The sequence below is a fragment of the Salarias fasciatus genome, chromosome 12 (genome assembly GCF_902148845.1).
Source record: "Salarias fasciatus chromosome 12, fSalaFa1.1, whole genome shotgun sequence".
NCBI classification, from domain to species: domain Eukaryota; kingdom Metazoa; phylum Chordata; class Actinopteri; order Blenniiformes; family Blenniidae; genus Salarias; species Salarias fasciatus.
Window position 1 is genome coordinate 25,398,331 of NC_043756.1, and position 70,040 is coordinate 25,468,370.

The 70,040-nt window shown below is 46.7% G+C and overlaps 4 protein-coding genes across 5 annotated transcripts; 1 reads left to right on the forward strand and 3 right to left on the reverse strand.

Moving 5' to 3' along the window:
• Nucleotides 1–6,984: 6,984 nt before the first annotated feature.
• Nucleotides 6,985–13,520, reverse strand: LOC115397646 (solute carrier family 2, facilitated glucose transporter member 8-like). Its single transcript, XM_030104070.1, has 10 exons — nt 13,355–13,520; nt 12,249–12,411; nt 11,914–12,120; nt 11,704–11,803; nt 9,659–9,870; nt 9,406–9,555; nt 8,578–8,686; nt 8,350–8,484; nt 8,007–8,152; nt 6,985–7,460 (listed from the first exon to the last, which is right to left on the reverse strand). Exons 1-10 carry the CDS (start codon nt 13,441–13,443, stop codon nt 7,314–7,316), a joined length of 1,458 nt encoding a protein of 485 aa, XP_029959930.1. The 5' UTR covers nt 13,444–13,520; the 3' UTR covers nt 6,985–7,313.
• A 5,742-nt stretch (nt 13,521–19,262) lies between these two features.
• LOC115397817 (probable G-protein coupled receptor 21) lies at nt 19,263–20,370 on the reverse strand. The gene has a single exon (XM_030104288.1). The coding sequence runs from the start codon at nt 20,343–20,345 to the stop codon at nt 19,263–19,265; it is 1,083 nt and encodes a 360-aa protein (XP_029960148.1). The 5' UTR covers nt 20,346–20,370.
• Nucleotides 20,371–24,354: 3,984 nt separating this feature from the next.
• LOC115398152 (P2X purinoceptor 4-like) lies at nt 24,355–31,798 on the reverse strand. The gene is made up of 13 exons (XM_030104809.1): nt 31,528–31,798; nt 30,404–30,551; nt 30,248–30,319; nt 30,060–30,132; nt 29,568–29,664; nt 28,394–28,474; nt 27,966–28,101; nt 27,756–27,892; nt 27,597–27,687; nt 26,366–26,431; nt 25,834–25,938; nt 25,566–25,673; nt 24,355–25,152 (listed from the first exon to the last, which is right to left on the reverse strand). Exons 1-13 carry the CDS (start codon nt 31,779–31,781, stop codon nt 24,664–24,666), a joined length of 1,857 nt encoding a protein of 618 aa, XP_029960669.1. The 5' UTR covers nt 31,782–31,798; the 3' UTR covers nt 24,355–24,663.
• Nucleotides 31,799–37,025: 5,227 nt separating this feature from the next.
• Nucleotides 37,026–42,693, forward strand: LOC115398761 (LIM domain transcription factor LMO4-B-like). Of its 2 annotated transcripts, none has more exons than XM_030105689.1 (5): nt 37,026–37,330; nt 40,197–40,472; nt 40,541–40,637; nt 40,721–40,879; nt 41,961–42,693. In XM_030105689.1, the coding sequence occupies exons 2-5, from the start codon at nt 40,264–40,266 to the stop codon at nt 41,967–41,969; spliced, it is 474 nt and encodes a 157-aa protein (XP_029961549.1). In that variant the 5' UTR covers nt 37,026–37,330; nt 40,197–40,263; the 3' UTR covers nt 41,970–42,693. The 2 variants fall into 2 exon arrangements, with proteins under 2 accessions (XP_029961549.1, XP_029961550.1); XM_030105690.1 differs by having other exon boundaries at nt 40,202–40,472.
• Nucleotides 42,694–70,040: the final 27,347 nt, after the last annotated feature.

Consider the following 70,040-nt stretch of genomic DNA (forward strand, 5'->3'; position numbering starts at 1 on the left):
GGTGCAGTGCTGTGGAGCTCCAGCAGGAGGCAGTGTTTCCTAACACATCCTCTTCCACAGGGAGTAGGTGAGGATGCTGATGGTGAGCACCAGCAGGGTCCAGCAGCACACCTTCCTCACCTGGACCTCCAGGTCCGGCTTTGGCCCGAAACGTGACACGAACCCGCTCTGTGGAGAACAACCAGGCAAACGTTCCCCGTTAGAAAGCTCCGGGCCGCGGTTTGACTCTACAGAACTTCAGGGAGAACTGTGCGGCATCCAGGCCCCGTTTACAGGACTTCGTATTCAATTCAAATGTCCTTAATTGGATAATTTCTGCTTAGAACCAGAACAGAGTAGCAGACATCAAACAGCAGTTCTGTTGCAGAACATTATTTTAGAACGCTCCACCCTCCCTTATGCCAATAACTGAATTTATTTGGTAAGAGGGTCTTTATGTATATGACTTTTTAAATAAATTAAAAAAAAACAATTTATTTGCATTTTTCGTTCAGGAAAGTTTCACGTTTACACAGCAGTGATAGAAATACTGAAAACATACTGGTCAGTTCAAATGGGACAAAAAGATTATTTACGAAAGGTCAAAGGTCAGACCTTTTAACTCATAAATATTAATGGTTTGGAAGAGAAAGGATGTCACCAAATGTGGTCATCCAACTTTTGAAGAATCATTTTTCTGCATGTTGCTGTACATGTGCAAACTGGAATCACGTGAAGTGACTTTAAAAGTGGTGATGCACAGATTGTAACTCATCTATCGTTAGCCTTCAGTACAGTCACTCAGACAGTAGGAAGGACATTTTATATGAGATTCGACAAGGATTGTTCAGGATTCAAATGATAGGGCTGAGTGTCGTGTTTATATGGGTACCAGCACATGTGGAGCTGCAGGGAAATGGGGAGGCGGATCGCATTGCTAAGAGAGCAGTCAATAATTTGGATGTAGATATTCGAGTATGTGTGAGCAAATCAGAAGCAAAGAGGATAATAAAACAGAACATGAAGCTAAAGTGGCAGAAAGACTGGGATCAGGGCACAACGGGATGGTAGTTTTATACAATAAAGGAACGAATTGGAGGGATGCTCGAGGAAACAGGCAATAAAAAGCAAGACGTAGTTATGACAAGATTAAGGATTGGGCACACTGGACTGAATGAATCGCTATTCAGAATTGGAGAACACTTGATGGGTAACTGTGAGTTTTGTAAACAGAGGGAGTCAATAGAACAAGTGATTTACGTATGTCAATATACAGCGGAATAATTTAGTACAAAGACAGTGGACTGAAACAAAAACTGGACCTGGTTAGTCTTTTCCAAGAGTGGTGCCGGTCGGAAAGCTTTATAGACATTTTTGTTGGAGACTGAACTGTGCAATCGCATTTCGTTATTATTATGACTAAATACTAATAGTAATAATAGTTTATTATTATTATTATTATTATTATTATTATTATTATTATTATTATTATTATTATTATTATTATTATTATTATTATTATTTTGTTTGCATTATTTTATTTCATTTTATTTTTGTACTAGAATTTTAGTTCAAGCGACATTCTTGTCTAATCGCACCAGCTGGTGGCGGTAATGCACCAATCCGCCATTAAGCCTACAGAAGAAGAAGAATCAAGGCAATTTACCCAGAATGCAATTCGCAAGCAATGGCGGAGGAAGAAAAACACAACTGTGAGTAGTAAATCTGAAATATTAGCGTCCCTGTTTAACTAAATGCAGGTTAGAAGGTGTTTTCGGTGAGGACATTTCAAGATCGAGCTGAACGGAACATTTAATCCGATGTTTTTCGGGGACTGGGAGCCGAGAAGCGCCGCTGTGTGGAACCGGTTTCTCTGTGTTGAATTTTATGCAGTTTCTGAGTAAACGGTGCTGGGCGGAGGGAGGAGCTGGTGTTTTAGCCTGACTCCGGTGATCAGGATGGGAGGTGGGGCAGCTCTCAGACTGACACCGTGCTCTGTGTGGATGAAGGGACTCCCGAGGAAACGGAGGCAGTGATCCGGTGGAGATCCGGAGAAGACGTCCTCTTCTCGGGGAGGAGAAACTCCTCCACATGTGGATGGGAGTGAGTATTGATCCTCCATCACTGCATGCACCAGCGAGCTCTCGTCCAACCCGGACTCATCTCCTGAACTGAGACTCATCTCTTCAGCCCTGATCTGTAGTGGATCCAGAGTGGGGGCAAGGGGGCGGTGGCCCCAGGGCCCACAAGGCCATAGGGCCACGTTTCATGTGATGTGTTCACATTTACTCATAAATGAATTCTTATAATAAAATGTGCAGTGTGTGCGAGAAGGTATACGCATATGAGTGTGGGCTCCAATTTGCCAATTCTTAATTTACGACTGTCCATGAATGCATCAGAGCTGTAAGCCAGCGCTGATTGGCTGTGCGGCATGAACGAGGTTTTTCTTTGCACTTGATCTGAACTCTCTGGAGGGAAGTTCAACAGTATGCTAAACACTAAGCTAGCCGGTAGCGGTAAAACCCAAAACCTAAAATCTGAGCCATTGGTGAGTCAGTGAAACCTTCAAAAATATTATCTTTATCAGAATGCTGTGGTCTTAAACACCTGCCTATTTGAATGTGCCTTGTGTTGATCTCAGCAATAAGAGACCCTCGAGTCTATTTTTTTTCTAATATACGTGAATTCCAAAAGATATAGATAGCTGTGTCTATATCTATCTGAATAGATTGTGTAATTTTAGACCCGCTGTGTTCATTTTATATTTAAGCTGCATCAAAGATGGTACAGATTTAGCCCATGACTTTTTGTCTGAGCTTTCAGCACCATGGACAGCGGACGCTCGGAGACTGACGCCTGTCAGGCTGCATTTGTAAGTGTGCGCGCGTGCGTGCGTGCGCGCGCATATGTGTATTTGTTCTTCAGAACAAGTTTGTGAACTGGTTTGTGACTTTATTCTGCTTTCTGAGGCATATAGGTTTGCTTGGCTCAATAAAAGTGAGCATTAGTGTGTTGTTTGATGGTAGCATGAGGGATTGTTTGAATGGTAAAATTACTATCATAAGGGCCCGAGAATGCTCCGCCCCCTCTGTACTGAGACCCACACTCCGCCTCAGGTCCTGATCCTCCCACTGATGCTGGGTCTTTTATTGTCTTTGCTGTTTTTAAAATGCTTCTTTTTGCTTTTCTGTCCTCCCCAGAGACTTTGTGGTCGCCTCAGGGTTGGACATCTCGGCACAACAGGCTAAAAAGAAATGGGATAATCTGAAGGCCATATACGAAGTTCGTGACCTGTTTCTTAGAATTCCACCACAGATGCTTCTTCTGATTGGTTTTAAATAAACTTTTTTAAATTGTGTTTCCAGAAACTCAGGGACACCTGGCCATGGTACAGCATGATGGATGCTGCCGTCCGGGGGCGGCCCTCCACCAGCCCGCCCCCGCCGCCGGCTGCTGCGGGCGGTGCAGCCGGCTCTGCAGCCTCCGCCCCTGATGGAGCCTCAGCCAGCCAGCCGCAGAGGAGGAGGAGGAGAGGGGGAATGGATCTAGCAGTGGCTGCCATCCTGGTCGGCTTTCGGTACCTTGAAGCCGAGGAGGAGGCGGCCCGGCTGCGGAGGCAGATCCGGGAGAGAAGAGCCCGGATGCGGAGGAGGAAATGGAGGAGCCGCGTCCTGTTAGCTTTCCTCTCTGGTCCGGTAGGTGGGATTTCTAGGATGATCGAGTTTGTACCATTTCTGTCACATCCGTGTTGTGTATAATCCTCCCAGCCTAACTTGTCCTCCGATACAGACTAATAAAAGATGGTGATCAAATATTCCCTAATAATATAATTATTTTACTGTTTGATTGGATCCCTGGTGTATGTCAAATGAATTTAGCAGCGTTCCACATACAGCCTGACTTCTGTCATCCACACAAGACAAGCAGGAAGAGGTGCCAACAAAGAAAATTCAAGGAAACTTTATTAAATAAAGTTAAACAGTAAAAGCAGAAATAAGTTAGAAACATATGAACTTAAAAAAACTTGTTTAAAAAACTTAATAATTCTAAAGTCTTTTCTTTTATTTAAAAGGAAAAGAGGCCCCTGCAGCGGTATGCTTAGGCCAATAACGAGCTGCCTGTCCTGGCTGCCAGTACGCATGTCCATACTGCAGAGAGACCCGGACGACAAACGGGGGACGCCGAGCTGCAGACGGCACCGCACACTTCTGTTTTGTTTTTTTTTATTTTTGGGATCCTACACAGCAAGTGCCACATTACAGTCCCTCCATATGTAAAGTGAAATTTGTGAAACCTTGCAAAGTTTTATATTCAGAGTTTTATTTTTTGCTAAAATAAATCTTTTTTTTTTATAGCATTTTTGTGAAAGATTGTATTTTTAAATGAGTTTCAGCTGCTGTGAAAGAGAATGCTTTCAAATCAATGAGACTGCTCCTATTTCAGTGTCTTTGATTTAATCTGCACTCGTTTTTAAATTAATTTGTTCTTTTTAAATTTGATGTTGTGATGTTTATACCTTTAAATAAAGTATGTGAAATATGTTTTTGACATTTTGTCCTATATTTATTGATAACTGCCCAAAGTTCACATTTCTGTTTCATTTATGTCATGTCCTTTTTAAAAATGAGATTGGGAAAAGTGTGTGTGAGACTGAGGCAGGGAGACAGGGCATGAATAGACAGGTGAGATCAGACCTCGTGGGAATAAATCCACGCACACACTGGGAGAACGTGCAAACTGCTGACGGGAAAGGCCCTGTTGCTATCTGAGCCATAGTGTCCTGGCTGTGAGGCCAGAGCGTGAACCTGCACGGACAGACTAGCACTGGATTTTCGTGTTTTTAATCAACTCTTGTTGGGCAGAACTCAAATACTCTGGCGAAACACGCTTGATACATGAGAGGCGCCATCAGCAGGACAGACCGCCTGTCAGGTCTCTGAACCCTGCAGGAACCACATAGTGCACCACGGTGCTGCTGCAGCATGGAGGTGGCATCATCAGAGCACGACTGCTGCAGCCCAGTGCCTCCTCCAGACCTGGATCCACAGAAAGCCTCTGGGATGAGCGGGGAGGCCCGGAGAGGCTCCGCCGTGGCTTGGTTTGGACGCTGACGGCTGTCATGGCTTTCCCCAGTTAGCTCCAGTCACTGAGGGAGGGCGGAGGTCAGAGGTCAACTGTGATGAGTTTAATTTAAAAAAAAAAGAAAAAAAAGACACTTGAAGTATAAATCAAGTACCCTAAGTAGTAGTTTTATTCATTTTTTTCCCTTATTCATAGGTTAACTGGCGTTCATGGAAAAATCAGTGAACCTGTAAACATCTGGACCAGCTGTCTCTGTCAAAGAGAGCAAGTCTGGGATTTATATACAACTGTCACTGCTTTATCCACAATGCAACATACGTACAAACACATTATATAAAAACAGTGCAAATATTCTCAATTTCAGAATTATTTTTTACTGTATTTATCAGAATGATCTTTATGAGGAAGATAAAGTTTATTAAGGTTTAATATTTTAATCTTAATAAATCCTTTTGAAAATTACAACGAAGACACAAATAAAACATGACAGAGCTGCTGAGGAAGAAATAAAAGTATTTTAAAAACATGTCCTTCTCACCCACAATGCTTAAAAATCATCAAGAAATAAAGATAAGTTAAAAAAAAGAAACTATATTATTATTTCATTGAGGAATTCGGGAGCTGTTCAGATGACATGAAAACCACCTGGAAGTCAGATTCTCCTCCAGCCTTCTTCACAGTGTGGAAATCCTCCAATGATCCGGTTCTCAAAGCTCACACCCAGGATTTGTTTGGCAGCAGCGGTTATGACCGAACACACAGAGCAGCTGGCGTCCAGCGAGTGTCTGAGAGGTTTCCAGGGCGTCTCGGCCTTTAAACCCCCGATATCTGAGAAATTAGTGCCATTACTGACGCGTGATCTCCTCAGGCAGCAGCTTCATTTCCACCCTTCCTGAGGGTTTGAGGTCTACTGGAAGCTGAGGACCCTGATTGATTATAACAACTGTTGTCAGAAATCTAGAAAAACGGTTGAAAACTTTGTACACAAATCGCTTCTTCTTTTTTTTTCTCTACCCATTTGAATTCAATTCTCTGCAAGCAGCAGGGTGGCTCTTGAAACCAAAAGCCATTTAGAGCTGAGTGAATACGTTTAGCAAGATGATGAACAAAAGGTTCACTGATATGAGTGACAGAGGTCAGGAAGTGTTCCTGGTTTTGGTTCACTCCATTCACTGTTTCAAGAAACCAAACAGATTCACTCTAACCGTGTCAATGTGCAACCGAACAAGGATAAAAAAAACAAAACAGACCTAAAGACCAGGAAAATCAGGTCTTAAATGAAAGGCACAGTGTTTTTTTGACACTGTTAACAGTTTCCCGTGTGTCAAACCTGCTGAATGAACACACTTCATGAACTTAAAGCGATACTTCAACATTCTGGCAAATTGGCCCATTTAGCGCAATTCCTTAGTCATTAGAACAGCATGCTTACTTTTTTTGTGAGGGCGAGCTGTTGTTTATTCAGAGGTGAGTCGGGGAAGGTTTTCGGGACGGACACAATGGAGGTGAACGGTGTTTTTGTTCCCCCTCGTCAAACTCATCAAATACACAATCCAACAACCCCCAAACACTTTGGTGGACACGTTATAATCCGCACATTCACTACGCTGTGAAATATTAATGCAAAATTGCCAGACTGAGTTGTTTATGTGAAGATTGCTAAGACAGAACTACTTACTAAATATGGCGTCTGGGCGTAGTGATTTCAAAAGAAAAAGTAGTTCCCAGTATTTGCTTCAGTGTCGTAACGCTACAATACTATTTGTTGGTGTTCCACAGCGTAGTGAATGTGCAGATTATAACGTGTCCACCAAAGTGTTTGGGGGTTGTTGGATTGTGTATTTGATGAGTTTGACGAGGGGGAACAAAAATACCATCCACTTCCATTGTGTCTGTCCCGAAAACCTTTCCCAACTCGCCTCTGAATAAACAACAGCTCGCCCTCACAAAAAAAAGTAAGTATGCTGTTTGAAATGACTAATGAATTGCGCTAAATGGGCCAATTTGCCAAAATGTTGAAGTATCGCTTTAAGCACTTCAGAAGTAACAGTTTAGAACTGTCACAAAGCTGCAGTTTGCTGTGAATGCCCTGTAATGTAGACTCGATGTAGTGTGAGAGGTGCCAGTTTCCTCTGGAGTCCTTCCTTCAGACGACTCTGCGGAATTTGACCTAAAATAAATACCCCTGAATTAAATGAAAGAAAGAGTTACGGAGCTGTGTCAATAATAAAGAGTGGTGCGCGGTGTCTTCATGGGCTGGCCGTCCCTCTGAACGAGGATTCGATCTGCTCCAGGGTCTTTCCCTTGGTTTCTGGGACGAAGGCCATGGTGAAGACCACGTTTGCGATGCAGCAGCAGGCAAACAGCCAGAAGGTTCCGGCGCTGGTCAAAACATTCTGTAAAGACATCGGGCCAGCATGTCTGAGTCGTGGCGTGACAGTCTCAGAGAAGACAGACGAGCAATCAGAAGGAATAAGCGTGACTCAACTACAAAACTACTGATATGATGTGAACAGAGTCACAATAAAAACCATCGAACCTCTAACAAAGTCCATTTATTGACCACAATAGTTTTAAATGACCTTTCTAAGAGAGCTCAGAGTGTTAAAAATGAAACTATTGTCTCTGCTGTATTAAGAGTCACATCAGGAGTTCCCCAAGGTGCTATACTGGCTCCACTTCTGTTTACCACTGATGTGAACCTTTAACTTTCAGACCTCATGTTGAGACCCGGGTGAAGCAGCTCAAGCTGGAGACAGGTGCTACAGGGAACCCCAGGAGAGGCCTTTAGTGTATGACGCTGAGGCCTTCCTTTGAGAAATGACTGCTGTTCATTTCATGATGAATGGTCTTCTAATGTTTGTTAAATGGAAGTCGGTCGAAGCTCCTTTAATAAAAGAGATCCAGTAATCTCAATAGGACTCGTGGTGCTGAAGTCTTACCATCAGATCTTGGAAGGTTTTGGTGACGACGAAGGCCATGCTCCAGTTAGTGAGGACACACACGGCGCTGGCGAAGCCCCGCACCTTCACCGGGAAGATCTCCGACATGACGAGCCACGGGATCGGACCCCATCCGAGGGCAAAACCTGAACGGGACACGACAGCGGCAGTCAGCATGCAGGCGACGGATGGACACACACACACACACACGCACACACACAGCGGCTGAGCTGTGGGTGTTGGCTGATCTCCTCTGATGGGCGGAGCCTGGAACCCGCTCTCGCTGCTCTGCCTCTCTCTCTCTCATCACGATGACGAGCAACCATGAGCCCCGGGAGCTCACCCGTGATGAAGACGGCCATGCTGAGCAGGGCGAGCCAGGCCAGGTCGGCATGGGAGCCTCCGCCCGCTGCACTCTGCGCCTCCACCAGGTAGAAATAAACCCCGAACGCCGCGGTGCTGACTGCCATGGCGACGCCTTGAGGAGCAGGTTCAGACAGAAGAACATCACCTTGGATCACAAACACTTTCTGAAGCTGAATCAATTCACCACCGAGAAGCTGCTCGATACCAGATATGATGAGGAGGACCTTCCTGCCAGCCTTGTCCATGATCAGCGCCGCCACGGCAGTGAAAACCACCTGAATCAGACCCACGATGACCGAAGCCAGGTCGCTCTCCTGAAAAAACAACCACACGTGTCCTGACAGCTCACAAGACGGTTTTCACCCCAGATAAAGTCGAGGCCAAATACTGGTTATTGGTTTCAACAATGACATTCACTTCTGAACCATTTGTGGCTCAAAGCTTGCATCAATGTGAAATAATTATTAATTATTAATGAATTAATCTATATCTCTGAGTCCCAGCATCTGAATATGGACTGAGCTTGAGAAGTATTGATATTCTTCTTTTAACTGAAGAACAAATCTAGACGTTCACCTCAGAGGACTTCAAACTGAAAAAATATAAAAGATTTAAAACAGGGGTGTTCAACACATTTCAGTTCAGGGGCCACAAATGTGTGGACTGAATGGGTGAAATAAAGGCCATAATGGTCTTTAAGTTCAGGTTTTCCTTTGTTGTGGGGCAACAGTTATGAATGGAAATGACTACAATGTCAGAATAAAGTCTATTTTAATGAAACTGTCTGGTGCAAAGTAGACTGAAAAGTCCATAAACCCCTAAAGCAGTTGCATTATGGGTGTTTTTACTGACTCCCCCTGACAGCATGGCTCTGAGGCTAATGCTAGTTTAACTATCAGTTATTTTCTTGTTGGTCTGGCGGGATGCGTTGGAGCTTCATACAGGCCGATTTCGGCCCACAGGCCTTATGTTTGAGCCCCCCTGTTTTAAAGTGCCCGTCCTGTAGCTCCTGTGAATAAAGAGGAGGTGGTACCTTAAAATGTGCCTGTTCAAAGATATTTTCGGCGTAGAACATGATGGCATTGATCCCGGTCATCTGCTGGAAAACCATCAGCATGACGCCGATCAGCAGGGGCTTGAAGACGCCAGGATCCCTCAGGTCCCGCACGTGGAAACTGGAGCTCTGGGCAAACAGGACACCTCTGAGCTGGGGGGGGTCCTCAGGTATGTGTGTGTGTGTGTGTGTGTGTGTGTGAGTGTGTGTGTGTGTGAAGCCTCAGGTTCACCTGCTCACTACAGGCCTCCTCGATGCGGTTCCACTCCCACTGGATGGGGGCGTCGCTCCCTCGCAGGAAGCGCAGCGCCTCCTCGGCCTCGCGCTTCTTGCCCTGCGACAGCAGGAAGCGTGGCGTTTCGGGCATGAAGCACATGCAGACCAGGAGCAGCGTCGGAGGGACGGAGCCGCAGATGGCCAGCCAGCGCCAGTCCACGAACAGACCTGAGGAACGAGGCCGCCGGTCGCCAGAGGAGAGCAGAGAGAGAGGTTTAGGGATACAGCCGGTTTCACTGAAAAGCCTGTTTCAACGCTCAGTATGTATTCTTCCCTCTTTCTTTTCCAGAAAACGCTGCACGAGCAACTTGAACCATTTTAGTTGAACCATTTTTGAGTAGCTCTACACATCTTTCCTCTTTTCGCTGTTTTTGGACTAAATTAAACCAGTTTTGAAAGTCAGTGTGTTTCGCAAATAAAACCAAAACGAACACGTTTAGAAGTTGTGATTGTGCAGTGAGGACTTCCAGCTTCCAGTAACAACCGGCTGGAGAAACAACGTAAACATGTTGCACACCGACTGTTGACTGCGTGGATACGAGGCGCTGCTGAGGTAAAGTTCGGGTCCCGTTTACGCCACAGCGTTTTCGTCTACACGTCAACGGCATGAACGCTGAAAGTGTGTCTCATAAACACACGGAGAGGAAAGCTGACTGGAAGCCGCTGGCGTGTGGCCAGGCCCTTCTTCAAACCTGCTGATTGGACAAGAGTGACGCTGAAGTGACTGACCACAGGAAGCGAATGGCAGTTCGGCGCCACACACCAGAAGAGCCACAACACACTGAGACAGCCGGCGTTCACAAGAAAACAGGAACTGCAGGAGGCTAGCGAGGGCAGCAACAACATGGGTCTGACAGGCAGGGAGTCACCTGACGGTTGCAACACCCAGATTGAATTTCATGAATGAGCAGCGGTGTCTCTGCTGCTGGGGCTGCTGGGTATGAATGAATGAATGAATTTATTTATTTTTCGAACATGTATAAAGTGAAAGAAAAAAAGATAAAAAGGAAAGTTAATGCAAATCAAAGAAAAAAGAAAAAAACAAACAAAAAAACAAAACAAAAAAACAAAAAAAAAAACAAACAAAAAACAATATAACAGCATAGTTCGAAAAAAGGAGTAGGAAGAAGTAAAAACTTTTTAGAGATTCCTACCCCTTTTTAACTATTAACAAGTTTTAAAATCATACATCATAGGACATCACATAATATATGTATACATATACCGTGCAGATATCCCTATAAATACATAATTTATACCCACACATACCATATAGTTATCCCCATAAATATATACTATATAACAGAATAATTATAATATAACTACAGTATAACAGCAATATATCAATTTCCACTATATGTATAATACTCAACACCATTTGTTATCATCGTCCAGAGTTCCAGACTTCCTCCTCCATATACTTATTAAGAAATATTTTTTTGTACTTTTTTTAAACAGATTTATGTTGCTACTTTGTTTTATTTCTGTCTCCAGACTGTTCCACAGAGCCACTCCACAGCTTGACATGCACATACTTTTCAATGTAGTTCGAACTTTTGGTTTTTTATAATTCAGGTCTCCTCTTAGATTATAACCACCGTCCCTTTCCGCAAACGTCCCCTGTATATTTTTTGGCAGTAAATTATTTCTTGCTTTGAACATTATTTGTGCTGTTTTGAATTTGACTAGATCCATGAATTTCAACAAGTGTGATTTTATGAATAGTGGGTTTGTGTGGTCTCTGTATCCTGCATTGTTTATTATCCTAATTGCTCTTTTCTGTATCGTGCATATCGGCTGTAGAGTGGTTCTGTTGCTGTTTCCCCAGACCTCAACACAATAAGACAGATATGGCAAAAAAAGTGCGCAATATAAGGTGTGCAGTGACTTAATGGGTAACGGCCGCTCGGACTAAAACGGAACCAGAAGCAACGGCTGCTTCACTAAAAGGTTAATGATTGTCAGGCAGGAGGCTGTAAACACCAGATCGAGGTCACGTACCTGCAAGGTAAGCTCCCATGATGCCGATCACCACCATGAGCTGCACACAGGAGCCTAACGTCCCACGAACCTTCTCATGAGCCATCTCAGAGATGTAGACCTGAGAGAGACACAGAGACGGGGAATGGGTCTCCTGCCGCCGGCAGCTCCATAATGTCCAACACCAGAAGCTTTGGGGTCAGAACAGGAAGTGTAACATGAGGGACTTACGGGGACCACCAGCGACGTGACCCCGCTGGCCAGGCCCGTCAGCACTCGGCCCGCCAGGAGCATCGTGACGTTCTGAGCCGCGACGATGACGGTGAAGCCGAAGACGAAGGGCAGCGAGCAGAGCATGAGCGTCAGCTTCCTCCCGAGTCTGTCCACCATCCAGCCGCCCAGCAGGCCGCCCACCGCCGCTCCCACCGTCACGATGGACTGCCGGCACAGGAAGGACACGGCGCCACGTCAGCAGCGGTGGGGGCGGACAATGACTAATATTACAATTCATCCAAACATCCAACAACATGCTTTTGATCAGCAAACATAAAAAGCCGTCAACCAACCCCGAACCAGGAGGCCTGCACGGCGTCGAGCCTCAGCCGGGTCTCGCTGGTCCTGCTGAGGTCGGGGATGACAGGAGAGCTGTAGCCCAGCACGAAGCCGAAGCTCAGCGGACCCAGCACCGACGCAAACGTGGCCAGGTACAGCTTGCTGTTCTTCACTTTGCTGTGGAAACAGTCGGGAACAGAGACGGAGGTCAGGGTGGCGGTACGTCTGGGGGCGCCAGACAGAGTTCCTCCCTGGACTAACTCCCCCTCAGCTGGTCTCTGTCACAACCCCCCCGAATCCAGTGTGTCCAGGCTCCTGTGTGACTGCTGTTACAAAAGAGTCCGACAGCCACTGAACAGGTTCAGAAACCTGTTTGGTTTTATCATTCCACTGAATGGAACCAACTTGTTGCTCGTCTTAAGCGTCGACTCTGCAGGGCAAAGTTGTCAAACACGTCTTTCAATTCAACTTGATCCCAATGGGGCACATCATAGCATCATATCCTAAAAATACAGACGGAAATAGTTACAGGGGAAAACGCGTGACGACTTCTGGAGTCTTCAGCACAAGACCTGAAAGGTCTGCAGGGAAAACATGCAAACTCCACTCTGAAAGGTCAACAGCCAGAAGCATTGAGATAGGAGTGTGAAAATCTGTTTTTCTTTCAGGAGCATGACTGCACTGATCAATGCAAGTGACATTCAATAGGGAAACAACATCCACGTGATAACGAATGACGGAACCTCAATTCTACTGAGGAGACACTTTTTATTCCGATAGAAAAAAAGAAAAAGAAAAAACAGGACTGAGTGTTTTAATAGATAACATGCTAGGAAGTCATTTAGTTCTCACTTGAGGAGTCCTTCACATGACAGCCTGCTGCTTTCAGCGCATTTCAATGGTTTGATTCTGTTGTGGACTCAATAAACTCAGAAGAATTTCATTACGAACAACTGAGAAAACAGTGATGCAAAACAAAGAGAGCGGACACACGGAGTGTGTTACAGAGAGTAGACCGGCTCGGATCGGGGTCTGTGTTACTGCAGCTCCCCCAGTCCGGACCGGGGTCTCTGTTACTGCAGCCCCCCCAGTCCGGACCGGGGTCTCTGCTCAGACTGACCTCAGATAAGCGTCCTGCTCGGACTGCGGTCCTGAAGGTTCCGCTCCCTCCGCGTCCAGCAGCCTGCTCGTCTCACTCTGGATGTCCATCTTGAGAGCGGCGGTCTCCCTCCGAGTTGATTTACTTTAAACACGGGTCACAAACAGGAACCAACAAAGGCACAGGTTGCAAACGGGAAACGAGAATCAGCTGAGAGAGCGGATCCGGTTCCGGGACACAACCTGCGCACTCTCGCGTTCGCTCCAGCCCGCACGGCTCTCGTTTCCTCTACGTGTAGGTGTTTCGGATCGACTGGTTTCCCAGCTAACTGGTGACCAACTTCCGGTGGCGTCTGTCGCTGATTCTTGCTACATAAATGTAACATTTATCATAAATGTATTCACGCGAATGTTTGATTGTACTATCGGCATATTATTTTTGGTTCCTTTGTAAATAGTTATAGAAATGACAATGAACAAATCCCAGAATAAAAAAAAAGTCATAATGGAAAAATGAAGCAGGTGATGATCAAGCTAAAGAAATTAACAAAAACAAAGGAAGTACATTTTTAAACAAATAAAGATCCATCTGCTGAATTTGTGAGATGTGGACTTAATATTACAACAGTAGTTCTTTCTGTGACAAAAACAACTGAACTGTCACTGTAAATTCAGTAACGCTTTCAAATGTGTGTGTGTGTGTGTGTGTGTGTGTGTGTGTGTGTGTGTGTGTGTGTGTGTGTGTGTGTGTGTGTGTGTGTGTGTGTGTGTGTGTGTGTGTGTGTGTGTGTGTGTGTGGCCACCTGCCTGCCATTCCACTCTGATGAAAACTGCACCAACACCTTTTTCAGATGTCACATTCGTGGGAAAATAACAGTGTTGAAGTGGGAGAGAAGAAAAGTACCAAGCACCACTTCTAACCTCCACCCTGCTCCCAGTCCTGGTCCAAATTTGGCACTGGCCTCTACGAAAAGACTTTTCCCATCGGGACGTCAGGGCTGAGAACGTCAGGATTTTCCCACAGGAAAATAAAAACATCAAGTGTGACATAACTTCAGTTTGAGTCAAGCCATCAAAGGTAGGAGAGAGAGAACTTCATGGAGTTTAAGTCTGATGTCCAGCAAAGCATCGGCATCATTGATGAAAAGAAAAGAGAATAGATGTGTTACTGATATTTGCTACGGCTGTGGTGAACTTGAGCAGCAGCAGCGCCTCCTGCATTAAAAGGTGTTTTCATAAAGTTCCACCTCGGGACCCATTTTCAGAAAGCTGTGTTTTCAGCTCCTCTGACTGCCGCTGTGCACGCAGAAACCCAAAACTCAGCCAAAGTTTTGTGTTTTCACGTGAAATCGTTGCCGTGGAAACAGGCCCTCAGTGTGACTTGTCTGCTGATTTTGACTTTTGATCAACGTGCAGAAGACAAACGCAGCTGAGAGGCTGAACGGTTCCTCTGTGGCCAGAAGAGCCTTCTGCATCGTCAGCGTTTATTTAAATATCTTTTCTTTTTCTTTATTCGAGTGGATTTATGTCTCCTCTTGCCTGTTGCTCTCTGTCTCTGTGCTCCTACCCACCAACCCCAACCAGAACACCAGGGGGTCTCCTCGGAATCTGGTTCTAAGTCTGGTTCCAGAGTAAACCCTGTCTCTCTCATCAGCAGGTCACCTCAGCTGAGCATCTGCCTCAATCTCTGTCAATCCTCCAACTGTCTTCCAAATTCCCCCCCCCCCCCCCAGATGTTTGGACATGTGGTCAAAAGCGGCTCCGTCCCGGATCGACTCCGTCCTCCGTCCCTCCGGAGAAAGTCCTTCTGTAATCAGCTCACATGATGTTCTGAGTCTGCATAAGCAAACATTCCCGCCGTGCTCACATGACGCGCCGGCGCAATTGATTAGGCTCACATGAAAGTTATTGATCGGACAGAGTGAACATCCTGCATGTGAACTTGTCTTTATGAGGGAGGCGGTTTTATATGTTCTGCTGTACTCCAAACTCCATACGCTCACTGGCATGAAACACACACGGTCCGAGGTGTCTGGTACCTTCCGAATGGGTCTCAGTTTTTCACATTACTCAGATAATCTAGAAGCAAAAAGATCACCGGGCTGTGTGTGAATGATTGAAGAGATAGCCTGTATGTGAAACGCTCCTGAGATTTCCATTGGCTCTCTGTTCTCACACACCAGGCAGCAGACAGTCCTGTCAACAGCCCGCAGTGTTTCACTCAGACAGCTTCAGAGTCTCAGATTGATCACCTTCATTGATCCGTAAGAGCTGACAATCCACTCCAGTCAATGTTAACAGTCTGTTTAAATTCATTCAGTTCAGTGTTATTTATATTCAGCTCGATTACAGCTATATTGTGCTAAATAACAGACACTTTCTGCAGAACCAGACTCAGAGGAGATTTTCTGCTGTTGTGGTTGAAGGTTAGATGATGAACGGCTGTGGACTGTGGAGGATCCAGATCCTGGTTCAGCTGACCAGAGAAAACAAGCTGAAGCCGATGTGAAGGGGGCAGGAACTCCAGTCGTCCCGGGTTTCAGCTCGATGTCATCTTCATTTGGGGAACTGATTCTCGTTCACGCTCTTTGATATGGTTCAGTGGGGTTTCATGGTGATTATCATGGTTTGAATTAAAAAAAAAAACTACTTTCAGTCTTCATGCTGAAAACAGAAGAAATCCTTTGCTCCCTGACCCGGGATGTTTATGCAGCCCCTCAGGGCTAAAATAGCACGTCTAAAACCAGCGGTTTGAGCGTGGACCCTCTCTCTGAGTCTTTTTTGCTGCTGGCCTTCTTCCAGGAAGCCTCGCTGCCATCGGGAGAGTCTGATACCCAGCAGCCCCAGCTTCCTCCCCGACTGCATTTTACCTGCACATTAAGACCTGTCTGTGATAAAAAAGAAAAGCTAAAAAGATCCTATTAGGCTGATAAGCATTCAGAGTTCACTGTGCTTTTAGTTTCAAACCTGAAGGATTCGCCTGCTCCTTCACAGTCCTCTGCAGCGTGATTCCAGACTTCTCGTATCATGCTGGATTTAAAAAGGTGAATTAGTTGATTCAGCGTTTTCTCTGAGTGATTTGTGATAAAGCTGGAATGCACCGTGGACGCTGCAGCTCATTAAACCTTAGAAGGTTATTTCAAGCTCCATCGTGAAAATATCTCCTTCTGCGTAATTTTAGCGGAGATTCCAGTGAAAGGGGATGACAGGTAGTTTTGTGAGGGTCACATGTGTTTTCTCACATGGACTGGAGCAAACAAGAAGCTTTCTGTGTTTAAAGGAAAGAAAGAAAGACGAGAAAAAAAAAACACATCTGCGTTACACAACAGCAGCGTTATGAGACGAGGAGCACAGTGATCTGAATGTTCTCCCAAACATCCTCAAACAATAGCAGAGATCCAGACTTCAGCTGCAGCAACGCAGCAACGCTTCACAGGGAACGACGAGCACAGCACGCCGGGTGGTCAGGGCCAAGGGGAGGTGCCGGTCCTCCCTCACAGCCAAGGTCAAACGACATGTTCTGTGTCTGCACGAGGAAACTACCATCATTCATTTACCGTCTCAGTCCATCGAAACTCCGCTTCTCACTGCTGCTTGTCACGTTTGAAGGTTGCACTCATCTCAACATAAAGGCCCAAATGGCCCGCAGGGTTCAAGATGCAGAGCAGAGACAAGCCGTCGATGTCATTTAGCCCGATTAAAAGGCCAACGTGCGTCTGAGGTTCGGTTCACTCAGAGAATTATCACATCAAAACTCCGAGAGCTGAGATCTGCTGGTGGTTCAGTCCGGGACGACTCTCACCTGTGATCTTTGTAATTCTCCTCTAAACAAAACTAAACATCCAAAATGAAGACGATTATGTAGCAGGCTGTCAACTGAAGACAACAACAGCGTTAGGGTTAAATGTCTGCCGTGTATTTCCAGACAAAAACACACTGAACAAGCAAACACATAAATACCGGTAGTAGCCTTAAGAAAAATCAGTGCATCAGGCTGCAGCAGCAGGGTTTAGTCTGGATGGTGAGGATTGATCGATTCATAAAAGAATAAGTGTCTGCCAGAGTGAGCTGCAGTTTAATATGGTTTAAGATCTCTAATCCAGCATATATTTAAAGAAATCATGAACGCAGAGGGGTGTGACTGAATGTAACGTCCCTCTAACTCACAGCGTCACACAGCAAAATATGCCGGAACAAAACAGAGATATAGGAATGATTTAAAAAAAACAGCAACTGATGATGTTTCAATCACTGAAATAAAGAATTACTAAATATATCCTGACTAAATTGAAACATCACGTCCTGGGAAGCAATGTCCCATAATCCTCGTGTCCTGTGCTGCAAAGCTGCTCCGATCTGTCAGCTGCAAAATAACAGCGGTAAAGATCAGCTCTTCATTTCATTAAGGTGCGCATGAACAGAGAAGGAAGCCGGTGAAGAATGTGCTCCCTGGCAGAAGCTTTCCCTTTCATTATAAGACGTTGATCATATTTTACATGAGCTCAAATAAAACAGAAGATCTTTTGTTGACGATAAAATAAGGACATATTTAGGTTCTGAGGCATTATTTTTGTTTTTGCAGGGAGAAATATATTTTTGAGGAATGATCTTCATTGGCTTTTCTTTTCCCTGATGTTCTGAGGTATTATTTATGTTTACATTAAAGAAAATGTTTACTTCAACCACAATAAATCTCATAAATCTCTGTTTTATAAATCTACTTCATCATCTCTGAGCATCTTGGGGCATTGTTGCAGAGAGAGGCTGTCCTCTTTGTGGATTTTCAGAATGAGGTGGTCCTGCTTCGGGCCTTCGCCACGGCGGAGGTGAAACCACTTCTGCTCGGAGCGCCATTGTCGTGCACACAGACAGGAGAGGTTCTCATGTTGTGTTGCGCTGCCGCTGTATCTCTGGGTGTTTGGCCTGTTCTCCAGGTTCCTGCCTGACTTGTGTTTTCCCTGCTGGTTAATAAAGAAGTGTTTGTTTTCAAAGTGCTGCCTGGCCCTCCAGCCTCTAGCGCTCCTCTCATATAAAAAAACGTGGTATTTCCTTTATATGACCACTGGAACTTTTAATGCTGCATTTCACTTTTAAAGACACTGCTGTTTTTTTAACAGTGATTTTTACTTCACAAAAATGTCTCTTCTTCCTTTAAGCGTGACTGGGTTTTGTTCTGTGTGCACAGAATTCATTTCCCTTTTTTGTCTTGTTGATTTAATGACCAAGCGCTTATGGGTTTTTTTGGTGCCTTGAAAGTCTCATTTAAATGTCGGACTAAAGTTGAAGCTGGATCAACGGAGGGAAGATTACAGCACGTTAACTCACCACTACCTCCGCGGACACATCATTTTAAACAATGTCAAAGTATCAGAGAAACCACAACAACTAATAATAAATACTATTTATTGTCAATGTTACAGTTCAGCTAAAAAAAAAAACAACAAACTTCAGACAGTAAAGATCATTTCTAATTCAACATTTTCATCTGAAACTCAGTGCTGTGTAAACGTGACTGGAGTCTCCAGCTAACACACACACACACACACACACACACACACACACACACACACACACACACACACACGCACACACACACACTTCCAGCTCAGAGTCATCAGCAGGTTTCTCCACATCAGTAGTCTCTGGTCATTTTTTGCAGTACTGGATTGAACCCTGACAGACCTCAGAATGTTTTAACGTTTTCTTTGTTTTTTTGCGTTTCAGCGGATCAGAACAGTTTGCATTGTTTCACTTTGCTGAGGATTTAGGCAGGAGAGCTTCAGCTGAACAGTTCATCCTCCTCATCAGCATCAAACTCGGCACCTTCAGCAGGGGAGGAGCTTCACGCCTCCGTTTCCCTGCAGAACCAGCTTCAATATGGCGGATGGCGCTCCAGACCTGTCGCAGGATCGACAGGGCGGAGTCGGGCTTCAGGCTGGGCACCGGGGGTCCGTCTGCGGGAGGGCTGCTGCTGGAGCCTTTTCAGCCTCAGTGCAGGTGGAGCAGGTGGAGCAGGAGGGGAGCAGCGGGCGGAAGAGGCGGCCCAGGCCTTTCCGGAAGACGCTGTTGGACAGGCTGTAGATGAGGCAGTTGCAGAAGCTGTTGCTAATCGCCAGCCAGGTGGTGAGGAAGGAGGCCACCTCGTGGTGGTAGAGCCCGGCGCTCTCCAGCAGGAAGTAGAGGATGTACGGCATCCACAGCACGTAGAAGACGCTGGTGATGCGGAACAGCACCATGGCGTAGCGCCGGTCCGGGCAGCCCTCGCACCGCTCGGCGCTGCGCTCGTTTTGAGCGCCCTCCGTCTGCGAGCTGAAGCGGGCGTGGCGCTGGGTGATCTCCCGGGTGTGCTGACGGCAGATCCTGAAGATGCTGCCGTAGGTGAAGCAGACGGTGAGGGCCGCCGGCGCGTACAGCAGCACCACGATGAAGGTGCTGAAGCCCGGCCGGGTCTTCCAGGACTCCGCGCACCACTGAAAGATGTCCCCGTGGTAGCCCGGCTTCCCCCAGCCGAAAAACGACGGCAGGAAGACGAGAGCGGAGTAGATCCAGATGAGGACGATGCACGCCCTCAGCCGGCACGGCGTCACCAGCGTGGTGTAGGACAGCGGGCGCGTGATGGCGATGTAGCGGTCCACGCTGATGCACGCCAGGGACGCCATGGACACGCTCTTCAGCACGGAGATCATGTATCCAAACACCTTGCAGGTGAGCTCCTCCCTCAGGCCCCGCAGGTAGCGCAGCAGCGACAGCGACGGCACCAGGCAGCTGACGCCCACCAGCAGGTCGGCGTAGGCCATGGTCTGGATGAAGTGGCTGGCGGTGTGGTGGTGCAGCAGGGGGGCGCAGTGGAAGACCGAGATCACCACCAGGTTCCCGGCGATGATGAGCACGGTGAGGAAGAGGATGACCCCCACCTCCAGCAGGCAGGTGTTGAGGCTGGAGGAGTAACCCACGCTGCCCAGCAGGCAGAATGGCGAGGAGCCGCTGTGGTTCACATCAGAGGAAGAGTTCATGTTTGGACTGAGCAGGGAGGGGAAAGGCTTGCTCTCAGCTCAGTGCGGCCATCCTCCTGTCATCCACGTCTCCTGGCTTCATCCTGAGGATGCATGCTCCTTCTACGGCTCCCAAAACAAAGCATGCCTCCTGTTTTCTCTTAAATCAGCATCTTTCCTGCCTCAGCAGGCGGGGAGCTTGTCCTTAAAGCAACAGTAGCCCATAGATCCCCGCTGGTGGCAGCCAGACTCTGCAGAGCAAACATGTGCATGTGTGCAAATTCACAAGGCAAGCAAGGCAAGATCAGCAGCGCAGAAGAGTGAGATGCCAGAGTGATGTTTCAGAGCCGCCTCCTCCATGACAGACCCGCTGAAGCCTCAGCCGCCACGCCGCCAGCTCTCCAAGTCACAGCTGGCTCTGCAACCACGGCGAGGACCATAAAGACACAACCCTCAGCAGCTCCGGCAGCAAGAGTCCGAGATGGAAGACAGATGGAGGGAGAGTCTCCAAACCTCTACTGTGAGGACGAGAGGTGTGGCTTAGGGAGAGAGAGAGAGAGAGAGAGAGAGAGAGAGAGAGAGAGAGAGAGAGAGAGAGAGAGAGAGAGAGCGAGAGAGAGAGCGAGTCCTGACATTTCCAGCTCCAGCATCATACAACATGGTAATTCTCTTGGGGTCATTTTCAATTGAGTTACTTTGACTTGATTTGGCTGGATGTTGTTTTTGGTCTCATGTTGATTTCTTGGTTTTTTGATCACATGTCCTGACGTCTCGCACATGTTCCCTCTGCCTCTGTGTTTTTTCATCCTATCGTGATATGTTGCCGTCTCAGCTTGTCGCTGCTCTACCAGTGGCAGATATCCAGTACTGTCCATCAGGAGCAGCTTTAACTGGTGTTGTTGTCGTTGTTTACCTGTTGGATTAGTATTTATTCCCACTGGCCCTTCATGACCCTGTCAGCGCTTCACTTTCCCATGATGGAGGATACTCTCCATTCTGGACGTCCAGGATGTTGACGGCGCTGTGACATGGAGCCTGTTCACGGCTGTGGGGTGAAAATGATGTGTGTTCAATATCCAGTGGTGAGTGTGTTAGCGCTCCGGCGCGAATGGACGGCTCTGCAGGTCTTTCTGTCGTGTCTGCCACTGTTTCGGTTTTGTGCCATCAAGTGTTGCATTTCATGAACACTGTGGACGTTCCTGTCGGATCAGTTTGGATTTAAAAATGTCATTCTGCTCAGTAACACTGTTTCTACAAAAAAAGGACCAGTGATTAGATGACACATAGTTCCCAGTACCGTCACAGATTACATGTACATTTGTCTTTGTATCCTAATTACATAACACAATTATATTTTACTCCCCAAGCCTGTGGTTCACGTTTTCCAATTTCTCTGTGTCTGAGCCCTTTTCCAGAGGCGCAGAGGTTTACAGTGACTCCTCTGTGTGACGTGGTCAGCATTTGGAGCTCTGGTTTCATTTGGTGAGATTGTCTGGCATGGCAGAGCGGTGCAGAGTTGGGTTGGCTTGTTGGGTTCTTAACCTCTACGTGTTCTGAGAATCTCGACCTGTGATCCCAGATCACATAGCGAGAACAGAGGACCCTGTGTCTCCCAAAAGGTCCGCAGACCTCATATGGGAAACAGTCTGCTAGTTCACACATGGGTGTGAAGACCCCCTTTCAGATTCAAGTTCATACCAACCATTGGTGGAGAATCGGCCAAAAACCCATGAAGACCGGCGAACGCAAACCCCTCCTTTGTGACGCCACTGCTGAGTGCAGATCTTGCTCTGCTCAGCAGCAGTTTGACTCTACCTATTATTAATAGGTAAATAACCAAAGACAAATCCAAATGCCTCAATAAGTCAAGACTCTAAAGTCAGAAGAATTTACCCACAGGCCACATCTTTGATTGAACAAAACATCTCACAGTAACGTCACTAATGTTGGGAACTCCCAAAGAGGAGACAAGTCTTTTAGCTCTGTCATCATCCCAAACACGTGGAAATTGACTGATGCTATCAGAGACTCTTCACACCATCCACCTTCAATACACTGCTCTAGATCTGATCCACCTGGACAGGCGAGCAGTCCACCAGAACTTCAATCCAATGAAAGCATTGTTTATATTGACATAAGTACAACACAGTCACTGTGCTCTCTCCTCTTCAAATACTATCCGGGCCTTTCTGTGTGGAGTTTGCATGTTCTGCATATGCGTAGGTTTCCTCTGAGTACTTCAGTTTCCTCTCATTGTCTAAAAACAAGCATGTGGCCGAGTTTCCAGTTTAGTGAGATTGGTTAATAGATTAGGTTTAGAGATTAACCAGCTGTATCTCCAGACATGAAAGCCTGTTTATTGAGGTTGATGCCATTTCTTCTACAGTTATTCTGAGTGATGAATATAATGCAGTGTGGAGGCTGTCAGTGTCAACATGTTAAAGTCTCCCACTATGAGGATTTGATCTGAACTCAGAACTACACTGGAGAGGAAATCTGAGAATTCAGATCAAATCTCAGAGTTTGGAGCTGGAGGAGGATGCTCTGCCACAAATAGAGCTGACTTCTGTGTTTTCTCAAATGGAAACAGACCTTTGTCCATCTTCGGGCATTTCCAACATGATAACCATACAAAGCATATTCAACGCCACCGAGCAAATACTGAAATGTGGATTTATTGTCAGCTGGATCTGTTGACCTGAAACACCTTTGATGACGTCTGCATTTACAAACTGTCACGAGCTCCTGCTGTATGACTTCCACACTGCTAAAAAAATAATGAAAAACACATATTCTGTGCTGCTCTGCGTCACCACCAAATAGTGTCGTCTGCTGATTTACCACATCAGACAGCAGCATCTTGTGTGATATTTAGCTGAGAGGGAACCGGAGGGGTCACAGCAGGAACGGCCGTCCCTTCCAGGCTGCTGGCGGCAGACAGAGACGCTATTCAGGTTCACTTTGTGCCCTTTAAGCATACAGTTAGCAGTGAGATGGACGCCAAGCCTTCCGCTCCAGGTCAGAGGTCAGAGGAGCCACTTCCGTCTGACAGCTGAAGAGACGGAGCAGGCACACACTGCACACACACTCGGCACCTTCAGTGTGCTCGCTGCAGAGACGGTGTGTGACGGGATGAGAGCTTGCGACGCTGCATCAGAGCAGCCCAGGGACTCTGTGGTCCCGGAGTCAGCAGAACAAAACCAGAGCAAAATACCCTCTCCTTCCACCAACAGCACAAAGTTTCCTTTGAACACATCAACAGAAACCTTTTAATACCTTCAGAAGGAGGCAGCGACAACACGCTTCTACGAAAATGAGTTTATGGATGCAACACAGGCCGGGTGTGCGTGTGTGTGTGTGTGCGTGCGTGTGTGTGGATCCACTCCACCATATCCTGGATTCAGAAGCTTTCTGCAGATTTCCAGCACACACTGAGGTCTGTGCTGTCAGTTTGATGGTGTCTCTTGCTGAAATGAAACAAACACTCAGCCGAGGTGCCGACATGGTGAATATGTTCAGTCTGTGTTCACTGCTCCTCTTCATGCAAAATTCATGTCTCCACAGCTTCACTCTGGGGTGTGTTTGACCCATTTTCAGCCTTCCTCTCCTCTCTAACACTAACCCCGTGGCACAGCGGTGGAAAGTGAATCCTCCTCCTCTCAGGTGACTTCACCTGTCTGGTGGGCAGATGAACAGTGTGTCCTCACAAACACAACCCACAGAAACGCCATCCATCACAGCGCTGTCGACACATCTGTCCGCCAAAACACAACCCGACCCCCCCGATCCAGGCCATGGGGGGCTGGTCCTCCAGGGAGGACGCTCTCTGGGGCCGCCGCCTTCTGCAGGCGGTGGAGGAAACTTGCTTAATCTATCATCCATGTGAAAGAAGAATGAATTGATGCCGTGATCAGCCACAGCTAACAGGAAGTGACATTCAGGTCAGTTTTATTTGCATTGCACCAAACACAAGTCATTTCAAGGCACTTTAACAGAGACAAAAAGGAACTATTCCACAGAGCAAGCAGAGAAGAAGGAAGGAAAAACTCAATTTACAGGAAGGAAGCTGCAGATCCAGAGAGGAGAAGGCTTCTGTTATGGCTAGGGTTAGAGGTCAGGAGGAGAGAAAGGGCAGGACAGACAAAGACAGCGACCTCCATTAGTGGGACTGACGTCTTCTGAAGGATTTACAGTCTCTGCCATTGATGCACATCTGTGTGAACGTTCATTCCTCCGCGGTGTGAAACACACAGCAGCTTGGAGGAGACAGTGCTTTACTTTGCGTTTTTCGTTATCGCCATGGTGAGAAGTGATTTCCTGCCGAGCCAGGTCTTCTCACTCACAGCTGTCCGTCATCGTCGCCCTGTCTGGTGGCGTTGGAGGGCGTGAAGCCCCGGTAGTGTCCCTGCGGGCTGGGGTACTCCTCCCGGATCCTCCACACGCAGCAGCTGGGGATGACGGGGTGGGCCTCTGCAGGCGGGGCCCCGAACCTCCAGCTGATGTACTGTCTGTAGGCGCAGTGGCGCAGAGCCGCCGTGCGAGTCCCCTGGCCCGGGGAGGACAGGGGGTCCTCGTACAGCAGCACCGCCTCCAGCAGGGGGCGCTGCAGCACCAGCTGCTCAAACACGGGCGAGGAGGCGACGCAGGCCCCGTCGGTCCTCCTGCAGCACAGCTCCTCGTGGGGCCGGGCGCACGGCGCGCAGCAGCCGCACGAGCACCAGGCGGGCCGGGCGGCGGGCCGGGTGGCGGGCTTCACGCCCGGCGGGCCGCGGGGGTCCGCACCGGCCTGCAGGAGGCACAGAGCCGCACGCAGGTGTCCGCCCTCCTCCTGCCGGAAAGAGAAAATCGAAACACTGAGCTGCAAAGTCCACCGAAGCCATCAACTCAATATCCACCTTCAACCTTTAGGTCAAAGAGAATCCCAAACAGAGCAACGAGGACAGAATGATTTCAGCTGGAAGTTGTCGGGATTTTCAACATAAACTAAGTCTGACATCACGGATGTAACAATTCTAGCCAAGAGAATATTTTTGAAAATAAGGTATACAAATAAATAAATAAACAAGTAAGATGATAATTGTTAAACAACTAATTTCCAGAAAGCTCCAGAGAGCCAGAGGAACGGAGGGCTCACCACATCCCAGACATCTTCTGCTTCACACTTCAGTCAGTCAGGATGTTGAATTTCTGACAGTTTGAGGATGTTTCTAACTTCATTCACCTCCTCTGCTCACAGTTTACCTTTCGGGGACGAACAGAAGCCGGTTTGACGTCTTGTAAGCTCTTCTTCTTGCTCTTCTTCACCATTCGCAGGTCGTCCTCGTCCACATAGGACACACACAGGATGCACTGCAGCACAGGCGATGGGAAACGTCACTGCACGTCTGAAGGCTGCTCACACAGGAATCATCCAAATGACCTCTCACTTCAGATATGTGTGTGTGTGTGTGTGCGCGTGTGTGTGTGTGTGGCGCCTGCTCTGGAGCGTCTGATGTGAAACACAGATCACCTCCTGCTTGTCCGGCAGCGACTCCACCTTCTTCTCAGAGTAGTTCTGCCCGATCTCTGCGGAGTAGCAGCTGGTCCCGATCAGCCAGTCCAGCAGCACCGTGGTCTGGAGAGGAGAGAGAGTCATGTGACCAGGAAGTAGCCACGCCCACTGACCTGGACCTCATTCATTCACACACTACTCATCTGAGAGCGTTCACAAGCGAAAGAGAACACAGCAAATATAAAATATAATAAAAACAAATGATTGTTGGAAGATCTTAATCATCAAAATCAAATGCTCGTCAAGAAAAGGGAGAACAGTGTAAATAATATGTATAAAATGTTTGTGTAAAATATTTTGGGTGTTTTTGCAATTCTGCCAATCATTGACTTCCCATGTAAATGTTTTCCAGACGAAGCAGCAAAATCCCACTAATCTGTCATGAGAACGACTGGCGTTACTTCAGCTGTCGCTTCCACTGCTGCTTCCTTCAGCTCCTCCCACTCGGTTTCACATGAAGCCAGAAAGAAGTGTGTGTGAGGACTCTCACCAGAGCGTAGTAAGACAGCGTCGAACCGATGTAGATGATCAGAGAGATGATGCTGAATTTTCCAGCCTGGAAAACACAAAAATGATTCAAATCATCAGCATCTTTTTTTTTTTTTTTTTATTTGATGTTCATCAAGGTTGAAACCAAAAGGGTTAAAACCGAGTGAAATTTGGATTTGAAATTGTGGAGATAAACTGTAAACACGGATTAAAGTGTCGACATTTCATCTTTTTATTTTAATTACACATCATAGTCAAAATCACTTTTATCTCTTGGATTTAAAAAAAAAACTAAAGACAAAAACAAAAATGGGAAAATAGCAATGAGTTAAAGGTGCTGTAGGCAGGATTTTGCTAGTCAATGCTAATTTTTCTGTGTTTTCTTTGGATTAAATGTTAGAGTATCCATTGATAATCCTTTAGGAGTGTAGCATAATTGCACTACCGCGAGAGCGCAGCATTTCCATCTGTCTCTGTTCTGAGCTGAAAAGGAATCTCGACAGCTCCAGGTATCTTTGACCAATCAGAAGAGCCCCTGAGGCTCTAACCGTGATTGGTCGAGGGGCGTTCGTCGCACGTTTTTGTGGGAGGGGCTTAACTTGCGTCAGGGCGTGATGTCAGAGAAAACAGGACAGGATTGGCTGTGCTGGGTTTCAAATCGCCATCTTAGATGGGTCAAATCGCCATCTTGCTTAGGTAACCCGAAGCAAGATGGCAGAGATGCGGAATCCTGCCTACAGCACCTTTAAATCATGTGTTAATTGATATTGAACTTTCTTTCTGTTCACTCTGTGTGGAGGAAAGCTGACAGGAAGTTTCCCTCTGGGATCAACAGGAACGACACCGACTGTTCGGTTTATAGAGACGATATTGAAACAAGAAACTAAGTGTTTGGATTTCATGATGGACGAGAATTTGAACTGGAATTCACACAGAAATTATTCAAAAGCAGAAAATATCACAACAGTTGCAGTATTACAGAAAGTGAAGGATTTGTTGAGTCCCTGTCGAGTACGTGTTACATAACGGATCCTTATCTGACCCGCTGAAAAGAAAAGAGGAATGAAACCGCTAAAATCAGGTACAAAAACAGCTGAAAATGTAATGAAACGATCATCTTGACTCTGAAGCTCCATAAAGATGCAGCGATTCAAAGTAAACTTCAGAAAGTTTTCAGACTGTTTCTGCAGAAACCTTCATTTCTGGCATCTGCTCCTCACAGCCGGACTCACCTGGCCGAACACTATAACGTCAAACCTGATGCCGAAGGCCTTGTACAGCATGCGCTCCTCCACACCGTTCACCATGTTGTACTTGGCGAACCTGATAAGACACAGGAAATGGATGAGTGGCCGGTGAAACGGCGGCGAGCGAGCGGCGCTCCTTCTCACCTGAAGTTGAGGCCGGGGTACAGCGTCTTGTTGCTCTGCTTCTCGTCCAGCCTCCTGAAGGAGTACCAGGGCCGGCAGTGCTGCAGCACATAGTCCAGGTTACAGTCCCACTTGATCTGGACGGCGAGGACGCCTCCCTGTGGCCAACAAGAGGGACAGCCAGTATGCTAACCCAGTGACAGAAGACAGGCCTCTGTGTTTCTGACTCACCTCCACCGCCATCTCGGTGAAGGACTCCCCAGCCTCTCTGACGATGTCTCCCAGTCTGAAGATGGGACACAGCGAGTCGGTCTTCCTCTGGCAGCTCTTCAGGTAGGAATCATTCATCCAGGGGAGGATGTTCCTCCTGTGGAACCAAAGCAGGGTGCCAATCAAGCAGTCAGACATCCTCATTAAACCTAGATCCATCCAGCTCAGTGGCGACTGACTCCATCGGTGACGCTCTGGGATGTTGACAAGCATGATCAGAAACAGATTAGAATTTGAGGGCCAGCCCAACGTCGTCTGATGAGAAATCAAGACTCAACGCTTCCAGCAGGGCGAGCTCAATTGGTCCAAATACAGAGAAATCAATCAGTGGCAGCAGTGTGTGTGTGTGTGTGTGTGTGTGTGTGTGTGTGTGTGTGTGTGTGTCTCACCGGGTGAAGTTGAAGGCGGGGAAGCGGATGTTGTTTTTGATGAGGACAGTGAAGTTCTCAGCTGCTGCCAGCAGAGCAGGTCTGGAACACAGGAGGCTTCAGTCGGTCACTGGAACACTCCCTCTCCGCTCTGGAGACCCAGAAGTCCCCCACAGTCCGACACAGTCCGACACAGTCCGACACAGTCCGACACAGTCCGACACAGTCCGACACAGTCCGCCGCAGCAACAACAGGAAACAGGTTTTACTTTTTTGAAAAATCCCTTTGGCCAGTCTCAGAAAGCTTCAGCCTGTGGAGAACTGATTTTACACCGTTTGGCTTAAAGCCACAGACCAGTCAGGAAACGGCCTGGTGCTGAAGGGGAATCGGCCAATCAGGAAGCCCCAGGTTCATTTCAACAGCTTCTAAACAGGGTTCAAGCTCCGGCCCTAAACCTGAACCTTGAACCCAGGTCTTGTCCTCTGTGGTGGTCACAGGAGGAAGACATTTTCTCCTAAAGTTCTCAGCTGATTAGAATCCCATTATGGGCAGGATGATCGGCCATAACATTATGACCACGAGTACACTGAGTGTTCACTGACTGCCCAAACAGAGCCGACTGTGATCCACCCTGGGGGATCCGGCACACCCCACAGCTGCTCCCAGAACCCTCACCCAGCACCTCCAACTGGATGTGCTGTTGCTCAAACTCAGAGAATCAGACCATCAGGGACTTCTGCTCCCATGAAACAGTGCACACGGTTCACTGTAATGCTGTTTAACAGCAAGCAACAAGCTGAACTGAGTCGAGCTACACAGCTGAGCGATTGTTCCCAACCGGAATAGTCTCAATCTGGTCTCCCTTCGTCCACAATGCTTCCCTTCTCCACATTAACATGAATCTGAAGGGAACCACAGCAGTCAGAGTGGCTGAGGAAACGACACACCACAGCCGGAGCAGTGTTTTCCTGGAAAAGTGTCCCACACAATCCTCCCACACCAGACAGCCGCTTGCTGCTGCGCACTGCTGCTTTCTGTCTTTCTGTGGTCGCTCAGAGACATTTTAAAAAGAACTGGAGTGTTGATGCTCAAAATGTTTCATCAATGTCCAGCCTTGACAATATTCTCATGTTTTGCTGAAATCTGCGTGTGAGACGTCCTCTGGGATCAGAGGTGAAATCACTGCATTGTTACCGAGGAGGCGCTTTAGTGGCTTCGACGGGACACCAGGCAGAAACCTCGCAGGTTTTCTTCAGAAGGTCAAACTTGACACAGGATCCGGTCTGAACTCCTGCAGGAGACAGAGAAACACTTCAGATCCACCGGGAGCACTGGCTCTTTCTGCAATGTCCCTTCTTTTGAAAAAAAAAAAAGGGAAGAAGTTTCTTCAAATACACTTTCCAAAAGTATTTGCTCGCCTGTTTTCACACACATATGACCTTGAGTGACCTTTCATTCTCAAACCAGAGGATTTAATTTGATGTGGGTAACGGCTTCGGCGTTCCACGAGCTTCAGGAGTGTTCAGGGGAGTTTTTGACCGTTAGTGAAGATGAACAGTGACGTCCTCCTGACTCACAGTCTCTGCTCTAATGGCCACAGAACTGAGCAAATACTTTTGGCACCACAGTGCATCTTCCAACTTCGGTCGGGTGGCAGCGAGCGGCAGCGATATGCTGAGCGTGTACCGTTGCTCTGCGGGGTGGACGCTCCTTTCTGACAGTCCTTGTCGCTGACACACAGCCTGCCGTTCCAGGGCACCTGGAAGAACACACTACAGCTCCACACACTCCGCCCACTTCAACAGCAGAACGCTCAGAAAGAGCCAAAAAAAACGCAAATGAACAGAAATCTGTGCACAATTATCAGAGCAAACCTCGGGGCATTTTCCCTGCGTCTGCCCCTTCGTCACGATCACATTGGTCATCACGAAAAAGGAGTTTTTCTCCTGAAAAGAGAAATTAAATGTCTTTAATTTACGTGTTTGAACGAATCCAGGAAGTGTTCGGTCCCCAGAGGCCCGGGGTCCCACCTGAGCGGGGCCGCTGTAGTCCACCGAGTCCCACACCAGCTGGCCCTCTCCGGGCAGCTGGATCTGAGCCACGCCCTTCACCTTGGTGGTCACGGAGCTCACCACCAGGTCGAACTGCTGGTACTTCCTGTTCCACAGCATCATGAGGCTGCGGACACCACAGGAGACGTCAGATAATACCCCGTCAGTCTGCAGCCCCAGCAGAGGACCCTGGTTCGAATCCCAGATACAGCCGGAAAAAAAAATAAAGAAACGAGGCGAACAGAGAGTCCCAGAGCCCATGAAGGACCGAACGCTTCAGACGCTTAACTCAAAGCCATCTGAGTATTTCCTGCTCTACATTCTTCATGTGTCGCTGTTCCTTTCATACGATCCACTCAGAAAAAAGGTTACACTGAAACACTTTTCTAGAGAATCTGAACAAGTTAACATTTCAAAGTATTTTCAGTATTGTGTAATTTTCTTTTGTGCAGAAATACGTGATCAACCCCTTTCTGCTTCAGACGTTTCCTTGGAATTTTGCTGCATCCAGAACTGCAACCACCTAAGTTTCTGGTTCTTTAACTTGTGAAAGATGCAAACTCTCGTCTTCCTCAGTGTTTCTCTTCAGGATAACAAGATCACCATGATTTTGACAGAACCTCGTCGTGTGGATTCGATGTTTGGAACAGTGTTGATATGAATGAGAAGGTGAGAGTCAGAGTTCTGTGAGCCTCCCAGGATGGATGGACAAACACATCAACACTGCAAATCATGAAGATCATGTTGCCATTTCTCTTCAGGATTCCTGATTTAAAATCCAGTCAAATGAGTTGTGCTGGCAGCATTCACACTCCCTGATCTCAGCTCAGGTCAGTAGATTTATGTTGCAACCATCTGTCAATCATTTACCCTGCCTTACTTTTATTGCAAAAATGAAAGTTAATGTTTTCTGATGATTTTTTTTTTTCAGTTTGCAAAGTTATCCTGCAGGACCCGAATGGCGCGCCTGGCAGACCGGGTGTGGGCCACGGACCTTATGTTTCACACCCATGATTAGACTGCAGTTCAATAATATCAGATTTTGACACAGTGCCTGCACGTGCAGAGTGCGCGCGCGCGTGTGTGTGTGTGTGTGCAGTCACCAGATGACGAGCAGGATGACTGCGTTCAGGCTCCACTTGAGAGATCCGAGGCGGACACTCTGGATCCGGACCAGTTTGTTGGTTTCATACTGACACAGACCGCAGCACGCCATGACTCCGGTGCCGACTCCGGTGCCGGTGCCGGTACCAGCTCCTCTGCTCTCTCCTGCGGTGAGCGGGACTCTCTGACTCACTTCTTGAGCCTTCTTCCTGTTTTGGAGGTCACATGGCCAAAGTCCATTTCCTCCATTCATCCAGCTTCATGTTTTATTGCAGCAGATAATGAAACAGTCATCCGGCCGAAACTCACCAAACTCCGGCGACAAACAAGGAGCTGTGCTACACCTCTCCTCTGGGGGGCGCCACACTGCTGAGCACTGATTCCCCAGGATCCAGAAGGATTGATCCTTTTTATTCTGAACGCTCTCAATAAAATCCCGGTTGTATCTGGTCTGTTTTCGCAGTCCTGCTCACCATGTTGACACCATGGGTTTTTAGTACATACTGTAGAATATCTCCTGAAAAATACTGATCAAGTGAAGCAGATTTTACTTTGACTGAGTGTTTGATTCAGAGAACACATTATAGAAATGGGCTGGCAGTGGGAGGAGGAATATGAACACCTGAAGCTTGCTGTGTCACTGATATTCACCCGAATCAGCAAGGAAACACCTGTGAGAAGGGATGGGCAAGTTACTTTTAAAAAGTAATGAGTTATAGTTACTAGTTACCTCTTCAAAAAAGCAACTGAGCTTGTAAGTGATTTACAATATTTCAAAAGTTACTTATTACTAAAACCAGGGCTGTGTGGCTGTATCTCTATCACGCCACTTTGCACCAATGAAGTTCCTTCTTTCTGTATGATGACGTCATTTAGAACGGTCCTGACTGAGGAATTGGCAACAATGTATCAGTTTCAGATGACGTCATCATCTAATTTGACCTACATATGCAAATTATCAGCTATGCAAATTAAATGATGACGTCATTTAGAACGGTCCTGTTTTGTTGCAAAGTGACTGTGGAAAGGAAAAAAACTGGGAGGAAACCTCTTTTTTAAGGGAAGGGGGGGCATATGGGGGGGAGAGAGAGAGAGAGAGAGAGAGAGAGAGAGAGAGAGAGAGAGAGAGAGAGAGAGAGAGAACAGATTAGAAGAAGAGAGACACAGGTTAGCTGTGATAATTTATCACTGATAAATCACAAATCAGAATAAACTGATAATTTGTCTGTGCACGTGAGACATGGATTCACTAACGAATGGAGGACTTTCAAGCCTGTGTGTCACAATGGTGAAAACAAAGGAGAAGCTCATAAGAGCAATTATTTTCATACAGACGGCCTCCAAAGGGCGTGAGCCCATCCCTAGATATCTACTGAGCGAGCTTCAGTTCAGCTGCACGGTGGTTCAGTGGTGAGGCGTTCTCATCTCACAGTAAGAAGATCCAGGTTTGAATACCAGCTGGGCCTTTCTGTATGGAGTTTGCATGTTTGCATGTTGTATGTGCAGCATTTCTCCTACAAAACAAAAAGAGATTCATGAGCAAGAACCTTGGCTGAACAATCCAGTAAATGAATTTTACCCAAGAGGGATTAATAGGTCATAACGGGAGGAGAGATGCTGACGATAGGAGTCCTTGAAGGTGGAAAAAAACACCTGGAAGAGCTTGTGGTTTCAACACATGACACACTGAACTAAAAGGCCAAGGATGGACACCATTGTTCAGGAAAAGGCCTGAAAAGTAACCACTGATGTTTACCTAAGGAAAATGTCCTGCTTGATTACAGATGGTTCAGCATGGTGGAGGTACCATCATGCTGCATCTGGTTCTGGAGGCCTTGACTGGGTCACAGGAAACACAAAATCAGAGAATTATCAAGGGATTTTACAATGAAATGTCTGAACCAGTGTAAGAAAACTAGGTTTGAGTCTATTATCATGAAGCAAGACGAACAAGAATACATGAAGGGATGAAAAGGAAAAGATGAACTGTTCTAAAGTGACAGCAAAAGGTTCTGATCTGGATATGGTTGATAATCTTGTGGTGAGCTGAAATCCACCATTGGAGAAAAATCCTGCAAATGTCAAAGATCTTGAAAAAACTGCCAATGAAGAGTGGCGAAAAAATGCCAGCTGAGAAGTTCAGGAAGCTTCTGGAGGACTACAAGGAGCTTCGAAAAGAAATGTTTGCCTTTATAGCTACACATGATGTTTGAGATCCAACAAACCCATTGTTTACTCATTTAAAATGTCATAATGTAGAACACTGCAGTATTCTGCAAATTATGTATAAACTCAGAAATAGACTGTTAATTCTTTTTTTAGGTGATTGTTCTTATTTTATTGGTTTTTTTTTTCTCAAGCAACAGTCGTAGGGTTTGAAATAATGGTCTCCCGTTGAAACGTGGGAAAGGGGAGGGGTGTTAAAAGTTTATACGCTTAATTCATATGTTTAGATAATTGTATTATGTTGAATGGAAATTAATTAAAAAATGCAAGTCTCAAAAAAAGAAATAGACTGTTAATGTTCATAACCAATTTACCAAAACAGAAATGAGGTATAACTTTTAAAAGTGTAGTGAACCTCAGCGGTCAGAGTGGCTGAGGAAGCGACACACCAGCCTCAGAGCTGCTGTCTCTCCCTTGAGCAGTGTTTTCCTGGAAAACAGACCCACACAGTCCTCCCAATCCAGACAGCTGCTTGCTGCTGCATACTGCTGGCTCTGTCCGTATTGTTCATTGTTTCTGGATCCCCATTAGCTGCCATGGCAGTGACGACTGTTCTTCCTGGTGTAAAGAAAGTCATTAGTTACATATTTGTCAGATTACTCAGAAAAATCATGAATGTATCCAATATACATGAAAACGACTGATACTGAGACACAGCTGAAACAAAACAACCTCATGAAACCTGCAGAACAGGAGGGTCTGCACCCTGAGCCCGCTGAGTCTGTCCAGAAGGTCCTGGTCTCCACTGAGGGGTTTGTGAATTAAGACACAAACAAATAACACAATAGCAATAACAACAACATGGTGCAGTTTTGCCAATGATTTTACCAAATACACTGGAATCTGGATCTCTAAATGTTTAGATACGAGTGAAAGAAATAATGTTCGCAATACAGTTGATCACTGCAAATAGATAAATAAATAAACGAATGAATGGAACTCTGAAAAAAAAGCACTGCTGCTGAACCTGTGTAGGTGGGTTATGTGTGTGCTGCCCTCTAGTGGTCCCTCAGAGGAAGTTTAACTAAATAAGAGACAGCATGAACAACAAACTGATCAAATCCATCGATCAGGGATTAAAAGTGGTGAAAAACATTTTTGGCCTTTAAGATGAGAAGATGAAATGAAAAAGTGCGTCTGAGATCAAATGTGAAATATCCTGCAGGTGCTTTAAACATCATTTGGAACGGTTGGAATTTTGCAGTCCAGGTTTTCCCATTATTTTAAATATCTTGATTAAACTAACAGTACAAATATAAATTTATTTATGTAAAAATGTTAATGAATGAAACGATTGAGGTTGATCCTCATTTATTTTATTCATATTTCAGGATAAAACTTGTCGAGGGAAACTTCCAGACCACCAGGGGTGCTGTGGAGCTTCTGACCGACTGACCAAGTATCTTAAACAGTCTTTTTTTTTGTCTCGATTAATGACATAATTAGAATTAGGGTTATCAATTGGCGAAAAGAGAAGAAGCAGAAAGAACATAGAACTCAGAGAGTTCTGAATCCCATGTGTGTTGAGTTCATTTAATTTTGCAGAAACTGGAGTTTTGGTTCTTGTTTTTCAGCTCTGTGCTGTTCAGCTGAGTTATTAGGATGAGGTTCTTCATTTGAAGACAGAAAATGTTACAAGATCTACTGAAGAGTTTGATGTTCTGTCTGTTCTGCACTGTTCTACGTTCTCTACTGTTCTATGGTCTGGACTGTCCTTTGTCCTGGACTGTTGTGTTTGTCAAAAGGTTCTCGTCTCTCTCGGAGCTCCAGGTCACCTGCCTGCTATTAGAGTCAGGATCAGGGTGATTGTTCTGCCGATGCTGCTGTTCTCTGACGTGTCTTCAGACTCTGAGCTGACGTCTTGATTCTCTCTCTCAGTTGAACTGCGTGACTTTATTCCTCTGAACCTGAATTCGTTTCCTTCTCTACGTCCTGGTTTAATCTCTGCTGGAGCTTTGTGTTTGAGGTGGATTTCTCAAACAGACCACTGGCTCTGCATGGGACTCCATTTCAATTTGAAAACTGTATTTGACGTAAACTTTGTTTTAAGTTGGTCTATATGGAACTTTAACTTCGAAGAAATTCTTTCTATGCTTGATTTACAGTTCAGACACTTTGGCGAGAAGAATTTTGAATGACATATTTACATATGGAATTTTGAATTATGGGCTTAAAACTGACTTGAAATGGGGCGGCTGTGGTTTAGTGGGGAGAGCAGTTGTCCCACAATCGGGAGGTTGTGAGTTTGATTTCCGTTTCCCCTGTCTGCATGTCGAAGTGTCCTTGGGGAAGACACTGAACCCTGAAAAGCCCCCACTGTTGCTTTGGATGTCTCTCTGGACAAAAGCGTCTGCTAAATAGAACTGTAGAAATTAAAAATACCAGCATTTTAAACATCCAGTTCAAAATGTGATTAGCTATTAAAACACTGAGCTTAGTCACAATTTTAAAATGCAGTCTTTTGACAGTGGAGTGAGAGGATGAGCTAAGGAGGAGGAGTGAGAGGATGAACACTGATTAGGAGTGAGAGGAAGATGAAGGAGGAGTGAGAGGATGAACAAGGAAGAGGAGTGAGAGGATGAGCAAAGGAGGTGGAGTGAGAAGATACAGAAGGAGGAGGAGTGAGAGGATGAACAAGGAAGAGGAGTGAGAGAATGAACGCAGAGGTGGAGTGAGAGGATAATGAAGGAGGAGGAGTGAAAGGATGACTAAGAAGGAGGAATGAGAGGGTGAACAAGGAAAAGGAGTGAGAGGATGAGCAAAGGAGGTGGAGTGAGAATATGATGGAGGAGGAGTGAGAGGATGAACAAAGGAGGTGGAGTGAGAGGATGATCACAGAGCCAAATAAACAAAAACTGATGCAAAATAGAAATACACAAAAATGAAAAAGTAAAAGGACAAAATATCACAAAAGATTCTATAGAATAACAAGAAAATAAGTATTTGAGCATGTGTGTGTGTCACTGTGTGCTCACTGTCTGCGTGTGTGTGTGTGTGTGTGTGTGTGTGTGTGTGTGTGTGTGTGTGTGTGTGTGTGTGTGTGTCTGTGTGTGGCTGCAGGAATGTGTGTGTGCATATTAATAAGCCACCATAAACCCATAAATCATTTTGACTTCGGACACGCCCCCTCCTGCCCCCTCCCGCGCTCCCATTGGCTGTCTGGCTCCTCCCCCTCCCCCGCCCCGCCCCCCTCCCCACTGCTAATTTAAATAGCTTCTTGCGCAATTTGATGAATCGAGTCGCTGTCAGCAGCAGCGGCCGCGTGACGGACTGAGGAGCTGCGTCACGCGCCGCGCGCTCCCACGCAAGTAGTTTGTCTTTTTTTTTTTCTGAGTTGGTTGAATTCTGAGGCTCGGCGCGCCGCCGTCTCCCGGACCTTCGTTTTTCTCCTGTTTTTGTTTTTTTCTTGAAGGAGAGGAAATAGAAAATGAGGGAAAGCGATGGAGAGCCGAGCACGTCGCGGTGAGCGCGCCTGTGCTGCTCTGCGCGCGCCGCGGACGCTCCTCTGAACACGGTTCCTCCACTTTCAGCCGCTCCAAAGTTCCCCCGGCAGGAGGAAGAAGCCGTCTCTGGAAGGTAACGCATTTCTCCTTCTTTCCTCCGCCCTCGCCCTCCGTCTCTCTCCTGCTCCGCCCGCGCGTTTCGGGTCTTTTTCCTCCACATTTTACGCACAAACCCAAAGGCGCAGAAGAAGAAGGGCACTTCTCTCTCCGCGCTCATTACTGGCTGGCACTTTTCCAGAAGTCCCATTTGGTGACTTTTCCCTCCTTCTTTCTCCTTCTTCCTCCTCCTCCTCTGACATGATGTGAATACCTGTAAATCCAGCCCTCCACCTGCTCCACCCACATTACTCCACATTTATTGAAGTTTTCCATTGAAACGCGCACTGGGTGTGCGTGTCCGACCTCTTCCAGTATCGGGGATAAATAGCTGGGATTGATAGGATGTCAGCAGTAATACATATATTACAGGACAGTCTTCATCCTGGACACAGAGTGTTTAAGTTTGTCGTCTTTTAATTATCTGTTCGTTAGTTTCTCCATTATTTCTTGTGTTAGGCTTCAGTCAGCCCAAAAGATGAAAAAAGTTTGAGTTTAAAAATGTCCTAAAAATGTCTCCCTTCCCCTACAAAAAACCCCCCAAAACATTCAAATTATCAGGCTTTTTATGATATTTACCGAACAGGTAAAGAAAAAAAAATTAAGGCTTTCATTCATTTTGTCCATAAAACATTTAATTTCTGTGTGTTTATTAGTGATCTATTTGTGGATATTCAATATCAGTGAAAAATTACTGTAAAATGGCACAATGTATCAGTTTATTCCCTCAAATCTGATGCACAACATGAAGCAAATCAACAGAAATGACAGAAGTTTCATTCATGAACAAATTCAGCGTAAAAAAATACCAAGCAATATCTTCTAAGATCATGTTTTTAGTCCTGTATTAACATTTCTATTCAGAATTATTCATTTCCCTTTAAAAGTACACAAAATGTAGTTTTTCTTCAGTGTGAACTGCATAAATAACCTATATTAGTTGAAAAGCTGTGTTCTCTCTGCTGAATGTGGAAGAGTTCAGAGCACCTCGCATATAAACATTCAACTTTTACGCCCTAATTTATTCATTAAATATTGATTTTGGCTCAGGTGTAACACAATAATTTGTCCCACTGGTAATAAATGGCTCTTTTCGGGTTTTTATTCAGCGCATGTTTCAGAGAATAAGTGAAGCTAAACGGCTGTTAAAGCTGTCAGAATTTAATCCAGGTCCTCACATCTGAATATTCACATCCAGCAAGCTTTAATCAGGAATCAAATGGAGGAAAAAAGCCCCGTCAGTGTTTTCTAAAGCCTGGAACGTCTGGTGTTGTGGAGATCATCCTCGCCTTGGACCGAGGAAAACACAAATTCCTGTAAAACTCCACCTAAACTCACATTTTCCATCAAAATGGTCTAATATAATCAATTATTATATATCTTTTGGTCTTCATCATGCCAGAAAGTGGCATTAAAAATGTCGTTTTGAACTTAAAATGCATCTCTTATTATTTCATTTAAATAGTTCGCCAAAAACTATCAATTTCCAACCAAAGAAAGACAAGGTTTAGGATATGACATAAGCTTTGAGTCATTTTCCCCATTGTTTGACTTTTTTTAATCTTCAAAATGACAGAAAACAGTGAAATAAAACAAATGAAGATTGAATTAATCAGCAGTTTGAAAAATGAGGGTCCGTCTGTGTTTCTGAGAAGTCTCATTTCGGAGAACTCGGTCTGCAGATTCCTCCAGAACCTCACCAAAACTCTCCTGAACTTCACCCCTCTCATGAAGACGGTCTCTCCTCTTATCAATCATTAACCATCTTTTGGTCTTCAGCAAGTCAGAAAGTGGTGAAAAAAATGCTGATTGGAACCTAAAATGCAGCTTTTATTATTTCACTTAAACTGCCCATCAGAAAATATTAAATTTCAGCCAAAATATTCAGGAAAGTTTGCAGCATGAAATGCAATTTTGATTCATTTTCTTCATTATTGAACAAAGTGAAATGAAGATCGGAACACTAATTTATTGCTTCTGCTAAACATCTTAAAACCAAAATTCTGATTTTCCACTGAACAAACCACAAAATGGAACAAAACATTAACATTTCAGCTTCAATGATTCCTTGATTGTAAAATTCAGTAAAGGCTTTCTGCCACTAAAGTCTATCAAAATTAGACTAAATTGCAAGTGTATTGATCACCATATCGATGTATCCCCAATAAATGTCTATTTCAGGCACGACGTCCTCTTTCAGGAAAGGGAAAGTCTCTCTGAAGGCCCAAACATCTGCAACTTCAAGGAGGTTTTCGATAAAGATGGAAAAAAAAAAACCCACTCATAATGATCAGTCTGGTATCGGTGTCGCACTGTATTCATCATTAGCTGCTTGTCAGAAAAGTGTAGTTTATTAGTCTAAATTCAGTCAATTGCTAAAACAAAGTGTGTTTTCCTTGAAACAATCATGTTGTTCTTAAAATATCAGTTAAAAAAAAAATCAGGTTTTTCATTTCTATGTTATTTAATTTGTTTTTTTCTTCAATATGCCAGAAAAAGGTGAAAAATGTTGATTTGAGCTTAAAAATCAGCTTTAAATGTGTTTATTTCTTTTTCTTCAGACATAACTCAACATGTCTGGTCTGTTGGGGGATGTGACCGTTTCTTCATAATATCTATGATTATTTGTGGTTAAATATGAATAAATGTTGACTGAATATTGAAATCAATGCTTTTTTGAATCACGCTCAACCAAGAAATGAGGTTATAGTTGAATCTGATGTGTGGATTTGAGGTGGTATTTTCTTTAATGGTGAAGTTAAAGTGAAGCTAACATCAGTTTATTTAAGGTGGTATTTTGTGATTTGCTGGCCTTCCCTAACCTGACGACTGTTGCTTTTCAGTGCAGGAGCCTCTGAGGGCCTCCGTCCGCCCCCGTCCGCCCCATCCGCCCCCATCCGCCCCGTGGTCATGGTGAACAACCAGCCGGCGGGCTCGGCGCCGCGGCCGTGCGCCGGCTGCGGAGGGAAGATCTCGGACCGCTTCCTGCTCTTCTCCATGGAGCGCTACTGGCACACCCGCTGCCTCAAGTGCTCCTGCTGCCAGGCGCAGCTGGGAGACATTGGCACCTCCTGCTACAGCAAGGGGGGCATGATCCTGTGCAGGAGCGACTACATCAGGTGAGGAGGAAGAGGAGGAGGAGGAGGAGGTGGAGGAGCTGAGGCTGAGCAGTGTGTCATCTCCACAGACTGTTCGGACACAGTGGAGCGTGCAGCGCCTGTGGACAATCCATCCCCGCCAATGAGATGGTGATGAGAGCGCAGGGCAACGTCTACCACCTCAAGGTCAGCCCCGCCCCCGCCGCCGCCCCCACCCCCGCCGAGGCTCTGTGTGGTGAAGCTGTAACGTCTGCCTCCTCCCTCCGCAGTGCTTCAGCTGCGCCACCTGTCGGAACAGACTCATGCCCGGCGACCGCTTCCACTACGTCAACGGAACCATCTTCTGCGAGCACGACAGGCCCGGCGCTGCCTTGCTCAGCAGCCACCTGCCGCCGCTGCAGAGCAGCGCCGTGCTGACGGACCAGAAGGTGAACGCCTCAGAACGCTCACGGCAGATCGAGCGCTGAGATTAATGATCTGTAGATTAGAATCCTGAGGAACATTCAGCTCCAGCTCCATTTAATCTAGAATAACCAGTTCAAGTAGCTCAAAAATAAAAATCAGATTGCTTAAATAATGTAGCACTTTATTTTTTTTTTTCCATTTTATGATTAAAGTCACTCATTGGCCACATTTACATGAGAGTTTTAATTCCGAATAAAAGTTAGTTTCACTTCAAAATAAACCTTGTTAACACCTAACTGGAAAGAGAATACTTTAGTTCTGGATTATTTCTTTCAGAATAATAATTCCAAATTAAAAAAACACATGTAACCATGATAGGTAATGGCGAACTCGGCCTGCAGCACTGTAGACTGATGGAGGTGTTTCACAGCAACATGGTCTTCGTGTATCGGAGCACAGAGTAGGAATTAGTGGGTGGATATTCATAACTGTCTGAGCTTTGTTGGTATTTTAAAAGTGAAACCATTTCCTTGGGTAGAAAGCGACAGAAAAGATTGTTTGTTCTTAAAGTCCCACTCTAATGCTCTTCTGTAGCTGAAAACCTTCTCAGGAGTGTTTACATTGTGATGAGGAAGTCTTTAGCCAAAATCATCAAACCTGTGTCCTTTTCCAGGCCTCTGTATCTGCAGAGCTCATTAGCAGTTCGCCTCTGGGCTGTGGGCGGAGTCAGCACCTTTCAGAGACTCTGTCTCCATGTAAACGTGGGAAAACAGCACTTTTCTGAAACGCTGCTACTGCACATGCTCAGTGGATGGACAGTGAACAATGCTGGAATCACCCACTGGTGACCCAACATAATGGCTGCATCGCTTTCAGTGTTTCTGTTGTTGTTTTCAGAACGCTGCTGTGTAAACAAGAAACTTAAAAAAAAAATTGCAAAAATGAAGAGTTTCAGCTTGAAATGTGGTGAAATGGCACCCAAGAGAAATAGTTAAACATGCAGTAATAAAGCCTGCATAAACAAAACTTGCAGAAATGAAAAGACGAATCCAGGTTGAGAGCTGGGGCCTGAGTGGTGACCTTTGACCTCTGTCTCCCCTGCAGGTTTGCTGAGTCCAGATCAGCCCTCCTCCTCCTCCTCCTCCTCCTCCTCCTGCTCCGTCACCGTTGTTGTTGTGGACTTCCATCAGCGCTTCCCCCTCCTCCGCCGTATCAAACATCCAGAGTCCCGTTAATGTGGTGTTCCATGTTCAGCCGTGAGTTCAGAGACTTGAGTGATGCAGCCGAGGACGAGCGACTGGACGCCTCCTCCAGGACTGACACTGACTGGACCGACCTGCTGCGCCGCCGCCGCACAGTGCCAGTCAACCCCCCGACTCTTCTCTGTGTGTGTTCCCCCAATCCGGCGAGCCGCCCCCCCGATCCACAGCGCCCCCCTCACTCTCACAGAACCCGTCAGAACCATGAAATTGCCCTGTGGCTTCGCAACTCTGCTTCAGAGTCAGACGTCTGGTTCTGGTTCACTGAGGCCTCGTCGACAAGACACCTTCAAGTGAAAACGCCAAACTTTTTTATTGTTCTGGATGTCTGTTTCCACGACGATGATGCTGAAGGAAAACGCAGCTTTTCTGAAACGCTGGTCCTGGTCCTGCTCCTGGTCCCGGTCCTGGTCCCGGTCCTGGTCCTGGCAGTTTTAGAGTTGTCAGTCACCGTAACAACAATCCAGCTTGGTGTTCCGTCCATATGATTGTCTGTCTTCTCCGTTCTTAATGTGGTTTCATTACAACAAACAGTCGTTTTCAGAATGTTGCCATGTAAACGTGAAACTTCTCAGAAACGAAAACGTACAAATGGTGGTTTTTCACTTGCAGCATCATGTAAACGGGGCCTTGGTCCTGGTGGGGTCTGTGGGTGGCGTCCCTCTCGGGGGGTCTCATGCCTCAGTTTGGGATTCACTGATCCACAGTTCTCGGTTTGATCGGAGACTCCAGATCCTCTGAAACATTAGAGTGAAGCCACGCCCCCTGTTTTTGATTCTACGTGTGTTTTAGAGAAGGCAGAGCCTCGGCCCCCCCACCCCGGCCTCCCAGCGACTCCCGGACCACATGTTGCGAACCACCGATCCAGAGCAGGTCAAATGGGTTCATAAGTAAAGATTCTCCTCAGAACGTCCAGTGATCGTACAGATGTTTCGTTTTTCTAAAGACGGGAAACCTTGTTTTTGTTTTCCTTCTGTACAGTTTTATTTCTTTATGTTTGTGGAGATTTAGGAAAAAAAAGAAAGTTGTATGGGGTTGAAAACAAAAATCCTATTAAACCAATTTTCCTGTGAAGTGTCACCGAGTGAGCCTGGGTCATTGGAGCGGCGGCGGTGGATGTTACAGCCTCTCTCTCTCCCTGTATGGTGAAAACATGCCTGATTACCCTGAGGAATGGAATTAGGGGGCTTGAGCTCTGACCATTTACAGAAGCAATTAAACATGAGCCCTGTATCTGTGCTGCCGGAGCTCCTGGGAGTCTGAACTCGGGGCACATCCCGTGGCTGACTGGCTCGGTGGCTAATCTGAGCGCCGGCTAATTAAAGGGGAGTGGCCCCCCCTCCACATCCAGGGCATTCCAAACAATCTCGTGTATTTACTGTTTACCAATTAAAGCTCCCGCTTCGCCTCCCCCTTTGTTCTGTCTCCGCACGGCTTCGGAAAACCGCTTCCCCGCTCAGACTCGACTCACCTCACCGTGCCTTCCTCCTGGTTTGTGAGGAAAAAGAAAAAAACAAGTTTTTCGGTCTGGGCTGGGAGTTAATCTTCAGTGTGATAGCGGCGGCGGAGTCGCAGATGATAGCATCTGCTCCACTTTCACACCTTGCCTGCGAGCACGGCAGCCATCAAACTTGCACCTTAATGCGCTTAGCTATTTCAAAGACGTCCCACTTGTCATGGTAGGTGCTGATACCGCATCAATTATTTATTCCACGTCTGATCAAGAAGCGTCACGCAAATTCATTAACGTATGCAAATGATCACAATTACAATTATCTTTTGTATCGCGATGGCGAAGAAATAAAACCTCGGCACATTCCCGAGTCCCACCGCACCACAAGTTACACTTTGCATTCAAACTAATCAAGCCTCATCTGCCTTTTCCTAATTAGCCGGAACGTTTTCAGATGCCAATTAGCAGGTCTCATGAAAAGGCTCTTTGCCATGAGGCGTTGTCTTTTATCAGAGCTTCTGCAGGTGTGTGGCTCGCCATGTAGCCTGTGTCATAGGAAAGTGTTTATTCCCGCTAATTAATCATATTAACACATGCAGATGAGTGTAATTGCCTGAGCTCCTCCACCTCACACTGTGTGAAGATGCCAGGATATTTTTACATGCCTGTGATGAGGAGCGGGAGGAAGAGGGGTCGATGAAGAGCCCAGACGCTCCTCCTGTGATCTACACCCAACATGGCCGCCTCGTCTGGAGGCTAATCTGCTGTCCTGATGGCCAGAAGCCACCAGGCCTCCTTTCCTCTCCCTCTTTCTGTCCTGCATGCAGAGGAGGACCCAGAGTTCCCGGTCCGTGTCAGCAGATGAGGAGCAAAGGGGGAAAAACTGCAGGCCTTCAGCTTTACTAAAGTTACTTTTACAAAAATCACAAAGTGTGAAGATTTCATGTCACGGAAACATTAAAATTAGGAATGCAGAAACAAAATAAACCTGGTTAGACGTTGTTGTATTACTCAAGACCACAATTTCAAGGTCTTGGTCTTGACTCAGTCTCAGCTCCTTAAGGTCTTGGTCTTTGGATTCGGTGGTTTCGGTTTTTGGATTCTATGCTTTTGGTCTTTGGATTCGGTGGTTTTGGGCTTGGGATTTCATAAGAGGAATAATTCAGATTTACCCAAAAATTCAAATCTTTTCTCCAGAAACCCAGATGTGACATTAGAGAACCGACACTGTCAAGAGGATCTGTCGTCTCTCTGAGTTCTAGCTGCTCTCTCGGATCTCCGAGAAGCAAGATTCTGATGAAACATCAAATCACCGAGAAGGAAAACGACCATCGAGGTCAACGTTCCCCACTGCTGCAAACCTCAGGAGCTCACTGCGTTTCTGTTGACCTGAGGTCGCCGCCAGAGTTCAGGGATCTTTTTCACCAGCTTCACGTCTCTCTTACTTTAATTTAACCATTTTTATAGCTCATTAGTGGGGTATTTCTAACTTGCAAGTCTATGGAATTCCATGTTGAGCACTTGTTCTCCATCTATGTTTGATGTGGGGTCGTATTTTTAAATCGTTTTTGCCACTTCTACCTCTTCCAAATCCTTTCAGACATTATTTTTGTCCCCTCGACATGCGGCGGTGGTACATCGTGAATAAATTAGAGCACATAAGGAAGCGTTTTGGAGGCCTGAACGCAGCGACTTTTGTCACGGGAGCCACTTTGATGAGGGCGAACGACAATCGCGATGCAACGCCCTCTCGGTTTGTGGCGGCAGAACCGAGACCTGAAAAAAAGGGAAAAGGGATTGAAGGCCAGAAAGGGTTCGGTGAGTCAAGCAAGACGAAAGAATGTTGAAATTTCTTCAGTAAACAAGAGTGTGGATGAAACAAAAAGAGGATATCTGCGTCCAGTGCAGACTCCGTCACCTTCTCTCAACCGCACACACACCGACTGGTCCGTCCAAACGTTGCCACGACTCCTCCTTTCTGAAGGGGCGACTTCAGGTACAGCTGCTTGCCGATACCGAGGATCGATGGCAGTACCGAATTCAACCTAAACATAAGAGCTCCACCGTGAGCCACCTCCGACTCAGACGCTACGTCACCTCCGGCAGCCTCCCAGGCTGCGGCACGCACAGCGCAGTGTGCGGACAGTTTTTCTGAATTTCTCCCAGGTGAGGTGCGTGAGGATTGTCCATGAATGAGTCCTCGACGCTGCAGTTTGCAGGACGGCTGAGGGGCGTCGGTTCCATGTTGACAAAGTCTGATTTGTGTGTGTTTCAGCCGTGATGTCTTTCATTACTCATGCTCTATATATTCCAAACAAACCAGAGGATTTTTGACTTTGAGGAAAAGGCTCATGCTGAGTGCTGAGAACAGCAGCGCTGCTTCCATCGAGCGGCAGATATAAAAGCAGATGTTTGCTTGTATGGAAATGCCATGGATCATTACTTTGAGCCGTTTTAAGCTCTGAGATGAGCTGATGAACAGAAGCGGCTGGGAGTGAGTGATCCCGGTGAGTTTGTGCTCTCCATGAATGCTGATAGACGGGTCTCGTCCACCCCGAGGCGCCCGGCTCCAAGTAAGTATGTTCTGCTGTAAACCCACCATCTGGCTGTCACTGTTTTCAAAAGCCAAGCATGTCGATTCAATGGCGGCGCGCTGAAAGATGTCTGCGGCGTTTAGCCGCGCTGACAATCCTCCTGAAACCCGCCCGGGCTGCCCAAGCTATTTCTGGCCTGCTCCGCTCCCTGAGCGGCAGGCGGCTGTTCGGTAACAGGGCCACTTCCAACAGCCCGTCTAATTTGTCGTAAAGGGAAAGTGTGTGCTAAACGTTAGCGGTGATTCCTGAATCCACTCGGAGGGCTCTGGGGTGGGCCGGCGTGAAACACGAGACGGCGGCGGAGCGAGCCAGGCGCGTTGCAGCCATAACTCAAGGCCTTCAGCAGGGGAGGAGAGGAGCGTAATGACAAAGAGAGCGACTTTACAACTCCGAGCCTCATTCAGGAATGTCAGTGAGGGGAGGCGGGGGTGAGGAGGAGGAGGAGGAGAGGGAGGGAGGGAGGGGGGATGGGGGGGGTAGAAAAGTTCTCCTGGCCAATCGGAACGCTTTGAATAATTAAAGTGATCGGCTTAATTAGCTCAATTACGTTAATTTGACCACGGAACACGGCCATATGGTGAAAGGAAACAAAAGAGGGGGGAACTAATTAAAAGTAAAATAATGAGGATTTTAATTAACTGGCTCCCCAGACAGCAGAGCGCAGGGATCAGGAGCCTGCTACCATAATTAAAGTGCTGTAACGCTGGCAACATCTCTCCTCTCTTTCTTATATCTGTGAGGGCTCTATCCATCTAATTAAATCTGTAAATAAATTAGCAACATTGAGGGTTCCTGCTTGACTTAACACTGCCTGCACCCCCCCCCCCCCCACCCCCCCCACCCCCGCACAATCCGCCACCTCCCCAATAACACGCTCACCTTACTCCCAGCCTGCCATATGTAGGTTGAGCTGAGGTCTGTCATTAATGGAGAGGATGTTGTGCGTCATGTTTGTGCAGGCCGACACTCCTGTTTTGCTCCCTTTCAAGACTCCCGTCTCTTTTTGAAGCTGCGTCTGCAACGGAGGGCCAGTTGATCACTGGGGGCCGGCGGCGGCGGCGTCACCTTCATGTGTTACACGTGTCCGCACTGCAGCCGGCCGCCACAATATGTGCCATCTGTGCTGCCTTTTTTTTTTCTCTCTCTCTCTCTCGCCGGTGATAACATTAAACCTCAGTGTCTGCCTTTTATCCTTCAGCTGCTTGGATGTGTGTTCCTGTAATCACATCACAGTTCTCCGACACAACCTGTTCAGGCATTACATTTCTAATCTTTCCCCAAAATTTATCAGCATTCAGCCTGAAGTTAATTATATCAGATATCAGCCCAACAAAACACCAGCCTAAAGCCCCGTTTACACTACTTGTCAAGTGAAAACGCACAGTTTTTACAGCAACGAGGGAAACGCTGAAAATAATGTAGTTAGCATGAGTTGACAGTGTTGCTTGTTCTCATAATGACTTGTTCTCGACTCTAAAACTACCAAGTCCTTTCCACTTGAAGTCACTCCTTATTCATATAAGGTCAGTTTAGGTATAGTCTGGTGTTACTTGGGAATGGAGGATACACCAGGTGAAGGTTACAGTAGCTGACCCCACAGACCTCGTCTTCTGCTGCACCAATGAGGTCTGTCATTAGCTTCAGGATGGACTGTGTATGCGTGATATTATGTGATGACAGACTGTTTAATGCACTTTCTTGACCCTGGTGTGTGTTTCAATGAGTGTAATCAGATTAAACTCTGCATGAGGCGAACCGACTGGTGCCTCATATCTGAAGACTATACAGCAGGAGTACTACCCGGCGGACTGATCCCAAGTCCATCACGAGGGGTCACAAGGTGTGTGTGTGTGTGTGTGTGTGTGTGTGTGTGTGTGTGTGTGTGTGTGTGTGTGTGTGTGTACACTACAGCCTAGCATGAGTCCTTGCCTGTGCATCAGTCTCTTAAACATCTCAAACAAAAAAGCATTTAAACAATAAAAAAAATAAAACAGTAGGCTGTTAACCTCGTTGTCTAAGCAATGGTAGCTTGTTTCATGCATGACAGAAACTTAACAGCTGCCAACAGTAGCTACCAGCTAGCAGCTAGCGATCAGAGTGGCTTTGCGTTCCTAAATGTTAGCATGACTGAGGGGAAATTAGCCAAGACCAACCATTTTCACCCTGAACAGGAGGAGGATTTTTTTTTTTCATTGACTCTCATTCAAAGCCCGTTCACTTTATCTGAAATGCAGGGTTAGCGTTGGCAAAGAAAAAGAATCTGGAGCGGTATTTTAAAGCGGTACATGCGAGCCACGAGGGGGAATTTCCCTGCGCCGACGCCCTTAAGCGCCACCAAAGTGTTTGAAGGCTCAGTTTGCAGCACGCCAGCCAATCTTCACCAAACCGGAGACCCAGAGTCAGGCTGCAGCTACTGCTTCCTACTGCATCAGTTGTGTCCTTGCTAAACACAAGCAGCCATTCTAAGACGCAGTATTGAGAAGGAAGCCTTTCTGGAGGCAGCGAATAGCCTTTTTGATGACTTTAAAAAAATGAAACAGAGATCGTTAAGGCCATAACAGATGTGCAGCTCTACGGAATGGCTGTGAATGTGAAGGAGCAACCAAGGAAGGATAACAAAGCGTGTGAAGTGCTTTTCCCTCCAGTTTGACGAGTCGACCGATGTGGTGGATGTGGCACAGTTGTGTTTTCTTCAGGATGGTTTTTAACACACAAGCGCTGAGGAAGAGCTGCTTCCATTGAAAGGATACACTGGAGGTGAAGGTATTTTTGTGGCATTGATGAGATTTGTCAGGAAGATGAAACTGCTGATCTCCATTACAGCAGGCTGCACCAGAGGGTTCAGTGCACAGTGCCAAGAAAGTCAATCATTCACACAACTGTTGAATCAGAGGTGAGTCTTTGGCCAGAGTTATGGAGCTGTTGCCTGAAATCAAGGACTTCCTGAAGCTTTCAAAATATATAAGCCATGGAACCAGCCGTGGCTTTCAGGTTGATCTTTTCTCACTGATCTCACTGGAGAGCTCAATTAATTCAATTTAGAGCTGCAGGGTAAAGATGTAGTTGGCATGATGAGTTCAGTGAAAAAGTTTAAAAACAAGCTCCAGCTGATGTGAAGCCGGCTGCAGCGTGGAAACCTGCACGTCCCTCTCATGCAAGCCGAACCACAACGTCAAGATAAAGGTGTGACGCAGTTTGACTGTGCACGTTATGAGGAGTGTGTTCAGAGCATCTCGTCAGTTTGAGAGGTGTTTCACTGACATTGCATCCATGGAGCCGGTAGCCAGCTATATGTGTTATCCATTTGGTGCAAGTATTGACATTGGTGACACTGCTGCCAAAGTAAAAAATCACTTTTTGACTTGGAAAGCTCTGCTCTTGAAGATGAGGTTCTGACATTGCTCAGAAACACTGAGATGGAAGCCAGATCAACACCCAGAGAGCATGTAGTGCTCCTGAAGCCACTGGTGGAGGAGACAAGTCCATTTCTGAGAATATGTGCCTTGAACCTGGCTGCTTTCTCGCACATGAAAACTTGAAAATCATGAAGTCCAAGTAAAGGTCAACAATGACCGACGACCACCTTGCAACCAGCTCCGACACTCCTAACTACAAGAACCCAGCCTCCTCTTCCCAGTGTCAGGTCTCCCACTGGGAGAGGAAGTGAGCCTGTTTCCAAAATCAGTCAGTGATGGCTATTGCTCATAATGCAAATCAGTGTGTGTGTGTGTGTTTGTGTGTGTGTGTGTGTGTGTGTGTGTGTGTGTGAGAGAGAGAGAGAGAGGGAGAGAGAGAGAGACAGGAGCAGAACAAGAGAGTTTGTGCACTCTGCAAAAGTAGATTGTGGGTCAGGAAGGTTGGCCCCACCTGCTCTACAGTGACATCTTTCTCCAGAATCCGGCACCCGGGCTGTTAATGGACCAGACGATTGGATTGGGTTGATCTTCCAAATGCAGTGTGAGTGGTTTGATCCACATTTCCACCTGTCCATGAGCCACAGTGTCGTCAGGATGCTGCTATCAGAGTGTGAGCATCTTGCACGGCAGCTGTCAGCATGTGTGTGGGTGTGGGTGGGAATTTGTTTGTCATTGGGTGAATGTAATGGATTATGTGGAGCGGAGCGTCATCTGGATTGTGCTGCATTGGTGAAGTCCATTTTCCACAATCCTCCATCCATCAAGCAGGAGTATGGTATCTTCTTTTTGGTGTTTTGGGTTGGTTTTGAATATGTTATAAAGCAGAGGTCGGCAACTGGCGGTCCGCGCGGTAGCGTCACTTTCCCCAGCAAGTCACATCACGTGATATGCTTTCAATGTAATAGATTACTTTCTGTGCATAATGTCCAAGACCACACCTTCTCCTGTGTTTGCCTTTCAGCTCCTGGCCTTTTCCACTTTCTCCAACTGCACACGACAGCCACAATTAACCTGCAGCACCCCTCTCCTCACCCCGCACCCCCCCGCCTCTGTGAGCTTTTTCATTAAAAAGCATTCAGATTGACAAGAGACTCATTTGCATATTAAATTAACAAGCACTCAAGAGTTCTGAGCGAACTGTTACACTGCCAGCTCCGAGAAAATGAGGAGCGAGGAGCGTTCGACTGTCATTACCCACGGCTGTCAGCGTCGGACACGGTTGAGGAATGGTGTGTTCAGAGATAGACACACACACACACACACACACACACACACACACACACACACACATTGACAGAGAAATGTGACAGAATCAACCAGTGTTTCCCCTTTTTCTATCGCTACTGTCTCAAAAATATCAAAGATTAAAAGTTTTTAGCTCATATTTGCAGTGGTGGCTTGGTGGGCTGGTTAGTTGGTTGGTTGGTTGGAGGGTTGGTTGGGTGGTGGGTTGATTGGTCGGTAGGTGCATTGATGGGCTGGTTGGTGGATGAGTGAGTTAGTTGGTGGGTTGGTTTGGTTGGTGGGTGGATTTGTTGGTTAAATAATTAGTTAGCTGGTTGGTCGGTTTGTGGGTGGATTTGTTGATTGGTTGGTTGGTTGGTTGGTTGGTTGATTGATTGGTTGGTTGTTTGGGTGGGTGGTGTGTTGGTTGGTGGACTCGTTGGTGGGTAGGTTGGTTGATTGTTGGGTTGATTGGTGGACTGGTTGATGGGCAGGTTGGTAAGTTGGTTGGTGGGTCGATTGTTGGGTTGGTTGGTTGGTTGCTCAGTGAACAAGACAAAATAAATCATGTGGATGGATCTTGCCGTAAATTAGCTGTAAAACACTAACAGATGATGGGACACGAGGAGCTGATGTGCTTGTGAATTGTGAAATGTCTGACACCACGGTTCTGTGGAGAACATGGAGAGCCTGCAGTGTGTGGATCCTGCCTACACTGGGCTGCAGAGTCTACCAGATCAGTAGAGTCCTGATGAGTCGTGTGTGACGTCGGTCTGGAAATGCAGCTTCATTAAAGGTGCTGTTAAAAAGTAGCTTATTATAAAAGCTTCATCAAACTTTGGGAGCCTTAAAGTCTGATAAATAGTGAAACTGAATGTATGAGATGAATCTAGCTTCAATTCTCCACCTCACCATCTGTGCGGTTGCGTTCTCCTGTGCCCAAAATCTCTATAGAGCTCTATCCAGAGTTAAAGTTAGCGTAGCAGTGCCTCATTCCCACTTTGCGTAAACTCATTTAGATCCCAAAGTAGGAAGTGGAGTACGCCACTTTCAGAGCCTGTTTTGGGCGTAAGCAACGTTTAGAAATGAATCCCCGGGATTACATGGACCTGCTGCTGTGCTATTGGAACAGGAAGGACCCGTCTTCAAACTGTTCCCACAGAGTTTGGAGAATGAAATAGTCCCAAATTTCTCCATCTGCTGAAGCTTTCGGAGTTCTTTCTCTGGAACTGAGGGGCAGAGTCCAACTCGCTAAAATCAAGTCCCGACCAGAATCCAGAATCCTCCTCCACCAAACCTTATTGGCACAAGAATCAACCTCCAGGAAGCCACTAAACCCAGACTGTCCTTCAGACTGCCAGACAGAGACATGCGATTGGTCCAGGCCTGAGAACTGTCTGCACAGTACGGACTGGGAAAGCAGTGCAATTAAAAAAAACCTCCATAGCTAAATGGGCCTTGTGGGAGTTTACCTGAGAACCAGGTAAAACCAGGTTTAGGTTGAATAATAGAGTGCTGTAATTCTGGTCCTTAGCTCTTTCAACTTGTTGTCAAGAGAATGCATGTTGGCTAGCAGGAGGCTGGGTACCATTCATCTGCTAGCGTGAGCTCTTAGCTTAGCATGGAGTCCTTCCCTCTTGCCTCACTTCCTGCTTGAGGAACTTCCCAGTGGCGCTGTGACTTGTAGCTCCAGTGGTATAAACCCAGTAAACTCAAATGAGCTGCGTAGCTCGGTAATGTCCAACTGTCTGTTTGTCGGCAGTCAGCCGTCCACAACATGCTAAACACGCGAATAATACGAGTTGTACATCCACCAACAAAAGAAGAAAGTCCAGCATTCTCAAGTGGAGCCAGGAAACACATCGGGCACATGAGGCCAAGCTGCTTGACCTGATACACCCGAGGACATGGAAGTGATGAGAACACCTCCAGTCAATGATTTGGAGAGTGAGCAAATACTTTTGGCAATAAAGTCCAGGCAGGTCACGCAGACAGATGTTCTTAATGTCATGGCTGGTGTGTGAATGTTTCCATTTGTAATGAAGCTTGGAGATGCCCGGTTGCAGCAGTGTGTGTGTGTGTGTGTGTGTGTGTGTGTGTGTGAGAATCCCACCCTGAGCAGACCCTCCCTGGGGGGTTTTGGGGTCGGCGGCGGCTGCGAGGCGACAGCAGAAGGCTGTTTTTAAAGCGACTGAAGCTCTGCTCTGCACCACTTCTCCCTGAAGCTCTGTGGTGATAGAAAAACACTGCATCAGCTGGATTTCCAGCACGATGGGGAGGATGCTCCTCTTCCTCTCTTCCCCCAGATCTGGAGAGAGTTAATCTGGGGAACTAAAGCTCCGGTTCCCTTCTGTTGTGAGAATCTTCTCCAGTCAGTCTTATTAAATTAGAAATGTTTGCAGTAACGGGGTTTAGAAGGGAAGCTGTTCTTCACAGTTCGGCCTCCTCCGGCTCTGTGCAGTTCGCTGCCAAAAACCTTCCTCGTGGCCGGTCCAGAGAAACTTTGCTTTGGTCTTTGATTGATTGCGATCATCTCTGTGATTGGCATTTTATTATGTTTTCTTTTTATTACTGCTCTCTGTGATTTATAATCTGCTCACTTTGTCACAGCAGTTTTATTACTTTCTCATTCTGGGTGACATTTTGCAACTTTGTCTTTTTAGAAAACTGTTATTTTCCTCTGTAAAGTAAAAGGAAACGAAGCACACGTCCACCATAATGTATGGCACATCACTGTACGGGGCTGGTTTGAATAATGTACCGTTTGTTTCTGCTGTTTCCTGACTGTAAATAAACCCAATCTTCACTATTTGTGAAGAACAGAGGAGAAAGGAAAGATTAAACTGCTAAATTTATCAAATTCATTTCATCGCTTTGTGGGAATCAGATGGTAATCACTGTATTTTAAAACCGGTGTTTGGGCTCCCAGGACGTGAAACTGAACGCCACAAACATCACATTGTGGATACACCTTTTTCCACTGTTCTCCCCTTTTAGACGTGATCATTTTCACATCAGAGCGGTTAAAGTCTGTCTCACCTTCAGGCCTCATTTACACCACATTTCACATGGAAGCACCGTTTTGTGTTTTCCTTTCAGAAAGAATTGTTCATATTGTCCATGCGTCAGTTTGAATTAAATCTCTCATAGTTTCAAACTATTCTACACATTCCCCATCTGGTTTGACCCCACATCGCTCCCTGTACCAGCCGAACCCAGAGACACACCGCTGACTGGGCCTGCGATCGCGAATCGATGGGGCCGACCACGACGGACGTCACGCTGCGCTCAGCAGCTGTTTACTGTGAATCGCCGCTTCCCCCGTGGCTCCTCTCCTCTCCGGCCCCCTGGCCGCCGTCTCCCCGATGAGACTCTTATTTTCCAGGTCTCGCCGCCGAGCATGGCCCTCGTCATTAGAGGAGGAACCGCCAAACTGCTGTCAGATGAGCGTCTGGGGATCGGGCTCCCCTGGTCGTCTTTACGAGGGGAGAGCTGGGAAAGGCCAGGCCCTCATCGACCCCCCGCCCCCCACCGCCAGGTGGAACACACGTGCGTTCATTAGCACCCTGTAATGAGGAGCAGATGCAACAATGCCGCCTCACACACACACACACACACACACACATTGGACCAAACACAGCGATGCTGCTGCTAATGCTATGGAAGGTGGCGTTAACGTGTATTTATATGCGTGCGCACATCCACTGGCAGTCATTCACGCAGACAGACTCTCTCACATTAAAATAAATGAAAATACACCCCCGCCCCCTCCAGATGCACACACACATTGACCCATTCACTCCCACCGCAGCGAGGAGGAGGAGGTGGTCTTTCGCAGCTCAAACCTGTGGGCCTCATTTGTCCAATTTAGATGAATGACTGAGAGCATATATCACCCCCCCTCCCCCTCCCCTTTCCCCCCACCTCCACGTCAGACTATTTTTATCTGGGAGGAAGTCGGTGCAGGAGGGCAGAAATGCCCCCGAGTCTGTGGACGTGGGTTGAGACGGGCTGAACTTTTCCACAACAAAAGCAGCTGGGAGGGAATGTTTTCTGTGTGGCACAGCCTGCTGATGGTTCCTGTTAGCGCCATGTCAGCGGAGTCTCTTCAAACCCGGAGGTAAATTCTCTTAATCCCCAAACTCTGCAAAAGCCCGTCTCCCGAATATCTACCAGAGCCAATAAATCTAATGGATCTGAGCTTGAAAGCAGCCGAGCATTATCGGTGTTGCATTCAAATGCTCCTGGGATGCTTTCATTTTCTCGGTCGTAAAATGTTTCCCCAAATTTCTGCGGCTTTCAAGTCAGAAAGTGTGAACGAATAAAGATGTCAGAGCCTTTAAAAACACATTATGACTTGTTTACAACGTATGTGGCTTTTAATGAGGATTCTTGTTAAAAAAACAGTTTTTCTAAGTAGAGTTTCAGCTAATCGAAGGAATGCACCAGAGAGCTTACGACAGTGTATTTCTTTCCAAAAGTGAATCTTTTTTTTTTTTTTTTTTTTTTTTTTTTGGTATTTTCACCTTTATGACAGCCAAACATCCTTAAAAAGTCTTTCTGTTCACTGCGACATTCTTCAGCTTCATCAGCCGCTGAGATCTCGGCCACCGTACCTTTTGGCGTCTCCTTTTCCAACCAAGCGAAGAGCTGACAGAGAGTGACTGCATCCTTGATGTCATGGTGTGGAGATATTAGGAGCAGAAACAAAGCATGTTACTGGAGTAAAGTACAGATTGTTCTGAGTTTTTCAAGATTAGAACTTTAAAATGAGCTATTGGGCCATGTTTGCACAACACTTACAAATGAAAATTGGAAACTTTTGTTGAAGATCGAGGGCACAACATTTTTTAAAGCAACTTTTCTGGAACTCTGCTCCTGGTTTTAAGCTCCACAGCTCAGGAGACGGGCATTAAGAACAGTGTCATGACTCCCAGTCCAGATTCTCCTGGTCCTGGTTCTGGTTCCAGTCCAGATTCTCCTGGATTTGGAAGTTTTAGAGTTGACAGTCACCATAACAACAATCCAACTTGGTGTTCTGCCCGTATGAATGTGTGTATCCTCCATTGTTAAGGTTTAGTATATTGTTTTCTGCAGCACGCGTGTGTGATTTCATTATAAAACCAATGAACAGCACCAACTAGTGGCCCAACATGCCAACTACACTGTTTTCAATTCAAACTTCAAAAAGTTTCCACCTGTGAAATTTCAAATCCTGACACTTGGGCTTTTGTTGTTATAAATTTAATATTTTCTATTCAAATATGATAATCAAAAACCTCACATTCAAACTCCAAATCCATGGATTTTCTGAGGGAATTAGCTTGGAGGCTAATAAAACAAAATTGCTAACCCAAAAATGGTGGTAAAAAGTGTGAGCCATCCAGCCATGGTTTAATTCAGTTAACATTTTCTTTCTATGAGACATGAGATTAATCAGCGAGTGTTTGTGTGAGTGTTAAGCATCGTGCTAATCCAGCCGTCAAGCTGAGCTGATTACCGCTGATCTTCTCATTTCACTCTTGAAAAGACAGAACTTTCCCAAAAAGGAGAAACTTTCTTTTTAACGGTAAAAGCTCTTCTGGATTAGACGCCAGCGCTTCACCCTCCAGATCCCTCCTCCAGAGACCCAAACGCCAAACGCCCTGAGAATTCACGCCGAGCAGCCGATACGGCTCAGGTTTTCATTACATAACAAAGCATGCTATCTACGTCGTTTTCAATGTTTCTGTCGTTGCCGTGTAAACAGACAGGTTTTCAGAGGGTTACTGTGTAAATGTGAAACTTTCCTTAAACGAAAATGCAAAAATGAAGCTTTTTGACTTTCGTCGCTGTCGTGGCCTCACTTTTGAATCAGACTCATGGAAACTAGCGGCGGTGAACACACCTTCTTTACACACATCTGTTTTCCAAACTCGACGGTTGTTTTGTCTCGAATCCACGTGAGTTCTCCAAACCCGACCGCGTCCCGCCACACCACAGGGCCCTGTTTTAAAACTACCATCCCCTTATTGGCCATTAAAGTTAACTCACAACATTCCCAGCCTTGTTCCCTAATTGAGGCCTCTGAACAGGGAGAGCAGGTGGGGTCAGCTCTGCCACGTCGGGCTTTCTGTCAGCGGGGGGGCTGGAGTGGCTACCGCTACCCAAAGAGACAGGAAGGACTACAGAGGATTTCTTCCTTCCTCTGTCACGAATGGAGACCAATCAGGCCCAGTTCACGTGACGTTTACACATTCTGAAGTGTTTTGTGCGTCTGTTTACACGGCAACAGTCCTCAGCCAAAAGGCAAGTTTCTGGAAACAGCTCCCAAGGTGAAACTTTTTGTAAATGCTCCCACTCTATCTCCATGGAAATGGAGGAAAATGCACCTTTTTGAAAATGCTTTGATGCTATCTCCGTGAAACCAGAGGAAAACACAACTTTCTGTAAATGCTCCCACTCCATCTCCGTGAAAAACCAAAGGAAAATGCAACTTTTTGAAAATGCTCAAACTCTCCATGAAAACATGTTCAGTAGATGGATAATAACTTGGCAGCTGTTCTGTCATGAGTTATACAGTCTGTTGTCTCTCTGCTGTCGTCTTTACTTTCTCCTGGGGTCTGCTCTTTCTCTCCTGTATTTTCCTGCTAGCAGGAAGTCCTTTCTTTTTGCCGTTGCCTCATCCGCTCATGTGGAATCGTTGAGTTTGTTCTGAGATCAGTCTGACGGCTCTGCTGTAATTGATGCTATTTGGGTAACTCTTCACGGTTTGTGTAATGGATCAGAAAACGTGACAGTTCTTGTGTTTCCAGTGTGGATTTGAGGCCATGAGAATGGAGGCACCGCCACAGCAGCCTGCAGGTTCACAGTGAATTTCATAACTCAACACCATCTCATCACCAGGGGACCAGTTAGTAAGCTGACGCTCACTGGTGTGCCGTGATTGCCGAGCAGTAAATCACATTTAGAAATGTGTTTCATTATATAACGAATCAGTGATTGTGTGTGTGTGTGGGCTGAAAATAGAAGCGCGATGAGGGGGGATACCGGCGGACAGCGCGGCACAAGGAAGGAAATCTACGTAGGGTGTAATGACTGATTGTCTGGATTCCTCTGGTTCCAGATTAATGCGACGTTGGTCACATGGTTGGAGAAGTGTTGTCACTCAGATTTAACTCAAGTTCAACAGACTTGTCTGCTCCTCGGTTGGTGGAGTGGTCTGTTCACACCACAATGCTGCTCGGAGCCACTTCAAACACAATGTCTGGAAAACGCTGGGGCTCTGTCACCGTGTAGACAGACAGAGACCACATTTCCTGGTCCTGCCTTCTTGGTGACAGTGGAAGCGCTGGAGCTGGTCGAACACACCAACACTGCAGTCAACAGTTCCTCTGCACAACCGCGAGAAGATGGCCAGCAAGAACAGTGGCCCAGTTTACATGGGTTTCTTTTTCAATCCGATTGAAAGGAGTCGTATTAACTGCTGATGAACCAGTGATGTATGGAACCAGACCTCCTCTTTAGGGTCTAGGAGGAGGTCTGGGCTGGACAGGTTCTAGGAGAACAAAATACATTTGATCAATTTAAAATACATATATGAATATGTCCATTTATTATGACCATGTCATACAAGACCAAGATCAAAGGAGACAATTTAAGAAATAGAAATTAACATACAGTATCTTTTTTTGTTCAAGACTGGATAGTTTAGATCGAAAAAAAAAAACATGTTTAGCTTCAGTTAAGCAAAGCTTCATTATGTGGCCACTCTGCCTCCTCTTGTGTGCGTTTTCAGTTTATATCTACATTCGATTACAAAGCAAATTGGCTTTGTGTAGCTTTTTCTAGACATTGTTCTTCTGAGAAATGTGTTCTGAATGTAGATATTTTATTTCTGCTACTGACGAAGCAGTAAAATATCTATTGGTTTAAAAGTAATTAGTACTTTGAGTAGTTTTTTTTTAGGAGGGTCATTTGTAGTATTTTTCTAACACCAGTACTTTTACCTGTAATTCTGTACAGTTTAAGCGATGTACCTACCCATGAGTACCAATTTTCAGTTCTCTTTCCACCTCTGGTCAACAGACATCGTTTCCAGAACGCTGTCCTGCAAAATGGGGCGTCAGTCTTGAAGCTGCTTCAACCCGTCACTCCGAGTTGCAGCGTTCTTGATCCCAGACCGCCGGAACGCGGCATCACTCAGAGCCCAGGACTTCAGCAAACCGGCAGGAACCCGGTTTCCTCGCCCACCTCCCATTGTGGTGGCGGTGCAGGTGTGTGGCTGCTGATAAGCAGCACGGCGCCCCGCGGTTCATGGAGGTGAGGCCACGATGAGCTGAGCTCTGCCCTCGACCCCACGCTGGCATTTCAGGCTGAGGAAGGGGGGGGCTTCGAGGACCAGGCGCCCAGAGGAGCCGCCGGCGTCACCGGCGCCCACTTCCCCGACATCTGGCCCAGAGTCTCCCGGAGCCCCACGAGGGTCAGGGAAGACCACCATGAACCTCTACAGCCTCCCTCCCCCTGCATACAGCCTCCCTCCCCCTGCACACACCTTCCACCGCAGTCTGCTGTGATATCTCTGTCTGAAATGTCAAACCTCAAACACACACTGACATTTCAGCCGCTCTCGTCCTGATCGGCCGTCTGCAGTAGAGCCGGCCGAGCGGCTCCAGCGTCCACCGGGTTCAGATATCCACCATCACACCGGAAATCTGAGCAACGGAGGCCACACTCCTCCACAAAAGGCCATTTTTGACCCATATCTATTCCAGAAAGGTGAAAATGCCTTTATCAGTGTTTGTTGTTAAGTGGGCTGCACATGACTTCCATTCAACACAAACTAAAGAAGAGTTTAACACAACAGCATCCACACAACACTCCTCTTCTCACTCTTTACTGTGAACTACGGCAACTAGAGATTATATAATCTATTCAAACAGGACAACAGAACAATGCGGTCCTCCTCAGTCTCTTGATTCCCAGTCCATGTTCTCCTGGTCCTGGTTCTGGTCCTGGTCCCAGTCCACATTCTCCTGGTCCTGGTCATAGTAATAACAGTCCACCTTGTGGTCTGTCCATAAGAATGTCCGTGTCTCTGCTGTATTGCTCTCTGCTCCAGGCCCCTCCAGACACACCAACTACTTCATGTTCAGGGTTTCTGCTGTGAGGGTGAAACCTTTGCAAAACGAAAAGTGAAAAGCAATGTGTTTCCACTTGAATCATTGTCGTGTAAATGGGTTAAAAGAGTTCAAAGTTTGCCAGTTTGAGTTTTGTCATCTCTCGCTCTGTCTGCAGTCAACCTGAGATTCCTCCAGTTGGAGGACGTTTGTAAAGGTGCTGCTAGATAAGAGATCGGCGGCGCACCAATCTGCGGCCTCATCTTCTGCTCTGTTTGCTTACTCTGCTGGTCGTGACCTCGGCACGAGGGAGGCGGGTTTCTGGGTCCGCTGGGCGGATTTCTCTCCTGTTTCTTGGTAATAAAACTGGCGTGTTTGTCACTGTCTGTTAGGTTTGTAAACCTCGCGCTCTAATGGCCTGTGCAACCGCTCCGCTGCCTCCAGGAGGTTAAGTTGATCTATTTTGGATTTAAGTGGGCTGCTAAATGCCTCTTTGTATGCGTGTGTGCATACGTGCACAGGAGCGTATGCGTGGCTACACACTTCAGTGTGTGTTTTCTATAATTGTGTAAGCCAATGAGGAACTGATAAGCCCAGTGGAGCCAGACGGCAGACACTTGAAGATGTCGGCCTTGATAATAAAGGCAGAGTTTAGAGCAGACAACCCCTCCTGCAGCCTCGTGAAGCGCTGCTCGTTTCTAACCTGCTGTGAACTGTATACACAGTTGCACGAGTCTGAATAAACATTCCTTTGAGAAAGCAGGTAAACAGATTAATCTCATCACTGCCGGGATGCTGGGTGAAGCTGGAGGTGAATCCTGGCCTGCCAGATGTTATCAGGATGCCATTTGTTGTCATAACCACGGCAGTGCGGTGGCGCGGCATTCTTCTGCTCGCACCGGGAAGAAGTACAGCAATGCAAATCTCCATATTGGGTAAGAGGAGCCCGGACACGTGAACGACTGCCGAGCCTCTCGTTCCGGTTGTGGCAGATCAAAGCACAGGGCGGACCGTACTGAAGTGGGCTTATCTGACGGCTGTGGTGTGTGACGGGGGGGTGCAACCATGATCTCAGCGCTCGTTGAGGTCCTGTGTACTCAACATTCCAGGTGAAAACACATCGGGTTTTGCATTTTTGTTACAGAAAAGTTTCAGGTTTAAGTTTTCACGGCAATGGCAGAAACACTGGAAACCATGTAGTTAGCATGCCAGGCCCAGAGGTGGCGCTGAAACCACACAAACACACACTACACGTCAACAATCGGACATCCGCCAGGACAGACAACCAAGTTGCATTACTGTTACAGTGACTCGACTACAGGCCTGTTTCCACCTGGCGCGAACACACGTTTCGACTGATCAGATCGCAACTGGTGGGCATTAAAGACAAGTGTAAACAGGCACCAAAGTGCTTCCGCTCAAACCGCTTCCCGAGGTGATCTAAGGAAGTGCAAACTCAAGTGGTTAGCCTAAAATTCAACAGACAAGAGAATGCAGTCTACACCAGACCACCAGACCTCGCCACGCCTGATCTGATCCCTCAGAATGCTGATGCCAGGTGGAAACGGGCCCACGGGAGTCACGACACCCTGGAGGCCGCCATTGTTGTTATTGTCTACCATGTGCATGTGCAAAACTGTTTATTATGGCCGTGGAGCGCACGGCCAGGAGCAGAGTTTCTGCCGTTGAGGAGGAGACTGAGCCTGAGCCTTTTCAGAAAAGTTCATTATCAGTGACTCTGAGTATCGTTGTCGTGGAAACGAACACCCAAAACGAAAGAAATGCTTTCCGCTTTCACCTGAAATTGTTGCTGTGTAATCGGGCCGTGACATGAATCCTCCGCAGGAGAAGGTTAAAAGCTAATTGATTGCACGTTGTCAGAGTGCACGGATGGGGCGCGGCGAGCGTGCACGCCTCGTCCCTCACCCCCATCCCTCCTGTCTGTGTTTTTGAACTTGGAGATGAAGCCATCTGCACGGCCCTCTGGAGACACCGGGCTCCCTCGCCTCTCCTCCATTTGCTGCTCCCGCTGTAATGGGAAAATTGTTCTGTCTTTCCGCTCTAGTTGGGATTGGCAGAGCTGATAAGCATTGCAGGGACAATTAGAGGTAGGAGTTTTCATTGAGAGGCTTTCAAATGATGCCGAGCCGTCATTGGTTGCTGATGGTCCCCCCCCCCCCCGGGATCGACCATTGCTCCTGAACATGATGCCCTCCTCTCAGTGGAGGTGAAGTCCACTGTTCAAGTGTAGAAACAAGCTTCCGATGAGGGTCTTTTATAGTTGTAATTGCATTGATCTGCACAGCGATCACCTCTCGGTCTGTTCTCAGACAATAGACGTGTGCAGCAGCTGGTCGCTCTCCCCTTTTGTTCCTTTTCACGTAGTTCCTCAACAACAAAAAGACCTTTTTTTTTTTTTTTGTTCCGCCAACAAGTCTCGGCTTTGTTTGGGAGTGTATGATGAGCCTGCCATTATCCCAGCAGGCTGCAGCCGCACACAGCTCTGCCTCGCCCAGAGACGGGGACGAATTAGGGAAATATCTGGCTGTGCTGCAGTCCCTCGACTAATTACTGTTAAAAGGTCTGATATGACCGGGAGGCAGCCAGAGACTGGATCTGAAATGTGAAGGTGTGGAAGGGGCTGGGGGCATTGTTTATGAGCTAAGTGAAGTGGACCATCACAGAGGGAGTCAAGCAGAGGCCAAGTAAGTGATGGAGGGAACGATTAGAGGGGGAGTGAAGAGTGGGGGAGGAAGGGCAACATTCCTGCGCAGGACTTGATCTCCCCCTTTTTGGTAACAGGACACTCCTGTCTCTGCACGCCGCCCCAATGCAGCCAGAAGCAGCCGTGCTGCCCTCTGCTTTCACTGGAAGTGTCGACTTTTCACATCTGCCACCAGCTCACGTCGCTCTCCTCCACCGTGACCGCCCAGCATCAAGGCCCGTTGACACGGCGGCGATTTCGAGGGAAAGCCGAAATCTTTTGTTGCGGTTTGGTTGTCCGTTTAAAAAAATGGGTCCCAAAGTGGAACTTTTTGAAAACACCCAGTTGTCGTGAAAATGATTCAAAATAATACTTTCTGGAAATGCTCGATGCCTGTCTCTCTTTTGACGGCAGACACACTGCTGCTGTGCACCATGGCCATGTAGTTCTTTCTGCACATGCTCAGTCGATGGACAATAACACTACATTTTCGCCATGTTTGGGCCCGTTAACAGACAGCGGCACTGAAAGACACTGAAAACGCAACTTCTTGGAAGTGTTGTGGCTCTTTCTGTGTGGAAACGGAGAAAACAACTTTTCTGAAGCACTGCTACTGGTCCTGCACACCAAGGCCAACATGCTCAGTAGATGAACAGTAAGAACAATGTTTCCTCCCATCATTCTCAGTGTTTCTGCTGTTGCCGTGGAAACAAACATCATTATCAGAACGTTGCTGTGTAAACATGAACCTTTTTTGGAGCAAAAATGCTAAGACAAAGCGTTTTTTGCTTTAAATGTGGTAAACAGGGCCTCAGTCCTACACACTCTCACCGCCATTCATCGCACTCGGCCTCAAATTCTCACAACTGGGAGTCCAATTTCCTCGTGCAACCGGGGGGGTCAAGCAGGCATCAAAAAGTCCAACTCAGTGGCCGTCGGGTTTCTGTTGAGCTCAGATAAAAGCTGCAATAATAACAACACGAGGTGAGTCACAGGCGCTCCCTTCACGTCGCACTGCTAATTGGCCATAAACGAGCCCATCTGGTTTGATTTGCCGTCCGTTGAGGCAGCAGGGTAGCAGCTCCCTCCCGGCTCAGCTCCCCGAGCTGCTCGCTCGGTCCTGCGGCCCGGCCGACCGCCGAGACCACCAGAGCTGAACTCATAACGTGAAACTTGAACTAAACCTCTCTGCAGCAGCACATTTAAAAAAAAGCTCAAGGTACGGCCTGGCCCCTAAGCCGTTCCTTAATGGCTGCATTATAAATAAAGCCCAGGGCCGAGGCCTTCTTTGAGCTGTTGTCTGCAATGAAGCAGCGTGTGTGTGTGTCTGTGTGTGTGTGTGTGTGTGTGTGTGTGTGTGTGTGTGGGGGGGGGGGGGGGGTTCCACCAGGTGCTCATGTGGGTGGGGGCTGGTGTGAGTGCATTACACAGGGCCACTTCCATCAAATTACACCAATTTGTTGCAACGTTTGCACAGTTAATCAATAAGCTGATTGAAAAAAAAAAGTGAAGCAACTGAAAACTTTCCCTATGCTTTGGTGTCTGTTTCCATGGTAACGGTGCACGACAACGCAAATTTTCGAAATTCTGAAAACTGCTTTCAGTGTGCCACTTTTAGATAGCAGCCAGACTCTGTCTCTGGAGAGAAGTGGGAAGGACGTCACTTTTTGAAAATGTTCAGGATCTGTCTCCTTGTAGACGTGGGAAACGCTGCCACGTGCACGCGCACCACAGCCGGAGTAAACTGTCCAACAGCGCATGGACAGCAGCAACAGCAGCAACAGCGTTTGCCTGGCATGCAAACTATACAGTTTTCCGAACGTTGCCGTGTAAATGTGAAACTTTTCTGAACCAGAAACAGAAAGAAGTCATATTTTCATTGAAACATGGTGTGAACAGGGCCTCAGATCAGCATTAGCAGGAACAGTCATAGATCCAACATCCTCAGGAACGACTGTGGAGACAGATGTAACTGGAGACAGTAATGGAGCCTAAATCACAAACTTACTGACAGATAAATGATCGTTTGTTACTTTTCAGCTTCCAGGTAACTCACAGTAACAGAGATGAGAGGGACTTCACTGCGACATGCAGGAACAAACTCAAAGTGCAGCTTTCCCACTCTCAGTACCTTCTCCCTTCAACATCTACCACAACAAATAATAAAGTCACACTCCCAAAGTCACAAACTCCATTAACCTTTGCTTAGTTTAAACTCAAATCAGGGTAAATTTGAGCGGTTCCACTCTGTGGGGTCCAGACCTGTTGGCACCACTTCCCCACCTTTAGCATCAGATCAATCGCTGCACATCCTGCAGCCTCTGTTTGTACAGCTTGCCGGCCAACGCTCATACTGATACAATACATAACCTCAAAGCAGAGCAAACTCTGGTGACCTGTCATAACGTGAAGTGGACGCAGCTGGACCATCAAAAAGGTGAACCTGCTGGCTCTGAAGCCACCTCAAAGTCCTGTGATGTGCAAAACCGACGGGATCTTATTGTCTCTGACACACTATCAGAGGTTATCGGTCAGTTGAGCCAGTTTCACTTCACCCTGTGGGGCAAACACAGACCGTTTGGCCCCCATTAACCCCCGTTCTCCTCTGTCCCTCTGCTCCGAGTGTAGAGTTTCTACTACTGGATTACTTTAGTCGAAGGTATGCTGTTTGATCGTGATTTTATGCTAGAAATAAAACTTTGTAATGTAAACTTTGGCAGCAACGTGACCTGTGAGTGCTTTATTCTTCCTGATGGGGAAAAACATTTGACATTTGGACCGCATTTACATGACAGTGATTCCAGTGAAAATCCATTGCTGTGGAGTTTTGTTTCAGAAAATGTTTCAGTATATACAGAAACGTTCTGGAGACAAAGTCTATTTAGCCTTTCAACCCGCTTCCACTGAGGCAGAGTCGGCACATTTTCAAAAAGTTCTATTTTCAGTGACTTTGAGCACCATGAGTTTGTTTTTGGGCCTTTTTTTTTGTTTTTGTTTCTTTTTTGTAAATTTCTATATATTTTAAATGAACAAAAATCCAAAAATCGTCCAGTAAAATGATCTACCTGGTACAAATACTTCCCAAAGACAGTTTTAATGGAATATTGTAACCTGAAGCCAGCGTTAAGGCTCAGCCCTGCTCTTCAGATCTTATCTTAAGTAGGGTCATCCAGGTCAGTGGCTCTCAACCTGAGGTCTTGGCCCCAGGCACCAGAGAGTATGGAGATCATTAAAGATAATTACTCCTTGATTAGAGTAAATTCCTTTTAAAGTAATGGACTTTCTACTGGTGATTGTGAAGAAAAATAGACACTTAATTGGGAAAGTAACTCGTGTTCCTCCTAATGTTCTTCCTTGGCTTGTCCTGTCTAAATAATGTTCACATAGCTGTCTTAGCGATAGAGTTAGCATTAGCATTAGCTGAGCTGTCAGCAGTATGAGGGTCACTTTTAATCAGACTGATTCACTCATTAAACTCTATAATCTGGATGTTAGTGGGAGGAAGATGCTTTATAATCCAGATGTACGTGATTTCACAATGCATTCTGGGCCGTGGTTGCCATTGTTGTGGGCATCAGAGTTTGTGTACATTGCCAAACAGGCTGTGCTACCACACACGCTAAAACATGAGCGAAAAATAGAGGCAGTGAAGAAAACCCCATCGGTGGACCTCACTGAGACAAGCTGGACTCTGCTCTGGAGGCTCGGTACCAGGAAGACATGAGTGAAATTAGAGCATGTTTATTGGACCACAGATTTAACGCCTGCATTTTGTTTTCACTTTGCTACCTCAATTGCAGTTTTATCTGTAGACATTATTTTCCTTAGTTAGTGTTTTTCTTCTATTTGCTGTTGGCACCTTATTTACACTTTTACTGGAACTTTAACAGGACCAGTGCTCTGCACAACCTCTCTTTTTAAATAAACAAAAGACACTTACAACAAGAAGTGGTCAGACATTATTATCACATGTAAGTAAATTGATCATTTGAAAGCCTGCTGTAAAGTCCAGAGTGGTGTTTGACCTTCTCATCATCCTCACTGTAGAAGACCTCGCCCGCCCTGGCTGCAGAGAGCTCAGCGCCCATGGACTTCCTGTCACCATCCAGACGGCTGCACTCTCTGTAATGTAGTTCTGTTGATCACACCTGGCACCTGCGATGTAGTCTGTGTTGCTCCATCTTCATGCACAGCTGGCGCCGGAGGTGCAGGTGTAGCGGCCCCACTGCTCACGGCCGCTACACCCTCCCCGTCCCCTTCTCCGAAAGTGATATCTGTCGTTGACTGCAATGAAATCACAGCCCATGGTTTTTGTTCATGGAGCGGTGGCGTGAACGACTGTCGCACTTGTTAAAACAAACGAAGAGCACAGAAGGACGGCGTCGTGCAGGCAGCCGGCACAAACTTTTCAGCTGCCCGCAAATCCCAGCATGCACTGCGGGGTGACATCACCCTCGCCAGCCCTGATGGACAATGACGACGCTTTCCTCCAAAATGTCATGACTCTCTTAGTCCTGGCCCTGATGCCAGCCCAGATTATACTGGCTCTGTGTAAATGCATATTGTTTTCAAAACATTATCATGTAAAGGTGAAACTTTTTGGAAACGGACTCACGGAAGTGACACGTCTTCACCCAGAATGTTGTCGTGTATTTGGAGCTTTGACTGAACCGCGACGTGACGAACCATCTGGAAGCCTTTCAGTCAACACAACACGAGCGCTGCCTTCACGGTGCCGTGCCGTCGCCCGGGCCGGCGTTGTCTTGGAGCAACGAGGTCGGAGAGGGTCGAGAGAAGTAAGTCCAGGTGAGCGAGTGTGACGGGCATTAAAGCGGGAAAATGGGGAGAGCGATTTCAGTCCCATTCATTTGGGTAATCGCTGTAGTGCTGTGGAATGTTTCCACTAATGCATCACTTGCAGGTACCCAACTGACAAAAATAGATTTGTAATCTCATTATCTCCCTGGCAGCTATGCAGGTAAGTGTGTGTGTGTGTGTGTGTGTGTGTGTGTGTGTGTGTGTGTGTGTGTGTGTGTGTGTGTGTGTGTAACGGAGCTGCGGAGTGTGTGTGACTGTTCATAAATGAGAATAGAGGGAGTGAACAGGAGGGGGTAGACAGACCTGCACCCTCCCTCCCTCCCTCCCACCCCCGGCTGCTCTAATTGAGACGAGGCTTTGGTTATATAAACAAGACGTACACCTCAAGTTGAAAATTAAATGTTTGAGGAGCGTTTTGAAAGTGATATATATTCCAGTGGGTGAACGCCGGTGTCAAAGGGGTGAAGATGAAGAGGTGGTTATTGGCATGGAGAGTCGCTGTCTCACCTCTCCTCTCCTTCACAGCCTCTGAAGCTCTATTTCTGTACGCTCCAATTGGATCACGCCGCCGCCGATTGTTCTACATCTCAATAGGCTGTTAGCGCGCTAATCTGCCAGCTCCTTGTTATGATTCTTCTTCTTCTTCCTACTTTGTCTCCGTGTTTGGTTGCTAAGCGCTCATTACTGCAGTTTTTTTTGCCAGAGATCAATCGTGGAGTCTCGTACTGCGACGTCTTCCTCGCCGGGGTCTTTTTGAAGCTGGAGTTTCGCTCTAAGTGGTGTGCTGTCGTGTCTTTTCGGCTGCGTGGCTAGCGCCGCTCTTCGCTGCTTTGAGTTTCAGACATGGCAGGAAAGTTGGGAAGTTGAGGAGATGAGTCGGAATCACAAGCAGCAGCGAGCAAGGTTTTTTCCCCGGGTGCAGACACTAAATGTAATTACCCAGATGGTGTGGAGACAGGAAGATGAGCTCTCGTAGGTATTACATCTTCCATTCATCAGGCTTTTAAGGAAACAAGGAATTAATTAAGCAACCGGCGCAAAATGAGAGGGGAGGTACTTTCTGCAGTCTGATGCTCACACGGAGACTTTGATGGAGCTCCCCACCCACAAATTTAGCCGTTTTTTTAAAGAAGTGTCTAATGCCGAGCATTTGTCTCATACTGAGTAGGCCTTTCTGGGTGGAGTTGGCATCTCCACCATTTGACACTGAGACAAAAGAGACAAGAAGTTTCAAGGTCAAACTTTTGTTTTTCTTATGTAGGTTTGATTCATAAAGAGATGGAGGCCGTTTATTCCCGATTACGACAGACCCAGCAATTAAGGAGGAACATTTGAACATAGAGCAGCTTTAATTTGAGATACTGGAGTGAAGCAATGAGAATGCACCAATATTAGCACTGTATCAGGTATCGAATCCAATACTGTATGTAGCTCCCAGCCATGCTACATGCTAAACATGGTTAAAGGCTGATTGATACAGTCATTAACAGCAATTCAGCCCCTCAGTGTGTAGACAGATGCATGCTGTAGACTGGGAGGCTGTTGGAGGTGACGTGGCGTCCACATATGGCCTTCACATATCATTTGCATATGGAGTATGAATTGGGCTTCATGGCATTCAATAAGTACGCAGAGCTGTACTCTGGGTCAGCAAGTAACTCAAGGGTAGTCCTCGTACTCGTCCTTTAAAAAGTGCTATTGGAGCATCTCTACGCCTCAAGGTTTCTGTCTGTGTCCACTGATCAGACATACAGGAGGGGGAAAAAATGACAGAAAATGGTGCTTATGCATCAGTAGAAAAGAGTGATACCACTTAACAATGGCCACCTCTGCAGGTACAGCTGCTATCTAAAAAGCCTGCACGGCGTAGCAAAGGGTAAATGGGAGCTGGAGAGTCTGGTGTGAATCGATAAAAGCCATCAAAAACCTGAGGGGTCCCCCAATTTTCCCACAAACCACTCCACCCCCTGGGCAGGGGGGAAACAATGGTGGAGCATCAATACCTGCAATTGGGGAAGGCAGGGCAGGAGACAGCGGGCGAACCGCACAAGTGGGTCACCTCTCCTCCAGACGGCGAACGGGCGCGCGGTCGTTTGCATCAATTCAGTCCGGTGGGAGGCGGAGGACGGGCTGGGAAGAGGTGGTGCCGCGGAGGGGGCGGGCTGTGGAGGCTTTCAGAGCAGGTAGGGACGGACACGCGGGGGGATATAGGTGTTTTCAATTACCCACAAATTCAGAGCAATTTCCTCTCCTTTCTGACCACACCTCCCGCTGTGGGGCTGATGGGAGTCCCGAACAAAGAGGCGTGGGGATCGCGATTGTTTGACTGCGGGTTGGCGGGAGGAGCAGGAGGAGGTCGGTTTTCATCTGTCTGCTTTGTTCAACCTTTCCCTGTCACCTTGCAGCTTTTATTTGAGCCTTCTTCTTCTTCTTCTTCTTCTTCTTCTCGTTTTTTTCTCTCTCTCTCTCTGTGCAGTGGATAGGAACTTCAAAGTGCATTTCAACTTCTGTGCAGATGTTGATAAGAGACTTCCTGAGATACTCTTGTGCTGCAGGAAGATAAGGCACACAAACGGCATTGTTTCCTGCAGCAGGGCTGCCGCCTAAATTTACTCGAG

Coding starts and splice junctions, on each gene's coding strand:
- LOC115397646 (XM_030104070.1), bottom strand. CDS start 13,443: ATGGACATCCAGAGTGAGACGAGCAGGCTGCTGGACGCGGAGGGAGCG. Junction 12,412..13,354: donor GAGCAGGACGCTTATCTGAG/GTCAGTCTGAGC, acceptor CTGTTTCCACAG/CAAAGTGAAGAACAGCAAGC. Junction 8,687..9,405: donor TTGAACAGGCACATTTTAAG/GTACCACCTCCT, acceptor TTGTTTTTTCAG/GAGAGCGACCTGGCTTCGGT.
- LOC115397817 (XM_030104288.1), bottom strand. CDS start 20,345: ATGAACTCTTCCTCTGATGTGAACCACAGCGGCTCCTCGCCATTCTGC.
- LOC115398152 (XM_030104809.1), bottom strand. CDS start 31,781: ATGAATGGAGGAAATGGACTTTGGCCATGTGACCTCCAAAACAGGAAG. Junction 25,939..26,365: donor CGCTGTCTTACTACGCTCTG/GTGAGAGTCCTC, acceptor TCTCCTCTCCAG/ACCACGGTGCTGCTGGACTG. Junction 25,153..25,565: donor CTTCTGTTCGTCCCCGAAAG/GTAAACTGTGAG, acceptor TCTTTCCGGCAG/GAGGAGGGCGGACACCTGCG.
- LOC115398761 (XM_030105689.1), top strand. CDS start 40,264: ATGGTGAACAACCAGCCGGCGGGCTCGGCGCCGCGGCCGTGCGCCGGC. Junction 40,473..40,540: donor TGCAGGAGCGACTACATCAG/GTGAGGAGGAAG, acceptor TCATCTCCACAG/ACTGTTCGGACACAGTGGAG. Junction 40,638..40,720: donor GCAACGTCTACCACCTCAAG/GTCAGCCCCGCC, acceptor CTCCCTCCGCAG/TGCTTCAGCTGCGCCACCTG.